Consider the following 72089-nt stretch of genomic DNA (forward strand, 5'->3'; position numbering starts at 1 on the left):
CCTAGCTTTAGGGAACAACCAGGGACTCCCAGTAACTGAGCAGGTCCCTGGAGCGATTTGGCCAAAGGCCATCTCCTTTTGTATGTTCATACCATAAAGTCCAGGATGCATACCAAGGAGAGTACAGTCGGGCCCTGAGGCTTAGGAGGGTCTTAGTGGCGCCTTCCTCAGAGGGCAATGCTCGCCACAGGACTTCACCTGGTAAGAGGCACTAATGCGAACAGAATGGAGGTGCCTTTACAAGGTAAACACTGAGTTACGATATGATCCAGCAGGCACACTCGTGGGCCTATAACCTAAGAAAGAAGACAGAAGTGGAAAGACACAGGCAGGCAAATCTGCATTGCAGGAGTATTACAATAGCCAGGACATGGAAGCAAGCAGAAAGTCCATCAACAGATGAGTGGACAAAGAAGGACAGGGACCTGAACAGATGGAATATTAGCCAAGGAACAAAAGGAAACAATGCCATCAACAGCACCATCGGTGAGGCTAGAGTTCATCACGCACCTTGCAGTAAGTCACAGAGCGAAAGATACATAGCCTACGATATCACTTATAGGTGTTCCCTAAAAATTGATATCACTGAAGATATTTCCACAGAGAAAGGCAATCACAGATGCAATAAACAGATTTATGGTTCACCCATGGACAGGTGTGAGAATTGTGTACATTAGGAAATTGGGTTTAAGAGAGAGATACAAACACACGTGAAATACAAAATCACCAAAGGCCTACGGAATACCAAGAGAAGAGTACTCAACATTGTGTCATAAGCTACATGGGAAAAGGATCCAAAGAAGACTAGATACATGTTTATGTGTAAAAGAGCCACATCTTTCACACCTACAACAAGCAAAACATTGTAATCAAACTTGCTGTGAGAAACAATAAACATTGAATTAAAAAACGAACAAGTCAGTCGTGAGGCACAAACATAAGGGGCTTTTTCCTGGCACAGTCCATTCTAATTGACAACCGAGAATACGACTTCCACGGAGGCTCTGTTGCCCGAGTAACCAGGTTTGGTAAAGGAGACCTGCTGCCGCCTTGTGGCCGTTTCTCAAAACAGCAGCTTTAAACCCAGTGCTAATGGTCACTTGATATTCAACATCATTGCAGGCCTATAAATGAGACCTGCCCTCAAAAACGATTCTTGGGTCGTCCATCGAGGAAAAAAACTCAAAAGACGTGCACATTTCAAAACGACAATTTCAAGAGGCATATTTTGTGCACATTTTGTCTTCTCTTTCTTTCTTTCTCTTGTGATAAATAAAAGGGCATGGAAAAATGCTCAACATCAGGAATTAATAAAGCCATGCAAATCCAGTCGACAGAAACGTTCACCCACCGTCGTCAGAATGATCATCAGCCACAGAGTCTACAAAGAATAAATGCTCAAGGTGTTTTAGAGAACTCTGTGCCCTCTAGCTGCCGCTGGGACGTAACCTGGGAACAGCTAGTAGTGAGGACACCGTGGAGGTGCGTTGAAAGGTAAAAATTGAGCTAACCTGTAATCGGGTAGGCCCACTGATGGGCCTATCTCCCGAGTAGACCAAAATCAAAAAGACACAGGCTGGCCATCCTGCACTGCAGCAACATGTACCATCGCCAAGACTTGGAAGAAACCCAAATGTCCATCAACAGAACAATGCACCAAGAAGAAGGGGGCCCATGCGCACAATGGAACATGAGCCACGGAAGAGCATGCAACAGTGCCGCTGGCACCACCGTAGAAGGATCTAGAGATACCCACCCAAAAGGAAGTACGAAAGAAACCGAAATAGAAATATCCTATGACATCACTTATAGCTGTTACTTCAACATTGATACCCATGAAGTCATTTCCAAGAGAAGGCCGTGCATAGATGCAGAAAACCAACTATGCTTAACCAAGTGGAAAGGTGTAAGGAATGTATGAATTTGGATATGGGGGTTTACAGACATGTACTGATACATATGAAATATATAATCACAAAATACCTAAGGAATACCAAGAGAGGTCGACTCAACACTCTGTAATATCCTACACGGGAAAGGATCCAAAGATGAATAGATTGATACATACATATGATGAACCAGATGCAGTACACCTAGAACACACACCACATTTTTATCCAATTGGCTGTGATACTAGATAACAATTAAATTTTAAAAAACACACAAGAAGTAAGGAGATATAAGCTCTTGGGGGTTTCCCTGACACACTGCACTCTCATTTGCAGCCTACTAACACAATTTCCAGGAAGCCTCTGTTGCAGGAAAACCCAGAGTTGGAAATGGAGAAATGCTGCCGCCTTGTGGCCGTTTCCCGCAAGAGCGGCTTCAAACTCATAGCTATGGGTCACTTAACATTCACAAGGACTCAGGCCTCTAAAAGACACCTGCCCTCAAAAAAAAAAATGTCCTGAGCTCGGCAGTGGTGAAAAAAATTCAAAGCAGGCAAATGTGTCAAAGAGATAGTACGAAGAGGTAAGTTTTCCTCACTCTTTATCAAAAAAAGCAAAATGGAGAAAAGCTCAACCTCAGGAATCATCAGACTCCTCTAACCTACAAAAAGCTTTCAGCTCACCCAAGTTAACTACCGTCAGCCAAAAGACTACAAACAATAAATGCTGAAGGGGTTTTAGAGAACTCTGCTCCCTCTGTCTGCGGAGGACATGTCTAGTTGTAACAGCCAATAATGAGAACAGAAAGGAGCTGCGTTTTCAATTAAAAATTGAGCCACCCTTCCATCCAGAACACCCACAGCCGAGCCTCTCACCTGAGAAGACAGGCTGCAAGAGCTGCACTCCACGAGTTTTCACAGTAGCCAAGACACCGAAGCAACCCAAATGTCCATCAACAGATGAATGGATAAGAAGAGCTGGTCCGTGGACACAGTGGACTATTAGCCATGGAAAACAAGGAAACACTGCTCTTTGAGGCACCCGAGATGAGCCTAGAGATCATCACAGAACATGAGTTAAGTCGGAAAGCAAAAGGCATACCGTATGACATCACGTATAGGCGTTATCTAACAGCTGACACAAATGAACATATTTCCACAAAGAAAGACACTCACACACTTAGAAAACAAACTAAGCTTAAGTAAAATGAAAGGTGGGGGGAATGGATAAATTAAGATTAGTGTCACCATATGTGTACAAATACGTATTAAATATATATATCAAACAGACCGACCATATAGCAAGGGAGGTCACCAGAACACTCTGCAATAATTTACATGGGAAGAGGATCTGTACAAGAATATATATATATATATATATATATATATATATATATATATATATATATATATATATATATATATATATATATAAAACGTACAAATGAACCAGATTCTGTACATATAGGACCAACAGTATTCTAATCATTACCCCGATTTAAACAAATTAAAAGAGCGAAGAAGAAGTAATGTGACATACACATCTGGGGTTTTTTCCTGGCACATTCCATTCTAATTGACAACCTGGGAACAGGACTTCCAGAAGGCTCTGCTGCCCTAGTAACCAGATGTGGGAATGTAGCAATGCTGACGCCTTGTGGCCGTTTCCCACAGCAGCAGCTTTAAAGTCAGTGCTAATGGTCACTCAATATTCACACCCATTGCAGGCTTGTAAATGACACCTGCCCTCCAAAACAAAATCCTGGGGTCGAAAATCGACCAAAAAAGTCCAAAGAGGGCAACCTTCCAAGAAGACAATTTCGAGAAGTTTATTGTACTCACGGTTTTTTTTTTCTGTTTTTGTTTAACAGAATAAAAAAAGGCGTGGAAAAATGCTGAACCTTAGGAATTATTAGACACGAAAATACACGTTACAAAAACCTATCATGTCACACGACTCAGCATGGCCAGCAGCAAAACTTCTGCAAACAAGAAATGCTGATGGGGTGGTGAAGAAATGCGTACCCTCGGTTCTAAGTGGGACGTGGTAAGAGCCCCTAAGGAAAACACAGTGGAGTTGCCTGGAAAGGGTCAACATTCAGCGACCGTTCAATCAAGCATAGCCACTGCTGGGTCTATCACCTGAGAGGATGAGAATCAAAAAAGACACGGGCTGGCAATCCTGCAATCCAGCAATGTTTACCATAGCCAACACTTGGAAGCAATGAAAATGCCCAGCCACAGAGGAATGCAGAAAGGAGAAGTGGTCCATGGACACAATGGAAGAGTGCTCCAGTGAAAAGTAGAAATTCCATTTTAAAAACAGATATAAGTAAGGAGACATCAGCTTTGGGGGGTTTCTCCAGACACATCCCACCGTCATTGATAACCGAGGAACACCACTGGCAGGAAGGTCTGCTTCACTAGTTACCAGAGTGGGAAACGCAGAAATGCTGCAGCCCTCTGGCCGTTACGTGCAACGGCAGCTTGAAAACCCGTGCTAATGGTCACTTCATGTGCACAAGTCCTGGAGGGCTGTCAATGAAACCTGCCCTCAAAATGTCTTGAGGGAGGTAGTGGCCAAAATATTTCAAAAGGTGGCACATACTTCAAGAAAAGAATGTGATGAGGTAAGCTACACACACAGTTTGAAGAAAAAAGGACATCCCTGAAAGCTCAATTTCAAGGCTTTATGAGACGCATGCAAATCCAACCACAGAGTTATGGGCTCACACCAGTCAGAAGAACCATCAGCAACAAAACTACCAACAATTCATGCTGAAGGGGTTGTGGAGAAGTGCATACATACCCTCTAGGTTAAGTGGGACTTTGCCGCCAGCCGCGGCGGGTCCTCAAAGTGTAGCAACAACCGACGAGAGGGGGTAGGGAACTGAACGCACCAACGTATGGGATCAGAAGGGCACAAGCAAATGACGCTTGCAAGGCAAGTTTAATAACAAAGCCTAGCCGTATATATACCCCTAAAGCAGGGACTTTGCTTCGGCACGCCTTATCGGCATCAGCTGGTTGGTTGGCTTCTCGGCTTAGTCACACCTTATCAGCATCAGCTGGTTGGTTGGCTGCTCGGCTTCTCCCTCAAAGGCACCAATTTCCCCTCCAGGGTTGCTTTTCCTAGCTTTAGGGAACAACCAGGGACTCCCAGTAACTGAGCAGGTCCCTGGAGCGATTTGGCCAAAGGCCATCTCCTTTTGTATGTTCATACCATAAAGTCCAGGATGCATACCAAGGAGAGTACAGTCGGTCCCTGAGGCTTAGGAGGGTCTTAGTGGCGCTTTCCTCAGAGGGCAATGCTCGCCACAGGACTTCACCTGGTAAGAGGCACTAATGGGAACAGAATGGAGGTGCCTTTACAAGGTAAACACTGAGTTACGATATGATCCAGCAGGCCCACTCGTGGGCCTATAACCTAAGAAAGAAGACAGAAGTGGAAAGACACAGGCAGGCAAATCTGCATTGCAGGAGTATTACAATAGCCAGGACATGGAAGCAAGCAGAAAGTCCATCAACAGATGAGTGGACAAAGAAGAACAGGGACCTGAACAGATGGAATATTAGCCAAGGAACAAAAGGAAACAATGCCATCAACAGCACCATCGGTGAGGCTAGAGTTCATCACGCACATTGCAGTAAGTCACAGAGCGAAAGATACATAGCCTACGATATCACTTATAGGTGTTCCCTAAAAATTGATATCACTGAAGATATTTCCACAGAGAAAGGCAATCACAGATGCAATAAACAGATTTATGGTTCACCCATGGACAGGTGTGAGAATTGTGTACATTAGGAAATTGGGTTTAAGAGAGAGATACAAACACAGGTGAAATACAAAATCACCAAAGGCCTACGGAATACCAAGAGAAGAGTACTCAACATTGTGTCATAAGCTACATGGGAAAAGGATCCAAAGAAGACTAGATACATGTTTATGTGTAAAAGAGCCACATCTTTCACACCTACAACAAGCAAAACATTGTAATCAAACTTGCTGTGAGAAACAATAAACATTGAATTAAAAAACGAACAAGTCAGTCGTGAGGCACAAACATAAGGGGCTTTTTCCTGGCACAGTCCATTCTAATTGACAACCTAGAATACGACTTCCACGGAGGCTCTGTTGCCCGAGTAACCAGGTTTGGTAAAGGAGACCTGCTGCCGCCTTGTGGCCGTTTCTCAAAACAGCAGCTTTAAACCCAGTGCTAATGGTCACTTGATATTCAAAATCATTGCAGGCCTATAAATGACACCTGCCCTCAAAAACGATTCTTGGGTCGTCCATCGAGGAAAAAAACTCAAAAGACGTGCACATTTCAAAACGACAATTTCAAGAGGCATATTTTGTGCACATTTTGTCTTCTCTTTCTTTCTTTCTCTTGTGATAAATAAAAGGGCATGGAAAATGCTCAACATCAGGAATTAATAAAGCCATGCAAATCCAGTCGACAGAAACGTTCACCCACCGTCGTCAGAATGATCATCAGCCACAGAGTCTACAAAGAATAAATGCTCAAGGTGTTTTAGAGAACTCTGTGCCCTCTAGCGGCCCCTGCGACGTTACCTGGTAACAGCTAGTAGTGAGAACACCGTGGAGGTGCATTGAAAGGTAGAAATTGAGCTAACCTGTAATCGGGTAGGCCCACTGATGGGCCTAACTCCCGAGTAGACCAAAATCAAAAAGACACAGGCTGGCCATCCTGCACTGCAGCAACATGTACCATCGCCAAGACTTGGAAGAAACCCAAATGTCCATCAACAGAACAATGCACCAAGAAGAAGGGGGCCCATGTGCACAATGGAACATGAGCCACGGAAGAGCATGCAACAGTGCCGCTGGCACCACCGTAGAAGGATCTAGAGATACCCACCCAAAAGGAAGTACGAAAGAAACCGAAATAGAAATATCCTATGACATCACTTATAGCTGTTACTTCAACATTGATACCCATGAAGTCATTTCCAAGAGAAGGCCGTGCATAGATGCAGAAAACCAACTATGCTTAACCAAGTGGAAAGGTGTAAGGAATGTATGAATTTGGATATGGGGGTTTACAGACATGTACTGATACATATGAAATATATAATCACAAAATACCTAAGGAATACCAAGAGAGGTCGACTCAACACTCTGTAATAACCTACACGGGAAAGGATCCAAAGATGAATAGATTGATACATACATATGATGAACCAGATGCAGTACACCTAGAACACACACCACATTTTTATCCAATTGGCTGTGATACTAGATAACAATTAAATTTTAAAAAACACACAAGAAGTAAGGAGATATAAGCTCTTGGGGGTTTGCCCTGACACACTGCACTCTCATTTGCAGCCTACTAACACAATTTCTAGGAAGCCTCTGTTGCAGGAAAACCCAGAGTTGGAAATGGAGAAATGCTGCCGCCTTGTGGCCGTTTCCCGCAAGAGCGGCTTTAAACGGATAGCTATGGGTCACTTAACATTCACAAGGACTCAGGCCTCTAAAAGACACCTGCCCTCAAAAAAAAAAAATGTCCTGAGCTCGGCAGTGGCGAAAAAAATTCAAAGCAGGCAAATGTGTCAAAGAGATAGTATGAAGAGGTAAGTTTTACTCACTCTTTATCAAAAAAAGCAAAATGGAGAAAAGCTCAACCTCAGGAATGATCAGACTCCTCTAAGCTACAAAAAGCTTTCAACTCACCCAAGTTAACTACCGTCAGCCAAAAGACTACAAACAATAAATGCTGAAGGGGTTTTAGAGAACTCTGTTCCCTCTGTCTGCGGAGGACATGTCTAGTTGTAACAGCCAATAATGAGAACAGAAAGGAGCTGCGTTTTCAATTAAAAATTGAGCCACCCTTCCATCCAGAACACCCACAGCCGAGCCTCTCACCTGAGAAGACAGGCTGCAAGAGCTGCACTCCACGAGTTTTCACAGTAGCCAAGACACCGAAGCAACCCAAATGTCCATCAAAAGATGAATGGATAAGAAGAGCTGGTCCGTGGACACAGTGGACTATTAGCCATGGAAAACAAGGAAACACTGCTCTTTGAGGCACTCGAGATGAGCGTAGAGATCATCACAGAACATGAGTTAAGTCGGAAAGCAAAGGACATACTGTATGATATCACGTATAGGCGTTATCTAACAGCTGACACAAATGAACATATTTCCACAAAGAAAGACACTCACACACTTAGAAAAAAAACTAAGCTTATGTAAAATGAAAGGTGGGGGGAAAGGATAAATTAAGATTAGTGGGACCATATGTGTACAAATACATATTAAATATATATATATCATACAGACCGACCATAGAGCAAGGGAGGTCACCAGAACACTCCGCAATAATTTACATTGGAAGAATATCTGTACAATATATATATATATATATGTATATATATATATATATATATATATATATATATATATATATACATAACGTATAAATGAACCAGATTTTTTACACCTAGGACCAACAATATTCTAATCATTAGCGTGATCAAAAGAATTAAAAGAGCGAACAAGAAGTAATGTGACATAAACTTCTGGGGTTTCTTCCTGGCACATTCCGTTCTAATTTACAACCTGGGAACAGGACTTCCAGAAGGACTGTGCTGCCCGAGTAACCAGATGTGCGAATGTACTGAATTCCCAAAACACAACCGAGTCACGCTTTTAGAAAACACACTTATGCCTGCTTCAGGGGAAAGGTGAGGTGGGCTGATGCATAAACTCGAGTTTGAAATGAGCACAGATACTCTTGCGAAAACCGAATATGGAATGGACACGACCTACTCCTTGCTCAATCAACTGGACTCACCAGACCCTGTTCATCGCACAAGTATCTATCCGACTAGTAAGCATCTTAAAAGCTAAGTCTTGATATCTCTGTGTAAGTGCATCATGTGTGTGTAAAGCGGCCTAAAAACAGCAGGGAAAATCAGCTCAGACCCATTCTGAGGATACATTTCCAACACAAAGAAGAAACAAGCAGGGCAAAACAGAGAGAAATTCTTCCAAAATGCGTTCAGGGACTGGCATGCAACCAGGATTCACCACAACTACAGCCCCAGCGGCAGAAAACATAAGGCTGGAAACTCTTGGGGCTGAGACGATTGGTGAGGTTGGGAAAGCAAATGCAGACCCTTGAAAGGAATCCTGCGTGCTCCCCATTCCATGGGTCCCAACTCTCCAGGTTCAACGCAATCTTCCGACAGCGAAAGCACTCATTGGAAACCCAGCGGATGCTACACCGTGGGATCGGGAAAGCTTTCTGAAACTCACCTCAGTTTTCATCTCCTGGTGCTCGTGTTCTCCATTCAGGCCCCCTTACTAACAATCTCCCCACTTGGAGACTCGGCGCCTTTCCATGCCTCTTTCGTACCGTCTGCAATTTGTCCGCAGGATGAACTGCAAGAGGGGGAACCAATGAGAGACTCGCTGGAGGTGTTTGGTCGGGCACATGTCACTCTCATTTCCCATCACGAAGAAGAATTCACCAGCGGTTCAGCCTGCCACCCCGGATCGACAATAGGGCGTGAAGCCATCCAGCCGTGTTGCGTCCCACTCACAAAAAAGCGACTTGGGAAATGGAGCTCAGGGGCACTGCACTTCCCAAACCTGCAGAGTTCTAAACGATAACTATCGCCCCAAAATATATTGAGGTCAGGCTACGAAGAGGCGCTGAACGCAAGGCAGAACTGCAGGAAACGGATGTCAACGGCTACATCGGAATGGCCCCGATAGCACATGAAAAGCGCCAGAACGTGGACAATGATGCGGTTGGCCAAAAAGGGCGTATGCGTTTTTTCCTGAATATATTCAGGAAAAAACGCATACGCCCTTTTTGGCCAACCAAGCAACCTGGGAGAGCAAATCAGCACTACAAAGAAATCTCTCGCCCCCCCCCCCGGGGCAAAAGGGCCAGGCGAAAAAAGTCTAAAAACCAGAAAGGCAGGACAGCCCACGGAGTCAAGGGAGCCTTGTTAAGCTGATGGGCGGGATGTCAATGGCCAACAGCCAATCTTCACAAGTGTATCCTCTTTCCCAAACCATGTAAAACACAGAACCACAGAGCATAGGGCACTTCCACACATGGGCGTTGACCTTGGGAAAATGAAAAAATCAACCAGACACAGGGACCCCAAAGTTGAGGGCTGCTGTCTTGACAAGAACCTCCACTCCGGTACACGTTTCATATCCCAGGAAAGAGCCAAGTGGACAAAGACGAGTGGACAAGTGGACAAGTGGACAAGTGGTGCTACGTAGGTCCAATGGAGTGTCACTCAGCCATGAAATCCACGTCATGAGGCTGGTAGCAGCATCCTGAGTGGATTTAGGTACGATCATCCTCAGTGAAATAAGTCCCACAAAAAAAGAAACTTATGATATCACTTATCGAGGGAATGTAAAAATCGCTCCCCATGCACTGAATCCCCAAACAGAACAGAGTCACGCTTTTAGAAAACACACTTATGCCTGCTTCAGGGGAAAGGTGAGGTGGGGTGACGCATAAAACTCGAGTTTGAAATGAGCACAGATACCCTTCCAAAAACCGAATATGGAATGGACACGACCTACTCCTTGCTCAATCAACTGGACTCACCAGACCCTGTTCATCGCACAAGTATCTATCCGACTAGTAAGCATCTTAAAAGCTAAGTCTTGATATCTCTGTGTAAGTGCATCAAGTGTGTGTAAAGCGGCCTAAAACCAGCAGGGAAAATCAGCTCAGACCCATTCTGAGGATACATTTCCAACATAAAGAAGAAACAAGCAGGGCAAAACAGAGAGAAATTCTTCCAAAATGCGTTCAGGGACTGGCATGCAACCAGGATTGACCACATCTACAGCCCCAGCGGCAGAAGACATAAGGCTGGACACTCTTGGGGCTGAGACGATTGGTGAGGTTGGGAAAGCAAATGCAGACCCTTGAAAGGAATCCTGCGTGCTCCCCATTCCATGGGTCCCAACTCTCCAGGTTCAACGCAATCTTCCGACAGCGAAAGCACTCATTGGAAACCCAGCGGATGCTACACCGTGGGATCGGGAAAGCTTTCTGAAACTCACCTCAGTTTTCATCTCCTGGTGCTCGTGTTCTCCATTCAGGCCCCCTTACTAACAATCTCCCCACTTGGAGACTCGGCGCCTTTCCATGCCTCTTTCGTACCGTCTGCAATTTGTCCGCAGGATGAATTGCAAGAGGGGGAACCAATGAGAGACTCGCTGGAGGTGTTTGGTCGGGCACATGTCACTCTCATTTCCCATCACGAAGAAGAATTCACCAGAGGTTCAGCCTGCCACCCCGGATCGACAATAGGGCGTGAAGCCATCCAGCCGTGTTGCGTCCCACTCACAAAAAAGCGACTTGGGAAATGGAGCTCAGGGGCACTGCACTTCCCAAACCTGCAGAGTTCTAAACGATAACTATCGCCCCAAAATATATTGAGGTCAGGCTACGAAGAGGCGCTGAACGCAAGGCAGAACTGCAGGAAACGGATGTCAACGGGTACATCGGAATGGCCCCGATAGCACATGAAAAGCGCCAGAACGTGGACAATGATGCGGTTGGCCAAAAAGGGCGTATGCGTTTTTTCCTGAATATATTCAGGAAAAAACGCATACGCCCTTTTTGGCCAACCAAGCAACCTGGGAGAGCAAATCAGCACTACAAAGAAATCTCTCGCCCCCCCGGGCAAAAGGGCCAGGCAAAAAAAGTCTAAAAACCAGAAAGGCAGGACAGCCCACGGAGTCAAGGGAGCCTTGTTAAGCTGATGGGCGGGATGTCAATGGCCAACAGCCAATCTTCACAAGTGTATCCTCTTTCCCAAACCATGTAAAACACAGAACCACAGAGCATAGGGCACTTCCACACATGGGCGTTGACCTTGGGAAAATGAAAAAATCAACCAGACACAGGGACCCCAAAGTTGAGGGCTGCTGTCTTGACAAGAACCTCCACTCCGGTACACGTTTCATATCCCAGGAAAGAGCCAAGTGGACAAAGACGAGTGGACAAGTGGACAAAGACAAGTGGACAAGTGGACAAATGGTGCTACGTAGGTCCAATGGAGTGTCACTCAGCCATGAAATCCACGTCATGAGGCTGGTAGCAGCATCCTGAGTGGATTTAGGTACGATCATCCTCAGTGAAATAAGTCCCACAAAAAAAGAAACTTATGATATCACTTATCGAGGGAATGTAAAAATCGCTCCCCATGCACTGAATCCCCAAACAGAACAGAGTCACGCTTTTAGAAAACACACTTATGCCTGCTTCAGGGGAAAGGTGAGGTGGGGTGACGCATAAAACTCGAGTTTGAAATGAGCACAGATACCCTTCCGAAAACCGAATATGGAATGGACACGACCTACTCCTTGCTCAATCAACTGGACTCACCAGACCCTGTTCATCGCACAAGTATCTATCCGACTAGTAAGCATCTTAAAAGCTAAGTCTTGATATCTCTGTGTAAGTGCATCAAGTGTGTGTAAAGCGGCCTAAAACCAGCAGGGAAAATCAGCTCAGACCCATTCTGAGGATACATTTCCAACATAAAGAAGAAACAAGCAGGGCAAAACAGAGAGAAATTCTTCCAAAATGCGTTCAGGGACTGGCATGCAACCAGGATTGACCACATCTACAGCCCCAGCGGCAGAAGACATAAGGCTGGACACTCTTGGGGCTGAGACGATTGGTGAGGTTGGGAAAGCAAATGCAGACCCTTGAAAGGAATCCTGCGTGCTCCCCATTCCATGGGTCCCAACTCTCCAGGTTCAACGCAATCTTCCGACAGCGAAAGCACTCATTGGAAACCCAGCGGATGCTACACCGTGGGATCGGGAAAGCTTTCTGAAACTCACCTCAGTTTTCATCTCCTGGTGCTCGTGTTCTCCATTCAGGCCCCCTTACTAACAATCTCCCCACTTGGAGACTCGGCGCCTTTCCATGCCTCTTTCGTACCATCTGCAATTTGTCCGCAGGATGAACTGCAAGAGGGGGAACCAATGCGAGACTCGCTGGAGGTGTTTGGTCGGGCACATGTCACTCTCATTTCCCATCACGAAGAAGAATTCACCAGAGGTTCAGCCTGCCACCCCGGGTCGACAATAGGGCGTGAAGCCATCCAGCCGTGTTGCGTCCCACTCACAAAAAAGCGACTTGGGAAATGGAGCTCAGGGGCACTGCACTTCCCAAACCTGCAGAGTTCTAAACGATAACTATCGCCCCAAAATATATTGAGGTCAGGCTACGAAGAGGCGCTGAACGCAAGGCAGAACTGCAGGAAACGGATGTCAACGGCTACATCGGAATGGCCCCGATAGCACATGAAAAGCGCCAGAACGTGGACAATGATGCGGTTGGCCAAAAAGGGCGTATGCGTTTTTTCCTGAATATATTCAGGAAAAAACGCATACGCCCTTTTTGGCCAACCAAGCAACCTGGGAGAGCAAATCAGCACTACAAAGAAATCTCTCGCCCCCCCCCCCCGGGGCAAAAGGGCCAGGCGAAAAAAGTCTAAAAACCAGAAAGGCAGGACAGGCCACGGAGTCAAGGGAGCCTTGTTAAGCTGATGGGCGGGATGTCAATGGCCAACAGCCAATCTTCACAAGTGTATCCTCTTTCCCAAACCATGGAAAACACAGAACCACAGAGCATAGGGCACTTCCACACATGGGCGTTGACCTTGGGAAAATCAAAAAATCAACCAGACACAGGGACCCCAAAGTTGAGGGCTGCTGTCTTGACAAGAACCTCCACTCCGGTACACGTTTCATATCCCAGGAAAGAGCCAAGTGGACAAAGACGAGTGGACAAGTGGACAAGGACAAGTGGACAAGTGGACAAGTGGTGCTACGTAGGTCCAATGGAGTGTCACTCAGCCATGAAATCCACGTCATGAGGCTGGTAGCAGCATCCTGAGTGGATTTAGGTACGATCATCCTCAGTGAAATAAGTCCCACAAAAAAAGAAACTTATGATATCACTTATCGAGGGAATGTAAAAATCGCTCCCCATGCACTGAATCCCCAAACAGAACAGAGTCACGCTTTTAGAAAACACACTTATGCCTGCTTCAGGGGAAAGGTGAGGTGGGGTGACGCATAAAACTCGAGTTTGAAATGAGCACACATACCCTTCCGAAAACCGAATATGGAATGGAAACGACCTACTCCTTGCTCAATCAACTGGACTCACCAGACCCTCTTCATCGCACAAGTATCTATCCGACTAGTAAGCATCTTAAAAGCTAAGTCTTGATATCTCTGTGTAAGTGCATCAAGTGTGTGTAAAGCGGCCTAAAACCAGCAGGGAAAATCAGCTCAGACCCATTCTGAGGATACATTTCCAACATAAAGAAGAAACAAGCAGGGCAAAACAGAGAGAAATTCTTCCAAAATGCGTTCAGGGACTGGCATGCAACCAGGATTGACCACATCTACAGCCCCAGCGGCAGAAGACATAAGGCTGGACACTCTTGGGGCTGAGACGATTGGTGAGGTTGGGAAAGCAAATGCAGACCCTTGAAAGGAATCCTGCGTGCTCCCCATTCCATGGGTCCCAACTCTCCAGGTTCAACGCAATCTTCCGACAGCGAAAGCACTCATTGGAAACCCAGCGGATGCTACACCGAGGGATCGGGAAAGCTTTCTGAAACTCACCTCAGTTTTCATCTCCTGGTGCTCGTGTTCTCCATTCAGGCCCCCTTACTAACAATCTCCCCACTTGGAGACTCGGCGCCTTTCCATGCCTCTTTCGTACCGTCTGCAAATTGTCCGCAGGATGAACTGCAAGAGGGGGAACCAATGAGAGACTCGCTGGAGGTGTTTGGTCGGGCACATGTCACTCTCATTTCCCATCACGAAGAAGAATTCACCAGAGGTTCAGCCTGCCACCCCGGGTCGACAATAGGGCGTGAAGCCATCCAGCCGTGTTGCGTCCCACTCACAAAAAAGCGACTTGGGAAATAGAGCTCAGGGGCACTGCACTTCCCAAACCTGCAGAGTTCTAAACGATAACTATCGCCTCAAAATATATTGAGGTCAGGCTACGAAGAGGCGCTGAACGCAAGGCAGAACTGCAGGAAACGGATGTCAACGGGTACATCGGAATGGCCCCGATAGCACATGAAAAGCGCCAGAGTGTGGACAATGATGCGGTTGGCCAAAAAGGGCGTATGCGTTTTTTCCTGAATATATTCAGGAAAAAACGCATACGCCCTTTTTGGCCAACCAAGCAACCTGGGAGAGCAAATCAGCACTACAAAGAAATCTCTCGCCCCCCGCCCCCCCGGGGCAAAAGGGCCAGGCGAAAAATGTCTAAAAACCAGAAAGGCAGGACAGCCCACGGAGTCAAGGGAGCCTTGTTAAGCTGATGGGCGGGATGTCAATGGCCAACAGCCAATCTTCACAAGTGTATCCTCTTTCCCAAACCATGGAAAACACAGAACCACAGAGCATAGGGCACTTCCACACATGGGCGTTGACCTTGGGAAAATCAAAAAATCAACCAGACACAGGGACCCCAAAGTTGAGGGCTGCTGTCTTGACAAGAACCTCCACTCCGGTACACGTTTCATATCCCAGGAAAGAGCCAAGTGGACAAAGACGAGTGGACAAGTGGACAAAGACAAGTGGACAAGTGGACAAGTGGTGCTACATAGGTCCAATGGAGTGTCACTCAGCCATGAAATCCACGTCATGAGGCTGGTAGCAGCATCCTGAGTGGATTTAGGTACGATCATCCTCAGTGAAATAAGTCCCACAAAAAAAGAAACTTATGATATCACTTATCGAGGGAATGTAAAAATCGCTCCCCATGCACTGAATCCCCAAACAGAACAGAGTCACGCTTTTAGAAAACACACTTATGCCTGCTTCAGGGGAAAGGTGAGGTGGGGTGACGCATAAAACTCGAGTTTGAAATGAGCACAGATACCCTTCCGAAAACCGAATATGGAATGGACACGACCTACTCCTTGCTCAATCAACTGGACTCACCAGACCCTCTTCATCGCACAAGTATCTATCCGACTAGTAAGCATCTTAAAAGCTAAGTCTTGATATCTCTGTGTAAGTGCATCAAGTGTGTGTAAAGCGGCCTAAAACCAGCAGGGAAAATCAGCTCAGACCCATTCTGAGGATACATTTCCAACATAAAGAAGAAACAAGCAGGGCAAAACAGAGAGAAATTCTTCCAAAATGCGTTCAGGGACTGGCATGCAACCAGGATTGACCACATCTACAGCCCCAGCGGCAGAAGACATAAGGCTGGACACTCTTGGGGCTGAGACGATTGGTGAGGTTGGGAAAGCAAATGCAGACCCTTGAAAGGAATCCTGCGTGCTCCCCATTCCATGGGTCCCAACTCTCCAGGTTCAACGCAATCTTCCGACAGCGAAAGCACTCATTGGAAACCCAGCGGATGCTACACCGTGGGATCGGGAAAGCTTTCTGAAACTCACCTCAGTTTTCATCTCCTGGTGCTCGTGTTCTCCATTCAGGCCCCCTTACTAACAATCTCCCCACTTGGAGACTCGGCGCCTTTCCATGCCTCTTTCGTACCGTCTGCAATTTGTCCGCAGGATGAACTGCAAGAGGGGGAACCAATGAGAGACTCGCTGGAGGTGTTTGGTCGGGCACATGTCACTCTCATTTCCCATCACGAAGAAGAATTCACCAGCGGTTCAGCCTGCCACCCCGGATCGACAATAGGGCGTGAAGCCATCCAGCCGTGTTGCGTCCCACTCACAAAAAAGCGACTTGGGAAATGGAGCTCAGGGGCACTGCACTTCCCAAACCTGCAGAGTTCTAAACGATAACTATCGCCCCAAAATATATTGAGGTCAGGCTACGAAGAGGCGCTGAACGCAAGGCAGAACTGCAGGAAACGGATGTCAACGGGTACATCGGAATGGCCCCGATAGCACATGAAAAGCGCCAGAACGTGGACAATGATGCGGTTGGCCAAAAAGGGCGTATGCGTTTTTTCCTGAATATATTCAGGAAAAAACGCATACGCCCTTTTGGGCCAACCAAGCAACCTGGGAGAGCAAATCAGCACTACAAAGAAATCTGTCGCCCCCCCCCCCCCCGGGGCAAAAGGGCCAGGCGAAAAAAGTCTAAAAACCAGAAAGGCAGGACAGCCCACGGAGTCAAGGGAGCCTTGTTAAGCTGATGGGCGGGATGTCAATGGCCAACAGCCAATCTTCACAAGTGTATCCTCTTTCCCAAACCATGTAAAACACAGAACCACAGAGCATAGGGCACTTCCACACATGGGCGTTGACCTTGGGAAAATGAAAAAATCAACCAGACACAGGGACCCCAAAGTTGAGGGCTGCTGTCTTGACAAGAACCTCCACTCCGGTACACGTTTCATATCCCAGGAAAGAGCCAAGTGGACAAAGACGAGTGGACAAGTGGACAAGTGGACAAGTGGTGCTACGTAGGTCCAATGGAGTGTCACTCAGCCATGAAATCCACGTCATGAGGCTGGTAGCAGCATCCTGAGTGGATTTAGGTACGATCATCCTCAGTGAAATAAGTCCCACAAAAAAAGAAACTTATGATATCACTTATCGAGGGAATGTAAAAATCGCTCCCCATGCACTGAATCCCCAAACAGAACAGAGTCACGCTTTTAGAAAACACACTTATGCCTGCTTCAGGGGAAAGGTGAGGTGGGGTGACGCATAAAACTCGAGTTTGAAATGAGCACAGATACCCTTCCGAAAACCGAATATGGAATGGACACGACCTACTCCTTGCTCAATCAACTGGACTCACCAGACCCTCTTCATCGCACAAGTATCTATCCGACTAGTAAGCATCTTAAAAGCTAAGTCTTGATATCTCTGTGTAAGTGCATCAAGTGTGTGTAAAGCGGCCTAAAACCAGCAGGGAAAATCAGCTCAGACCCATTCTGAGGATACATTTCCAACATAAAGAAGAAACAAGCAGGGCAAAACAGAGAGAAATTCTTCCAAAATGCGTTCAGGGACTGGCATGCAACCAGGATTGACCACATCTACAGCCCCAGCGGCAGAAGACATAAGGCTGGACACTCTTGGGGCTGAGACGATTGGTGAGGTTGGGAAAGCAAATGCAGACCCTTGAAAGGAATCCTGCGTGCTCCCCATTCCATGGGTCCCAACTCTCCAGGTTCAACGCAATCTTCCGACAGCGAAAGCACTCATTGGAACCCCAGCGGATGCTACACCATGGGATCGGGAAAGCTTTCTGAAACTCACCTCAGTTTTCATCTCCTGGTGCTCGTGTTCTCCATTCAGGCCCCCTTACTAACAATCTCCCCACTTGGAGACTAGGCGCCTTTCCATGCCTCTTTCGTACCGTCTGCAATTTGTCCGCAGGATGAACTGCAAGAGGGGGAACCAATGAGAGACTCGCTGGAGGTGTTTGGTCGGGCACATGTTACTCTCATTTCCCATCACGAAGAAGAATTCACCAGCGGTTCAGCCTGCCACCCCGGATCGACAATAGGGCGTGAAGCCATCCAGCCGTGTTGCGACCCACTCACAAAAAGCGACTTGGGAAATGGAGCTCAGGGGCACTGCACTTCCCAAACCTGCAGAGTTCTAAACGATAACTATCGCCCCAAAATATATTGAGGTCAGGCTACGAAGAGGCGTTGAACGCAAGGCAGAATTGCAGGAAACGGATGTCAACGGGTACATCGGAATCGCCCCGATAGCACATGAAAAGCGCCAGAACGTGGACAATGATGCGGTTGGCCAAAAAGGGCGTATGCGTTTTTTCCTGAATATATTCAGGAAAAAACGCATACGCCCTTTTTGGCCAACCAAGCAACCTGGGAGAGCAAATCAGCACTACAAAGAAATCTCTCGCCCCCCCCCCCGGGGCAAAAGGGCCAGGCGAAAAAAGTCTAAAAACCAGAAAGGCAGGACAGCCCACGGAGTCAAGGGAGCCTTGTTAAGCTGATGGGCGGGATGTCAATGGCCAACAGCCAATCTTCACAAGTGTATCCTCTTTCCCAAACCATGGAAAACACAGAACCACAGAGCATAGGGCACTTCCACACATGGGCGTTGACCTTGGGAAAATGAAAAAATCAACCAGACACAGGGACCCCAAAGTTGAGGGCTGCTGTCTTGACAAGAACCTCCACTCCGGTACACGTTTCATATCCCAGGAAAGAGCCAAGTGGACAAGTGCACAACGACAAGTGGACAAGTGGACAAGTGGTGCTACGTAGGTCCAATGGAGTGTCACTCAGCCATGAAATCCACGTCATGAGGCTGGTAGCAGCATCCTGAGTGGATTTAGGTACGATCATCCTCAGTGAAATAAGTCCCACAAAAAAAGAAACTTATGATATCACTTATCGAGGGAATGTAAAAATCGCTCCCCATGCACTGAATCCCCAAACAGAACAGAGTCACGCTTTTAGAAAACACACTTATGCCTGCTTCAGGGGAAAGGTGAGGTGGGGTGACGCATAAAACTCGAGTTTGAAATGAGCACAGATACCCTTCCGAAAACCGAATATGGAATGGACACGACCTACTCCTTGCTCAATCAACTGGACTCACCAGACCCTCTTCATCGCACAAGTATCTATCCGACTAGTAAGCATCTTAAAAGCTAAGTCTTGATATCTCTGTGTAAGTGCATCAAGTGTGTGTAAAGCGGCCTAAAACCAGCAGGGAAAATCAGCTCAGACCCATTCTGAGGATACATTTCCAACATAAAGAAGAAACAAGCAGGGCAAAACAGAGAGAAATTCTTCCAAAATGCGTTCAGGGACTGGCATGCAACCAGGATTGACCACATCTACAGCCCCAGCGGCAGAAGACATAAGGCTGGACACTCTTGGGGCTGAGACGATTGGTGAGGTTGGGAAAGCAAATGCAGACCCTTGAAAGGAATCCTGCGTGCTCCCCATTCCATGGGTCCCAACTCTCCAGGTTCAACGCAATCTTCCGACAGCGAAAGCACTCATTGGAAACCCAGAGGATGCTACACCGAGGGATCGGGAAAGCTTTCTGAAACTCACCTCAGTTTTCATCTCCTGGTGCTCGTGTTCTCCATTCAGGCCCCCTTACTAACAATCTCCCCACTTGGAGACTCGGCGCCTTTCCATGCCTCTTTCGTACCGTCTGCAATTTGTCCGCAGGATGAACTGCAAGAGGGGGAACCAATGAGAGACTCGCTGGAGGTGTTTGGTCGGGCACATGTCACTCTCATTTCCCATCACGAAGAAGAATTCACCAGACGTTCAGCCTGCCACCCCGGGTCGACAATAGGGCGTGAAGCCATCCAGCCGTGTTGCGTCCCACTCACAAAAAAGCGACTTGGGAAATAGAGCTCAGGGGCACTGCACTTCCCAAACCTGCAGAGTTCTAAACGATAACTATCGCCCCAAAATATATTGAGGTCAGGCTACGAAGAGGCGCTGAACGCAAGGCAGAACTGCAGGAAACGGATGTCAACGGGTACATCGGAATGGCCCCGATAGCACATGAAAAGCGCCAGAACGTGGACAATGATGCGGTTGGCCAAAAAGGGCGTATGCGTTTTTTCCTGAATATATTCAGGAAAAAACGCATACGCCCTTTTTGGCCAACCAAGCAACCTGGGAGAGCAAATCAGCACTACAAAGAAATCTCTCGCCCCCCCCGGGGCAAAAGGGCCAGGCGAAAAAAGTCTAAAAACCAGAAAGGCAGGACAGCCCACGGAGTCAAGGGAGCCTTGTTAAGCTGATGGGCGGGATGTCAATGGCCAACAGCCAATCTTCACAAGTGTATCCTCTTTCCCAAACCATGTAAAACACAGAACCACAGAGCATAGGGCACTTCCACACATGGGCGTTGACCTTGGGAAAATGAAAAAATCAACCAGACACAGGGACCCCAAAGTTGAGGGCTGCTGTCTTGACAAGAACCTCCACTCCGGTACACGTTTCATATCCCAGGAAAGAGCCAAGTGGACAAAGACGAGTGGACAAGTGGACAAGTGGACAAGTGGTGCTACGTAGGTCCAATGGAGTGTCACTCAGCCATGAAATCCACGTCATGAGGCTGGTAGCAGCATCCTGAGTGGATTTAGGTACGATCATCCTCAGTGAAATAAGTCCCACAAAAAAAGAAACTTATGATATCACTTATCGAGGGAATGTAAAAATCGCTCCCCATGCACTGAATCCCCAAACAGAACAGAGTCACGCTTTTAGAAAACACACTTATGCCTGCTTCAGGGGAAAGGTGAGGTGGGGTGACGCATAAAACTCGAGTTTGAAATGAGCACAGATACCCTTCCGAAAACCGAATATGGAATGGACACGACCTACTCCTTGCTCAATCAACTGGACTCACCAGACCCTCTTCATCGCACAAGTATCTATCCGACTAGTAAGCATCTTAAAAGCTAAGTCTTGATATCTCTGTGTAAGTGCATCAAGTGTGTGTAAAGCGGCCTAAAACCAGCAGGGAAAATCAGCTCAGACCCATTCTGAGGATACATTTCCAACATAAAGAAGAAACAAGCAGGGCAAAACAGAGAGAAATTCTTCCAAAATGCGTTCAGGGACTGGCATGCAACCAGGATTGACCACATCTACAGCCCCAGCGGCAGAAGACATAAGGCTGGACACTCTTGGGGCTGAGACGATTGGTGAGGTTGGGAAAGCAAATGCAGACCCTTGAAAGGAATCCTGCGTGCTCCCCATTCCATGGGTCCCAACTCTCCAGGTTCAACGCAATCTTCCGACAGCGAAAGCACTCATTGGAACCCCAGCGGATGCTACACCATGGGATCGGGAAAGCTTTCTGAAACTCACCTCAGTTTTCATCTCCTGGTGCTCGTGTTCTCCATTCAGGCCCCCTTACTAACAATCTCCCCACTTGGAGACTCGGCGCCTTTCCATGCCTCTTTCGTACCGTCTGCAATTTGTCCGCAGGATGAACTGCAAGAGGGGGAACCAATGAGAGACTCGCTGGAGGTGTTTGGTCGGGCACATGTTACTCTCATTTCCCATCACGAAGAAGAATTCACCAGCAGTTCAGCCTGCCACCCCGGATCGACAATAGGGCGTGAAGCCATCCAGCCGTGTTGCGACCCACTCACAAAAAGCGACTTGGGAAATGGAGCTCAGGGGCACTGCACTTCCCAAACCTGCAGAGTTCTAAACGATAACTATCGCCCCAAAATATATTGAGGTCAGGCTACGAAGAGGCGTTGAACGCAAGGCAGAATTGCAGGAAACGGATGTCAACGGGTACATCGGAATCGCCCCGATAGCACATGAAAAGCGCCAGAACGTGGACAATGATGCGGTTGGCCAAAAAGGGCGTATGCGTTTTTTCCTGAATATATTCAGGAAAAAACGCATACGCCCTTTTTGGCCAACCAAGCAACCTGGGAGAGCAAATCAGCACTACAAAGAAATCTCTCGCCCCCCCCCCCCGGGGCAAAAGGGCCAGGCGAAAAAAGTCTAAAAACCAGAAAGGCAGGACAGCCCACGGAGTCAAGGGAGCCTTGTTAAGCTGATGGGCGGGATGTCAATGGCCAACAGCCAATCTTCACAAGTGTATCCTCTTTCCCAAACCATGGAAAACACAGAACCACAGAGCATAGGGCACTTCCACACATGGGCGTTGACCTTGGGAAAATGAAAAAATCAACCAGACACAGGGACCCCAAAGTTGAGGGCTGCTGTCTTGACAAGAACCTCCACTCCGGTACACGTTTCATATCCCAGGAAAGAGCCAAGTGGACAAGTGCACAACGACAAGTGGACAAGTGGACAAGTGGTGCTACGTAGGTCCAATGGAGTGTCACTCAGCCATGAAATCCACGTCATGAGGCTGGTAGCAGCATCCTGAGTGGATTTAGGTACGATCATCCTCAGTGAAATAAGTCCCACAAAAAAAGAAACTTATGATATCACTTATCGAGGGAATGTAAAAATCGCTCCCCATGCACTGAATCCCCAAACAGAACAGAGTCACGCTTTTAGAAAACACACTTATGCCTGCTTCAGGGGAAAGGTGAGGTGGGGTGACGCATAAAACTCGAGTTTGAAATGAGCACAGATACCCTTCCGAAAACCGAATATGGAATGGACACGACCTACTCCTTGCTCAATCAACTGGACTCACCAGACCCTCTTCATCGCACAAGTATCTATCCGACTAGTAAGCATCTTAAAAGCTAAGTCTTGATATCTCTGTGTAAGTGCATCAAGTGTGTGTAAAGCGGCCTAAAACCAGCAGGGAAAATCAGCTCAGACCCATTCTGAGGATACATTTCCAACATAAAGAAGAAACAAGCAGGGCAAAACAGAGAGAAATTCTTCCAAAATGCGTTCAGGGACTGGCATGCAACCAGGATTGACCACATCTACAGCCCCAGCGGCAGAAGACATAAGGCTGGACACTCTTGGGGCTGAGACGATTGGTGAGGTTGGGAAAGCAAATGCAGACCCTTGAAAGGAATCCTGCGTGCTCCCCATTCCATGGGTCCCAACTCTCCAGGTTCAACGCAATCTTCCGACAGCGAAAGCACTCATTGGAAACCCAGAGGATGCTACACCGAGGGATCGGGAAAGCTTTCTGAAACTCACCTCAGTTTTCATCTCCTGGTGCTCGTGTTCTCCATTCAGGCCCCCTTACTAACAATCTCCCCACTTGGAGACTCGGCGCCTTTCCATGCCTCTTTCGTACCGTCTGCAATTTGTCCGCAGGATGAACTGCAAGAGGGGGAACCAATGAGAGACTCGCTGGAGGTGTTTGGTCGGGCACATGTCACTCTCATTTCCCATCACGAAGAAGAATTCACCAGCGGTTCAGCCTGCCACCCCGGATCGACAATAGGGCGTGAAGCCATCCAGCCGTGTTGCGTCCCACTCACAAAAAAGCGACTTGGGAAATGGAGCTCAGGGGCACTGCACTTCCCAAACCTGCAGAGTTCTAAACGATAACTATCGCCCCAAAATATATTGAGGTCAGGCTACGAAGAGGCGCTGAACGCAAGGCAGAACTGCAGGAAACGGATGTCAACGGCTACATCGGAATGGCCCCGATAGCACATGAAAAGCGCCAGAACGTGGACAATGATGCGGTTGGCCAAAAAGGGCGTATGCGTTTTTTCCTGAATATATTCAGGAAAAAACGCATACGCCCTTTTGGGCCAACCAAGCAACCTGGGAGAGCAAATCAGCACTACAAAGAAATCTCTCGCCCCCCCCCCGGGGCAAAAGGGCCAGGCGAAAAAAGTCTAAAAACCAGAAAGGCAGGACAGGCCACGGAGTCAAGGGAGCCTTGTTAATCTGATGGGCGGGATGTCAATGGCCAACAGCCAATCTTCACAAGTGTATCCTCTTTCCCAAACCATGGAAAACACAGAACCACAGAGCATAGGGCACTTCCACACATGGGCGTTGACCTTGGGAAAATGAAAAAATCAACCAGACACAGGGACCCCAAAGTTGAGGGCTGCTGTCTTGACAAGAACCTCCACTCCGGTACACGTTTCATATCCTAGGAAAGAGCCAAGTGGACAAGTGGACAAAGACAAGTGGACAAGTGCAGAAGTGGTGCTACGTAGGTCCAATGGAGTGTCACTCAGCCATGAAATCCACGTCATGAGGCTGGTAGCAGCATCCTGAGTGGATTTAGGTACGATCATCCTCAGTGAAATAAGTCCCACAAAAAAAGAAACTTATGATATCACTTATCGAGGGAATGTAAAAATCGCTCCCCATGCACTGAATCCCCAAACAGAACAGAGTCACGCTTTTAGAAAACACACTTATGCCTGCTTCAGGGGAAAGGTGAGGTGGGGTGACGCATAAAACTCGAGTTTGAAATGAGCACAGATACCCTTCCGAAAACCGAATATGGAATGGACACGACCTACTCCTTGCTCAATCAACTGGACTCACCAGACCCTCTTCATCGCACAAGTATCTATCCGACTAGTAAGCATCTTAAAAGCTAAGTCTTGATATCTCTGTGTAAGTGCATCAAGTGTGTGTAAAGCGGCCTAAAACCAGCAGGGAAAATCAGCTCAGACCCATTCTGAGGATACATTTCCAACATAAAGAAGAAACAAGCAGGGCAAAACAGAGAGAAATTCTTCCAAAATGCGTTCAGGGACTGGCATGCAACCAGGATTGACCACATCTACAACCCCAGCGGCAGAAGACATAAGGCTGGACACTCTTGGGGCTGAGACGATTGGTGAGGTTGGGAAAGCAAATGCAGACCCTTGAAAGGAATCCTGCGTGCTCCCCATTCCATGGGTCCCAACTCTCCAGGTTCAACGCAATCTTCCGACAGCGAAAGCACTCATTGGAAACCCAGCGGATGCTACACCGTGGGATCGGGAAAGCTTTCTGAAACTCACCTCAGTTTTCATCTCCTGGTGCTCGTGTTCTCCATTCAGGCCCCCTTACTAACAATCTCCCCACTTGGAGACTCGGCGCCTTTCCATGCCTCTTTCGTACCGTCTGCAATTTGTCCGCAGGATGAACTGCAAGAGGGGGAACCAATGAGAGACTCGCTGGAGGTGTTTGGTCGGGCACATGTCACTCTCATTTCCCATCACGAAGAAGAATTCACCAGCGGTTCAGCCTGCCACCCCGGATCGACAATAGGGCGTGAAGCCATCCAGCCGTGTTGCGTCCCACTCACAAAAAAGCGACTTGGGAAATGGAGCTCAGGGGCACTGCACTTCCCAAACCTGCAGAGTTCTAAACGATAACTATCGCCCCAAAATATATTGAGGTCAGGCTACGAAGAGGCACTGAACGCAAGGCAGAACTGCAGGAAACGGATGTCAACGGGTACATAGGAATGGCCCCGATAGCACATGAAAAGCGCCAGAACGTGGACAATGATGCGGTTGGCCAAAAAGGGCGTATGCGTTTTTTCCTGAATATATGCAGGAAAAAACGCATACGCCCTTTTTGGCCAACCAAGCAACCTGGGAGAGCAAATCAGCACTACAAAGAAATCTCTCGCCCCCCCCCCCGGGGCAAAAGGGCCAGGCGAAAAAAGTCTAAAAACCAGAAAGGCAGGACAGCCCACGGAGTCAAGGGAGCCTTGTTAAGCTGATGGGCGGGATGTCAATGGCCAACAGCCAATCTTCACAAGTGTATCCTCTTTCCCAAACCATGTAAAACACAGAACCACAGAGCATAGGGCACTTCCACACATGGGCGTTGACCTTGGGAAAATGAAAAAATCAACCAGACACAGGGACCCCAAAGTTGAGGGCTGCTGTCTTGACAAGAACCTCCACTCCGGTACACGTTTCATATCCTAGGAAAGAGCCAAGTGGACAAGTGGACAAAGACAAGTGGACAAGTGCAGAAGTGGTGCTACGTAGGTCCAATGGAGTGTCACTCAGCCATGAAATCCACGTCATGAGGCTGGTAGCAGCATCCTGAGTGGATTTAGGTACGATCATCCTCAGTGAAATAAGTCCCACAAAAAAAGAAACTTATGATATCACTTATCGAGGGAATGTAAAAATCGCTCCCCATGCACTGAATCCCCAAACAGAACAGAGTCACGCTTTTAGAAAACACACTTATGCCTGCTTCAGGGGAAAGGTGAGGTGGGGTGACGCATAAAACTCGAGTTTGAAATGAGCACAGATACCCTTCCGAAAACCGAATATGGAATGGACACGACCTACTCCTTGCTCAATCAACTGGACTCACCAGACCCTCTTCATCGCACAAGTATCTATCCGACTAGTAAGCATCTTCAAAGCTAAGTCTTGATATCTCTGTGTAAGTGCATCAAGTGTGTGTAAAGCGGCCTAAAACCAGCAGGGAAAATCAGCTCAGACCCATTCTGAGGATACATTTCCAAAATAAAGAAGAAACAAGCAGGGCAAAACAGAGAGAAATTCTTCCAAAATGCGTTCAGGGACTGGCATGCAACCAGGATTGACCACATCTACAGCCCCAGCGGCAGAAGATATAAGGCTGGACACTCTTGGGGCTGAGACGATTGGTGAGGTTGGGAAAGCAAATGCAGACCCTTGAAAGGAATCCTGCGTGCTCCCCATTCCATGGGTCCCAACTCTCCAGGTTCAACGCAATCTTCCGACAGCGAAAGCACTCATTGGAAACCCAGCGGATGCTACACCGTGGGATCGGGAAAGCTTTCTGAAACTCACCTCAGTTTTCATCTCCTGGTGCTCGTGTTCTCCATTCAGGCCCCCTTACTAACAATCTCCCCACTTGGAGACTCGGCGCCTTTCCATGCCTCTTTCGTACCATCTGCAATTTGTCCGCAGGATGAACTGCAAGAGGGGGAACCAATGCGAGACTCGCTGGAGGTGTTTGGTCGGGCACATGTCACTCTCATTTCCCATCACGAAGAAGAATTCACCAGCGGTTCAGCCTGCCACCCCGGATCGACAATAGGGCGTGAAGCCATCCAGCCGTGTTGCGTCCCACTCACAAAAAAGCGACTTGGGAAATGGAGCTCAGGGGCACTGCACTTCCCAAACCTGCAGAGTTCTAAACGATAACTATCGCCCCAAAATATATTGAGGTCAGGCTACGAAGAGGCGCTGAACGCAAGGCAGAACTGCAGGAAACGGATGTCAACGGGTACATCGGAATGGCCCCGATAGCACATGAAAAGCGCCAGAACGTGGACAATGATGCGGTTGGCCAAAAAGGGCGTATGCGTTTTTTCCTGAATATATTCAGGAAAAAACGCATACGCCCTTTTTGGCCAACCAAGCAACCTGGGAGAGCAAATCAGCACTACAAAGAAATCTCTCGCCCCCCCCCCGGGGCAAAAGGGCCAGGCGAAAAAAGTCTAAAAACCAGAAAGGCAGGACAGGCCACGGAGTCAAGGGAGCCTTGTTAAGCTGATGGGCGGGATGTCAATGGCCAACAGCCAATCTTCACAAGTGTATCCTCTTTCCCAAACCATGGAAAACACAGAACCACAGAGCATAGGGCACTTCCACACATGGGCGTTGACCTTGGGAAAATCAAAAAATCAACCAGACACAGGGACCCCAAAGTTGAGGGCTGCTGTCTTGACAAGAACCTCCACTCCGGTACACGTTTCATATCCCAGGAAAGAGCCAAGTGGACAAAGACGAGTGGACAAGTGGACAAAGACAAGTGGACAAGTGGACAAGTGGTGCTACGTAGGTCCAATGGAGTGTCACTCAGCCATGAAATCCACGTCATGAGGCTGGTAGCAGCATCCTGAGTGGATTTAGGTACGATCATCCTCAGTGAAATAAGTCCCACAAAAAAAGAAACTTATGATATCACTTATCGAGGGAATGTAAAAATCGCTCCCCATGCACTGAATCCCCAAACAGAACAGAGTCACGCTTTTAGAAAACACACTTATGCCTGCTTCAGGGGAAAGGTGAGGTGGGGTGACGCATAAAACTCGAGTTTGAAATGAGCACAGATACCCTTCCGAAAACCGAATATGGAATGGACACGACCTACTCCTTGCTCAATCAACTGGACTCACCAGACCCTCTTCATCGCACAAGTATCTATCCGACTAGTAAGCATCTTCAAAGCTAAGTCTTGATATCTCTGTGTAAGTGCATCAAGTGTGTGTAAAGCGGCCTAAAACCAGCAGGGAAAATCAGCTCAGACCCATTCTGAGGATACATTTCCAAAATAAAGAAGAAACAAGCAGGGCAAAACAGAGAGAAATTCTTCCAAAATGCGTTCAGGGACTGGCATGCAACCAGGATTGACCACATCTACAGCCCCAGCGGCAGAAGATATAAGGCTGGACACTCTTGGGGCTGAGACGATTGGTGAGGTTGGGAAAGCAAATGCAGACCCTTGAAAGGAATCCTGCGTGCTCCCCATTCCATGGGTCCCAACTCTCCAGGTTCAACGCAATCTTCCGACAGCGAAAGCACTCATTGGAAACCCAGCGGATGCTACACCGTGGGATCGGGAAAGCTTTCTGAAACTCACCTCAGTTTTCATCTCCTGGTGCTCGTGTTCTCCATTCAGGCCCCCTTACTAACAATCTCCCCACTTGGAGACTCGGCGCCTTTCCATGCCTCTTTCGTACCATCTGCAATTTGTCCGCAGGATGAACTGCAAGAGGGGGAACCAATGCGAGACTCGCTGGAGGTGTTTGGTCGGGCACATGTCACTCTCATTTCCCATCACGAAGAAGAATTCACCAGCGGTTCAGCCTGCCACCCCGGATCGACAATAGGGCGTGAAGCCATCCAGCCGTGTTGCGTCCCACTCACAAAAAAGCGACTTGGGAAATGGAGCTCAGGGGCACTGCACTTCCCAAACCTGCAGAGTTCTAAACGATAACTATCGCCCCAAAATATATTGAGGTCAGGCTACGAAGAGGCGCTGAACGCAAGGCAGAACTGCAGGAAACGGATGTCAACGGGTACATCGGAATGGCCCCGATAGCACATGAAAAGCGCCAGAACGTGGACAATGATGCGGTTGGCCAAAAAGGGCGTATGCGTTTTTTCCTGAATATATTCAGGAAAAAACGCATACGCCCTTTTTGGCCAACCAAGCAACCTGGGAGAGCAAATCAGCACTACAAAGAAATCTCTCGCCCCCCCCCCGGGGCAAAAGGGCCAGGCGAAAAAAGTCTAAAAACCAGAAAGGCAGGACAGGCCACGGAGTCAAGGGAGCCTTGTTAAGCTGATGGGCGGGATGTCAATGGCCAACAGCCAATCTTCACAAGTGTATCCTCTTTCCCAAACCATGGAAAACACAGAACCACAGAGCATAGGGCACTTCCACACATGGGCGTTGACCTTGGGAAAATCAAAAAATCAACCAGACACAGGGACCCCAAAGTTGAGGGCTGCTGTCTTGACAAGAACCTCCACTCCGGTACACGTTTCATATCCCAGGAAAGAGCCAAGTGGACAAAGACGAGTGGACAAGTGGACAAAGACAAGTGGACAAGTGGACAAGTGGTGCTACGTAGGTCCAATGGAGTGTCACTCAGCCATGAAATCCACGTCATGAGGCTGGTAGCAGCATCCTGAGTGGATTTAGGTACGATCATCCTCAGTGAAATAAGTCCCACAAAAAAAGAAACTTATGATATCACTTATCGAGGGAATGTAAAAATCGCTCCCCATGCACTGAATCCCCAAACAGAACAGAGTCACGCTTTTAGAAAACACACTTATGCCTGCTTCAGGGGAAAGGTGAGGTGGGGTGACGCATAAAACTCGAGTTTGAAATGAGCACAGATACCCTTCCGAAAACCGAATATGGAATGGACACGACCTACTCCTTGCTCAATCAACTGGACTCACCAGACCCTCTTCATCGCACAAGTATCTATCCGACTAGTAAGCATCTTAAAAGCTAAGTCTTGATATCTCTGTGTAAGTGCATCAAGTGTGTGTAAAGCGGCCTAAAACCAGCAGGGAAAATCAGCTCAGACCCATTCTGAGGATACATTTCCAACATAAAGAAGAAACAAGCAGGGCAAAACAGAGAGAAATTCTTCCAAAATGCGTTCAGGGACTGGCATGCAACCAGGATTGACCACATCTACAGCCCCAGCGGCAGAAGACATAAGGCTGGACACTCTTGGGGCTGAGACGATTGGTGAGATTGGGAAAGCAAATGCAGACCCTTGAAAGGAATCCTGCGTGCTCCCCATTCCATGGGTCCCAACTCTCCAGGTTCAACGCAATCTTCCGACAGCGAAAGCACTCATTGGAAACCCAGCGGATGCTACACCGTGGGATCGGGAAAGCTTTCTGAAACTCACCTCAGTTTTCATCTCCTGGTGCTCGTGTTCTCCATTCAGGCCCCCTTACTAACAATCTCCCCACTTGGAGACTCGGCGCCTTTCCATGCCTCTTTCGTACCGTCTGCAATTTGTCCGCAGGATGAACTGCAAGAGGGGGAACCAATGAGAGACTCGCTGGAGGTGTTTGGTCGGGCACATGTCACTCTCATTTCCCATCACGAAGAAGAATTCACCAGCGGTTCAGCCTGCCACCCCGGATCGACAATAGGGCGTGAAGCCATCCAGCCGTGTTGCGTCCCACTCACAAAAAAGCGACTTGGGAAATGGAGCTCAGGGGCACTGCACTTCCCAAACCTGCAGAGTTCTAAACGATAACTATCGCCCCAAAATATATTGAGGTCAGGCTACGAAGAGGCGCTGAACGCAAGGCAGAACTGCAGGAAACGGATGTCAACGGCTACATCGGAATGGCCCCGATAGCACATGAAAAGCGCCAGAACGTGGACAATGATGCGGTTGGCCAAAAAGGGCGTATGCGTTTTTTCCTGAATATATTCAGGAAAAAACGCATACGCCCTTTTGGGCCAACCAAGCAACCTGGGAGAGCAAATCAGCACTACAAAGAAATCTCTCGCCCCCCCCCCGGGGCAAAAGGGCCAGGCGAAAAAAGTCTAAAAACCAGAAAGGCAGGACAGCCCACGGAGTCAAGGGAGCCTTGTTAAGCTGATGGGCGGGATGTCAATGGCCAACAGCCAATCTTCACAAGTGTATCCTCTTTCCCAAACCATGTAAAACACAGAACCACAGAGCATAGGGCACTTCCACACATGGGCGTTGACCTTGGGAAAATGAAAAAATCAACCAGACACAGGGACCCCAAAGTTGAGGGCTGCTGTCTTGACAAGAACCTCCACTCCGGTACACGTTTCATATCCCAGGAAAGAGCCAAGTGGACAAGTGGACAAAGACAAGTGGACAAGTGGACAAGTGGTGCTACGTAGGTCCAATGGAGTGTCACTCAGCCATGAAATCCACGTCATGAGGCTGGTAGCAGCATCCTGAGTGGATTTAGGTACGATCATCCTCAGTGAAATAAGTCCCACAAAAAAAGAAACTTATGATATCACTTATCGAGGGAATGTAAAAATCGCTCCCCATGCACTGAATCCCCAAACAGAACAGAGTCACGCTTTTAGAAAACACACTTATGCCTGCTTCAGGGGAAAGGTGAGGTGGGGTGACGCATAAAACTCGAGTTTGAAATGAGCACAGATACCCTTCCGAAAACCGAATATGGAATGGACACGACCTACTCCTTGCTCAATCAACTGGACTCACCAGACCCTCTTCATCGCACAAGTATCTATCCGACTAGTAAGCATCTTAAAAGCTAAGTCTTGATATCTCTGTGTAAGTGCATCAAGTGTGTGTAAAGCGGCCTAAAACCAGCAGGGAAAATCAGCTCAGACCCATTCTGAGGATACATTTCCAACATAAAGAAGAAACAAGCAGGGCAAAACAGAGAGAAATTCTTCCAAAATGCGTTCAGGGACTGGCATGCAACCAGGATTGACCACATCTACAGCCCCAGCGGCAGAAGACATAAGGCTGGACACTCTTGGGGCTGAGACGATTGGTGAGGTTGGGAAAGCAAATGCAGACCCTTGAAAGGAATCCTGCGTGCTCCCCATTCCATGGGTCCCAACTCTCCAGGTTCAACGCAATCTTCCGACAGCGAAAGCACTCATTGGAAACCCAGCGGATGCTACACCGTGGGATCGGGAAAGCTTTCTGAAACTCACCTCAGTTTTCATCTCCTGGTGCTCGTGTTCTCCATTCAGGCCCCCTTACTAACAATCTCCCCACTTGGAGACTCGGCGCCTTTCCATGCCTCTTTCGTACCGTCTGCAATTTGTCCGCAGGATGAACTGCAAGAGGGGGAACCAATGAGAGACTCGCTGGAGGTGTTTGGTCGGGCACATGTCACTCTCATTTCCCATCACGAAGAAGAATTCACCAGCGGTTCAGCCTGCCACCCCGGATCGACAATAGGGCGTGAAGCCATCCAGCCGTGTTGCGTCCCACTCACAAAAAAGCGACTTGGGAAATGGAGCTCAGGGGCACTGCACTTCCCAAACCTGCAGAGTTCTAAACGATAACTATCGCCCCAAAATATATTGAGGTCAGGCTACGAAGAGGCGCTGAACGCAAGGCAGAACTGCAGGAAACGGATGTCAACGGGTACATCGGAATGGCCCCGATAGCACATGAAAAGCGCCAGAACGTGGACAATGATGCGGTTGGCCAAAAAGGGCCTATGCGTTTTTTCCTGAATATATTCAGGAAAAAACGCATACGCCCTTTTTGGCCAACCAAGCAACCTGGGAGAGCAAATCAGCACTACAAAGAAATCTCTCGCCCCCCCCCCCGGGCCAAAAGGCCCAGGCGAAAAAAGTCTAAAAACCAGAAAGGCAGGACAGCCCACGGAGTCAAGGGAGCCTTGTTAAGCTGATGGGCGGGATGTCAATGGCCAACAGCCAATCTTCACAAGTGTATCCTCTTTCCCAAACCATGGAAAACACAGAACCACAGAGCATAGGGCACTTCCACACATGGGCGTTGACCTTGGGAAAATGAAAAAATCAACCAGACACAGGGACCCCAAAGTTGAGGGCTGCTGTCTTGACAAGAACCTCCACTCCGGTACACGTTTCATATCCCAGGAAAGAGCCAAGTGGACAAGTGGACAAAGACAAGTGGACAAGTGGACAAGTGGTGCTACGTAGGTCCAATGGAGTGTCACTCAGCCATGAAATCCACGTCATGAGGCTGGTAGCAGCATCCTGAGTGGATTTAGGTACGATCATCCTCAGTGAAATAAGTCCCACAAAAAAAGAAACTTATGATATCACTTATCGAGGGAATGTAAAAATCGCTCCCCATGCACTGAATCCCCAAACAGAACAGAGTCACGCTTTTAGAAAACACACTTATGCCTGCTTCAGGGGAAAGGTGAGGTGGGGTGACGCATAAAACTCGAGTTTGAAATGAGCACAGATACCCTTCCGAAAACCGAATATGGAATGGACACGACCTACTCCTTGCTCAATCAACTGGACTCACCAGACCCTCTTCATCGCACAAGTATCTATCCGACTAGTAAGCATCTTAAAAGCTAAGTCTTGATATCTCTGTGTAAGTGCATCAAGTGTGTGTAAAGCGGCCTAAAACCAGCAGGGAAAATCAGCTCAGACCCATTCTGAGGATACATTTCCAACATAAAGAAGAAACAAGCAGGGCAAAACAGAGAGAAATTCTTCCAAAATGCGTTCAGGGACTGGCATGCAACCAGGATTGACCACATCTACAGCCCCAGCGGCAGAAGACATAAGGCTGGACACTCTTGGGGCTGAGACGATTGGTGAGGTTGGGAAAGCAAATGCAGACCCTTGAAAGGAATCCTGCGTGCTCCCCATTCCATGGGTCCCAACTCTCCAGGTTCAACGCAATCTTCCGACAGCGAAAGCACTCATTGGAAACCCAGCGGATGCTACACCGTGGGATCGGGAAAGCTTTCTGAAACTCACCTCAGTTTTCATCTCCTGGTGCTCGTGTTCTCCATTCAGGCCCCCTTACTAACAATCTCCCCACTTGGAGACTCGGCGCCTTTCCATGCCTCTTTCGTACCGTCTGCAATTTGTCCGCAGGATGAACTGCAAGAGGGGGAACCAATGAGAGACTCGCTGGAGGTGTTTGGTCGGGCACATGTCACTCTCATTTCCCATCACGAAGAAGAATTCACCAGCGGTTCAGCCTGCCACCCCGGATCGACAATAGGGCGTGAAGCCATCCAGCCGTGTTGCGTCCCACTCACAAAAAAGCGACTTGGGAAATGGAGCTCAGGGGCACTGCACTTCCCAAACCTGCAGAGTTCTAAACGATAACTATCGCCCCAAAATATATTGAGGTCAGGCTACGAAGAGGCGCTGAACGCAAGGCAGAACTGCAGGAAACGGATGTCAACGGGTACATAGGAATGGCCCCGATAGCACATGAAAAGCGCCAGAACGTGGACAATGATGCGGTTGGCCAAAAAGGGCGTATGCGTTTTTTCCTGAATATATTCAGGAAAAAACGCATACGCCCTTTTTGGCCAACCAAGCAACCTGGGAGAGCAAATCAGCACTACAAAGAAATCTCTCGCCCCCCCCCGGGGCAAAAGGGCCAGGCGAAAAAAGTCTAAAAACCAGAAAGGCAGGACAGCCCACGGAGTCAAGGGAGCCTTGTTAAGCTGATGGGCGGGATGTCAATGGCCAACAGCCAATCTTCACAAGTGTATCCTCTTTCCCAAACCATGGAAAACACAGAACCACAGAGCATAGGGCACTTCCACACATGGGCGTTGACCTTGGGAAAATGAAAAAATCAACCAGACACAGGGACCCCAAAGTTGAGGGCTGCTGTCTTGACAAGAACCTCCACTCCGGTACACGTTTCATATCCTAGGAAAGAGCCAAGTGGACAAGTGGACAAAGACAAGTGGACAAGTGCAGAAGTGGTGCTACGTAGGTCCAATGGAGTGTCACTCAGCCATGAAATCCACGTCATGAGGCTGGTAGCAGCATCCTGAGTGGATTTAGGTACGATCATCCTCAGTGAAATAAGTCCCACAAAAAAAGAAACTTATGATATCACTTATCGAGGGAATGTAAAAATCGCTCCCCATGCACTGAATCCCCAAACAGAACAGAGTCACGCTTTTAGAAAACACACTTATGCCTGCTTCAGGGGAAAGGTGAGGTGGGGTGACGCATAAAACTCGAGTTTGAAATGAGCACAGATACCCTTCCGAAAACCGAATATGGAATGGACACGACCTACTCCTTGCTCAATCAACTGGACTCACCAGACCCTCTTCATCGCACAAGTATCTATCCGACTAGTAAGCATCTTAAAAGCTAAGTCTTGATATCTCTGTGTAAGTGCATCAAGTGTGTGTAAAGCGGCCTAAAACCAGCAGGGAAAATCAGCTCAGACCCATTCTGAGGATACATTTCCAACATAAAGAAGAAACAAGCAGGGCAAAACAGAGAGAAATTCTTCCAAAATGCGTTCAGGGACTGGCATGCAACCAGGATTGACCACATCTACAGCCCCAGCGGCAGAAGACATAAGGCTGGACACTCTTGGGGCTGAGACGATTGGTGAGGTTGGGAAAGCAAATGCAGACCCTTGAAAGGAATCCTGCGTGCTCCCCATTCCATGGGTCCCAACTCTCCAGGTTCAACGCAATCTTCCGACAGCGAAAGCACTCATTGGAAACCCAGCGGATGCTACACCGTGGGATCGGGAAAGCTTTCTGAAACTCACCTCAGTTTTCATCTCCTGGTGCTCGTGTTCTCCATTCAGGCCCCCTTACTAACAATCTCCCCACTTGGAGACTCGGCGCCTTTCCATGCCTCTTTCGTACCATCTGCAATTTGTCCGCAGGATGAACTGCAAGAGGGGGAACCAATGAGAGACTCGCTGGAGGTGTTTGGTCGGGCACATGTCACTCTCATTTCCCATCACGAAGAAGAATTCACCAGCGGTTCAGCCTGCCACCCCGGATCGACAATAGGGCGTGAAGCCATCCAGCCGTGTTGCGTCCCACTCACAAAAAAGCGACTTGGGAAATGGAGCTCAGGGGCACTGCACTTCCCAAACCTGCAGAGTTCTAAACGATAACTATCGCCCCAAAATATATTGAGGTCAGGCTACGAAGAGGCGCTGAACGCAAGGCAGAACTGCAGGAAACGGATGTCAACGGCTACATCGGAATGGCCCCGATAGCACATGAAAAGCGCCAGAACGTGGACAATGATGCGGTTGGCCAAAAAGGGCGGATGCGTTTTTTCCTGAATATATTCAGGAAAAAACGCATCCGCCCTTTTTGGCCAACCAAGCAACCTGGGAGAGCAAATCAGCACTACAAAGAAATCTCTCGCCCCCCCCCCGGGGCAAAAGGGCCAGGCGAAAAAAGTCTAAAAACCAGAAAGGCAGGACAGGCCACGGAGTCAAGGGAGCCTTGTTAAGCTGATGGGCGGGATGTCAATGGCCAACAGCCAATCTTCACAAGTGTATCCTCTTTCCCAAACCATGGAAAACACAGAACCACAGAGCATAGGGCACTTCCACACATGGGCGTTGACCTTGGGAAAATCAAAAAATCAACCAGACACAGGGACCCCAAAGTTGAGGGCTGCTGTCTTGACAAGAACCTCCACTCCGGTACACGTTTCATATCCCAGGAAAGAGCCAAGTGGACAAAGACGAGTGGACAAGTGGACAAAGACAAGTGGACAAGTGGACAAGTGGTGCTACGTAGGTCCAATGGAGTGTCACTCAGCCATGAAATCCACGTCATGAGGCTGGTAGCAGCATCCTGAGTGGATTTAGGTACGATCATCCTCAGTGAAATAAGTCCCACAAAAAAAGAAACTTATGATATCACTTATCGAGGGAATGTAAAAATCGCTCCCCATGCACTGAATCCCCAAACAGAACAGAGTCACGCTTTTAGAAAACACACTTATGCCTGCTTCAGGGGAAAGGTGAGGTGGGGTGACGCATAAAACTCGAGTTTGAAATGAGCACAGATACCCTTCCGAAAACCGAATATGGAATGGACACGACCTACTCCTTGCTCAATCAACTGGACTCACCAGACCCTCTTCATCGCACAAGTATCTATCCGACTAGTAAGCATCTTAAAAGCTAAGTCTTGATATCTCTGTGTAAGTGCATCAAGTGTGTGTAAAGCGGCCTAAAACCAGCAGGGAAAATCAGCTCAGACCCATTCTGAGGATACATTTCCAACATAAAGAAGAAACAAGCAGGGCAAAACAGAGAGAAATTCTTCCAAAATGCGTTCAGGGACTGGCATGCAACCAGGATTGACCACATCTACAGCCCCAGCGGCAGAAGACATAAGGCTGGACACTCTTGGGGCTGAGACGATTGGTGAGGTTGGGAAAGCAAATGCAGACCCTTGAAAGGAATCCTGCGTGCTCCCCATTCCATGGGTCCCAACTCTCCAGGTTCAACGCAATCTTCCGACAGCGAAAGCACTCCTTGGAAACCCAGCGGATGCTACACCGTGGGATCGGGAAAGCTTTCTGAAACTCACCTCAGTTTTCATCTCCTGGTGCTCGTGTTCTCCATTCAGGCCCCCTTACTAACAATCTCCCCACTTGGAGACTCGGCGCCTTTCCATGCCTCTTTCGTACCATCTGCAATTTGTCCGCAGGATGAACTGCAAGAGGGGGAACCAATGCGAGACTCGCTGGAGGTGTTTGGTCGGGCACATGTCACTCTCATTTCCCATCACGAAGAAGAATTCACCAGCGGTTCAGCCTGCCACCCCGGATCGACAATAGGGCGTGAAGCCATCCAGCCGTGTTGCGTCCCACTCACAAAAAAGCGACTTGGGAAATGGAGCTCAGGGGCACTGCACTTCCCAAACCTGCAGAGTTCTAAACGATAACTATCGCCCCAAAATATATTGAGGTCAGGCTACGAAGAGGCGCTGAACGCAAGGCAGAACTGCAGGAAACGGATGTCAACGGGTACATCGGAATGGCCCCGATAGCACATGAAAAGCGCCAGAACGTGGACAATGATGCGGTTGGCCAAAAAGGGCGGATGCGTTTTTTCCTGAATATATTCAGGAAAAAACGCATACGCCCTTTTTGGCCAACCAAGCAACCTGGGAGAGCAAATCAGCACTACAAAGAAATCTCTCGCCCCCCCCCCGGGGCAAAAGGGCCAGGCGAAAAAAGTCTAAAAACCAGAAAGGCAGGACAGGCCACGGAGTCAAGGGAGCCTTGTTAAGCTGATGGGCGGGATGTCAATGGCCAACAGCCAATCTTCACAAGTGTATCCTCTTTCCCAAACCATGGAAAACACAGAACCACAGAGCATAGGGCACTTCCACACATGGGCGTTGACCTTGGGAAAATCAAAAAATCAACCAGACACAGGGACCCCAAAGTTGAGGGCTGCTGTCTTGACAAGAACCTCCACTCCGGTACACGTTTCATATCCCAGGAAAGAGCCAAGTGGACAAAGACGAGTGGACAAGTGGACAAAGACAAGTGGACAAGTGGACAAGTGGTGCTACGTAGGTCCAATGGAGTGTCACTCAGCCATGAAATCCACGTCATGAGGCTGGTAGCAGCATCCTGAGTGGATTTAGGTACGATCATCCTCAGTGAAATAAGTCCCACAAAAAAAGAAACTTATGATATCACTTATCGAGGGAATGTAAAAATCGCTCCCCATGCACTGAATCCCCAAACAGAACAGAGTCACGCTTTTAGAAAACACACTTATGCCTGCTTCAGGGGAAAGGTGAGGTGGGGTGACGCATAAAACTCGAGTTTGAAATGAGCACAGATACCCTTCCGAAAACCGAATATGGAATGGACACGACCTACTCCTTGCTCAATCAACTGGACTCACCAGACCCTCTTCATCGCACAAGTATCTATCCGACTAGTAAGCATCTTCAAAGCTAAGTCTTGATATCTCTGTGTAAGTGCATCAAGTGTGTGTAAAGCGGCCTAAAACCAGCAGGGAAAATCAGCTCAGACCCATTCTGAGGATACATTTCCAACATAAAGAAGAAACAAGCAGGGCAAAACAGAGAGAAATTCTTCCAAAATGCGTTCAGGGACTGGCATGCAACCAGGATTGACCACATCTACAGCCCCAGCGGCAGAAGACATAAGGCTGGACACTCTTGGGGCTGAGACGATTGGTGAGGTTGGGAAAGCAAATGCAGACCCTTGAAAGGAATCCTGCGTGCTCCCCATTCCATGGGTCCCAACTCTCCAGGTTCAACGCAATCTTCCGACAGCGAAAGCACTCATTGGAAACCCAGCGGATGCTACACCGTGGGATCGGGAAAGCTTTCTGAAACTCACCTCAGTTTTCATCTCCTGGTGCTCGTGTTCTCCATTCAGGCCCCCTTACTAACAATCTCCCCACTTGGAGACTCGGCGCCTTTCCATGCCTCTTTCGTACCGTCTGCAATTTGTCCGCAGGATGAACTGCAAGAGGGGGAACCAATGAGAGACTCGCTGGAGGTGTTTGGTCGGGCACATGTCACTCTCATTTCCCATCACGAAGAAGAATTCACCAGCGGTTCAGCCTGCCACCCCGGATCGACAATAGGGCGTGAAGCCATCCAGCCGTGTTGCGTCCCACTCACAAAAAAGCGACTTGGGAAATGGAGCTCAGGGGCACTGCACTTCCCAAACCTGCAGAGTTCTAAACGATAACTATCGCCCCAAAATATATTGAGGTCAGGCTACGAAGAGGCGCTGAACGCAAGGCAGAACTGCAGGAAACGGATGTCAACGGCTACATCGGAATGGCCCCGATAGCACATGAAAAGCGCCAGAACGTGGACAATGATGCGGTTGGCCAAAAAGGGCGTATGCGTTTTTTCCTGAATATATTCAGGAAAAAACGCATACGCCCTTTTGGGCCAACCAAGCAACCTGGGAGAGCAAATCAGCACTACAAAGAAATCTCTCGCCCCCCCCCCGGGGCAAAAGGGCCAGGCGAAAAAAGTCTAAAAACCAGAAAGGCAGGACAGCCCACGGAGTCAAGGGAGCCTTGTTAAGCTGATGGGCGGGATGTCAATGGCCAACAGCCAATCTTCACAAGTGTATCCTCTTTCCCAAACCATGTAAAACACAGAACCACAGAGCATAGGGCACTTCCACACATGGGCGTTGACCTTGGGAAAATGAAAAAATCAACCAGACACAGGGACCCCAAAGTTGAGGGCTGCTGTCTTGACAAGAACCTCCACTCCGGTACACGTTTCATATCCCAGGAAAGAGCCAAGTGGACAAGTGGACAAAGACAAGTGGACAAGTGGACAAGTGGTGCTACGTAGGTCCAATGGAGTGTCACTCAGCCATGAAATCCACGTCATGAGGCTGGTAGCAGCATCCTGAGTGGATTTAGGTACGATCATCCTCAGTGAAATAAGTCCCACAAAAAAAGAAACTTATGATATCACTTATCGAGGGAATGTAAAAATCGCTCCCCATGCACTGAATCCCCAAACAGAACAGAGTCACGCTTTTAGAAAACACACTTATGCCTGCTTCAGGGGAAAGGTGAGGTGGGGTGACGCATAAAACTCGAGTTTGAAATGAGCACAGATACCCTTCCGAAAACCGAATATGGAATGGACACGACCTACTCCTTGCTCAATCAACTGGACTCACCAGACCCTCTTCATCGCACAAGTATCTATCCGACTAGTAAGCATCTTAAAAGCTAAGTCTTGATATCTCTGTGTAAGTGCATCAAGTGTGTGTAAAGCGGCCTAAAACCAGCAGGGAAAATCAGCTCAGACCCATTCTGAGGATACATTTCCAACATAAAGAAGAAACAAGCAGGGCAAAACAGAGAGAAATTCTTCCAAAATGCGTTCAGGGACTGGCATGCAACCAGGATTGACCACATCTACAGCCCCAGCGGCAGAAGACATAAGGCTGGACACTCTTGGGGCTGAGACGATTGGTGAGGTTGGGAAAGCAAATGCAGACCCTTGAAAGGAATCCTGCGTGCTCCCCATTCCATGGGTCCCAACTCTCCAGGTTCAACGCAATCTTCCGACAGCGAAAGCACTCATTGGAAACCCAGCGGATGCTACACCGTGGGATCGGGAAAGCTTTCTGAAACTCACCTCAGTTTTCATCTCCTGGTGCTCGTGTTCTCCATTCAGGCCCCCTTACTAACAATCTCCCCACTTGGAGACTCGGCGCCTTTCCATGCCTCTTTCGTACCGTCTGCAATTTGTCCGCAGGATGAACTGCAAGAGGGGGAACCAATGAGAGACTCGCTGGAGGTGTTTGGTCGGGCACATGTCACTCTCATTTCCCATCACGAAGAAGAATTCACCAGCGGTTCAGCCTGCCACCCCGGATCGACAATAGGGCGTGAAGCCATCCAGCCGTGTTGCGTCCCACTCACAAAAAAGCGACTTGGGAAATGGAGCTCAGGGGCACTGCACTTCCCAAACCTGCAGAGTTCTAAACGATAACTATCGCCCCAAAATATATTGAGGTCAGGCTACGAAGAGGCACTGAACGCAAGGCAGAACTGCAGGAAACGGATGTCAACGGGTACATCGGAATGGCCCCGATAGCACATGAAAAGCGCCAGAACGTGGACAATGATGCGGTTGGCCAAAAAGGGCGTATGCGTTTTTTCCTGAATATATTCAGGAAAAAACGCATACGCCCTTTTTGGCCAACCAAGCAACCTGGGAGAGCAAATCAGCACTACAAAGAAATCTCTCGCCCCCCCCCCGGGGCAAAAGGGCCAGGCGAAAAAAGTCTAAAAACCAGAAAGGCAGGACAGCCCACGGAGTCAAGGGAGCCTTGTTAAGCTGATGGGCGGGATGTCAATGGCCAACAGCCAATCTTCACAAGTGTATCCTCTTTCCCAAACCATGTAAAACACAGAACCACAGAGCATAGGGCACTTCCACACATGGGCGTTGACCTTGGGAAAATGAAAAAATCAACCAGACACAGGGACCCCAAAGTTGAGGGCTGCTGTCTTGACAAGAACCTCCACTCCGGTACACGTTTCATATCCCAGGAAAGAGCCAAGTGGACAAGTGGACAAAGACAAGTGGACAAGTGGACAAGTGGTGCTACGTAGGTCCAATGGAGTGTCACTCAGCCATGAAATCCACGTCATGAGGCTGGTAGCAGCATCCTGAGTGGATTTAGGTACGATCATCCTCAGTGAAATAAGTCCCACAAAAAAAGAAACTTATGATATCACTTATCGAGGGAATGTAAAAATCGCTCCCCATGCACTGAATCCCCAAACAGAACAGAGTCACGCTTTTAGAAAACACACTTATGCCTGCTTCAGGGGAAAGGTGAGGTGGGGTGACGCATAAAACTCGAGTTTGAAATGAGCACAGATACCCTTCCGAAAACCGAATATGGAATGGACACGACCTACTCCTTGCTCAATCAACTGGACTCACCAGACCCTGTTCATCGCACAAGTATCTATCCGACTAGTAAGCATCTTAAAAGCTAAGTCTTGATATCTCTGTGTAAGTGCATCAAGTGTGTGTAAAGCGGCCTAAAACCAGCAGGGAAAATCAGCTCAGACCCATTCTGAGGATACATTTCCAACATAAAGAAGAAACAAGCAGGGCAAAACAGAGAGAAATTCTTCCAAAATGCGTTCAGGGACTGGCATGCAACCAGGATTGACCACATCTACAGCCCCAGCGGCAGAAGACATAAGGCTGGACACTCTTGGGGCTGAGACGATTGGTGAGGTTGGGAAAGCAAATGCAGACCCTTGAAAGGAATCCTGCGTGCTCCCCATTCCATGGGTCCCAACTCTCCAGGTTCAACGCAATCTTCCGACAGCGAAAGCACTCATTGGAAACCCAGCGGATGCTACACCGTGGGATCGGGAAAGCTTTCTGAAACTCACCTCAGTTTTCATCTCCTGGTGCTCGTGTTCTCCATTCAGGCCCCCTTACTAACAATCTCCCCACTTGGAGACTCGGCGCCTTTCCATGCCTCTTTCGTACCGTCTGCAATTTGTCCGCAGGATGAACTGCAAGAGGGGGAACCAATGAGAGACTCGCTGGAGGTGTTTGGTCGGGCACATGTCACTCTCATTTCCCATCACGAAGAAGAATTCACCAGCGGTTCAGCCTGCCACCCCGGATCGACAATAGGGCGTGAAGCCATCCAGCCGTGTTGCGTCCCACTCACAAAAAAGCGACTTGGGAAATGGAGCTCAGGGGCACTGCACTTCCCAAACCTGCAGAGTTCTAAACGATAACTATCGCCCCAAAATATATTGAGGTCAGGCTACGAAGAGGCGCTGAACGCAAGGCAGAACTGCAGGAAACGGATGTCAACGGGTACATCGGAATGGCCCCGATAGCACATGAAAAGCGCCAGAACGTGGACAATGATGCGGTTGGCCAAAAAGGGCGTATGCGTTTTTTCCTGAATATATTCAGGAAAAAACGCATACGCCCTTTTTGGCCAACCAAGCAACCTGGGAGAGCAAATCAGCACTACAAAGAAATCTCTCGCCCCCCCCCCGGGGCAAAAGGGCCAGGCGAAAAAAGTCTAAAAACCAGAAAGGCAGGACAGCCCACGGAGTCAAGGGAGCCTTGTTAAGCTGATGGGCGGGATGTCAATGGCCAACAGCCAATCTTCACAAGTGTATCCTCTTTCCCAAACCATGTAAAACACAGAACCACAGAGCATAGGGCACTTCCACACATGGGCGTTGACCTTGGGAAAATGAAAAAATCAACCAGACACAGGGACCCCAAAGTTGAGGGCTGCTGTCTTGACAAGAACCTCCACTCCGGTACACGTTTCATATCCCAGGAAAGAGCCAAGTGGACAAGTGGACAAAGACAAGTGGACAAGTGGACAAGTGGTGCTACGTAGGTCCAATGGAGTGTCACTCAGCCATGAAATCCACGTCATGAGGCTGGTAGCAGCATCCTGAGTGGATTTAGGTACGATCATCCTCAGTGAAATAAGTCCCACAAAAAAAGAAACTTATGATATCACTTATCGAGGGAATGTAAAAATCGCTCCCCATGCACTGAATCCCCAAACAGAACAGAGTCACGCTTTTAGAAAACACACTTATGCCTGCTTCAGGGGAAAGGTGAGGTGGGGTGACGCATAAAACTCGAGTTTGAAATGAGCACAGATACCCTTCCGAAAACCGAATATGGAATGGACACGACCTACTCCTTGCTCAATCAACTGGACTCACCAGACCCTCTTCATCGCACAAGTATCTATCCGACTAGTAAGCATCTTAAAAGCTAAGTCTTGATATCTCTGTGTAAGTGCATCAAGTGTGTGTAAAGCGGCCTAAAACCAGCAGGGAAAATCAGCTCAGACCCATTCTGAGGATACATTTCCAACATAAAGAAGAAACAAGCAGGGCAAAACAGAGAGAAATTCTTCCAAAATGCGTTCAGGGACTGGCATGCAACCAGGATTGACCACATCTACAGCCCCAGCGGCAGAAGACATAAGGCTGGACACTCTTGGGGCTGAGACGATTGGTGAGGTTGGGAAAGCAAATGCAGACCCTTGAAAGGAATCCTGCGTGCTCCCCATTCCATGGGTCCCAACTCTCCAGGTTCAACGCAATCTTCCGACAGCGAAAGCACTCATTGGAAACCCAGCGGATGCTACACCGTGGGATCGGGAAAGCTTTCTGAAACTCACCTCAGTTTTCATCTCCTGGTGCTCGTGTTCTCCATTCAGGCCCCCTTACTAACAATCTCCCCACTTGGAGACTCGGCGCCTTTCCATGCCTCTTTCGTACCGTCTGCAATTTGTCCGCAGGATGAACTGCAAGAGGGGGAACCAATGAGAGACTCGCTGGAGGTGTTTGGTCGGGCACATGTCACTCTCATTTCCCATCACGAAGAAGAATTCACCAGCGGTTCAGCCTGCCACCCCGGATCGACAATAGGGCGTGAAGCCATCCAGCCGTGTTGCGTCCCACTCACAAAAAAGCGACTTGGGAAATGGAGCTCAGGGGCACTGCACTTCCCAAACCTGCAGAGTTCTAAACGATAACTATCGCCCCAAAATATATTGAGGTCAGGCTACGAAGAGGCGCTGAACGCAAGGCAGAACTGCAGGAAACGGATGTCAACGGGTACATCGGAATGGCCCCGATAGCACATGAAAAGCGCCAGAACGTGGACAATGATGCGGTTGGCCAAAAAGGGCCTATGCGTTTTTTCCTGAATATATTCAGGAAAAAACGCATACGCCCTTTTTGGCCAACCAAGCAACCTGGGAGAGCAAATCAGCACTACAAAGAAATCTCTCGCCCCCCCCCCCGGGCCAAAAGGCCCAGGCGAAAAAAGTCTAAAAACCAGAAAGGCAGGACAGCCCACGGAGTCAAGGGAGCCTTGTTAAGCTGATGGGCGGGATGTCAATGGCCAACAGCCAATCTTCACAAGTGTATCCTCTTTCCCAAACCATGGAAAACACAGAACCACAGAGCATAGGGCACTTCCACACATGGGCGTTGACCTTGGGAAAATGAAAAAATCAACCAGACACAGGGACCCCAAAGTTGAGGGCTGCTGTCTTGACAAGAACCTCCACTCCGGTACACGTTTCATATCCCAGGAAAGAGCCAAGTGGACAAGTGGACAAAGACAAGTGGACAAGTGGACAAGTGGTGCTACGTAGGTCCAATGGAGTGTCACTCAGCCATGAAATCCACGTCATGAGGCTGGTAGCAGCATCCTGAGTGGATTTAGGTACGATCATCCTCAGTGAAATAAGTCCCACAAAAAAAGAAACTTATGATATCACTTATCGAGGGAATGTAAAAATCGCTCCCCATGCACTGAATCCCCAAACAGAACAGAGTCACGCTTTTAGAAAACACACTTATGCCTGCTTCAGGGGAAAGGTGAGGTGGGGTGACGCATAAAACTCGAGTTTGAAATGAGCACAGATACCCTTCCGAAAACCGAATATGGAATGGACACGACCTACTCCTTGCTCAATCAACTGGACTCACCAGACCCTCTTCATCGCACAAGTATCTATCCGACTAGTAAGCATCTTAAAAGCTAAGTCTTGATATCTCTGTGTAAGTGCATCAAGTGTGTGTAAAGCGGCCTAAAACCAGCAGGGAAAATCAGCTCAGACCCATTCTGAGGATACATTTCCAACATAAAGAAGAAACAAGCAGGGCAAAACAGAGAGAAATTCTTCCAAAATGCGTTCAGGGACTGGCATGCAACCAGGATTGACCACATCTACAGCCCCAGCGGCAGAAGACATAAGGCTGGACACTCTTGGGGCTGAGACGATTGGTGAGGTTGGGAAAGCAAATGCAGACCCTTGAAAGGAATCCTGCGTGCTCCCCATTCCATGGGTCCCAACTCTCCAGGTTCAACGCAATCTTCCGACAGCGAAAGCACTCATTGGAAACCCAGCGGATGCTACACCGTGGGATCGGGAAAGCTTTCTGAAACTCACCTCAGTTTTCATCTCCTGGTGCTCGTGTTCTCCATTCAGGCCCCCTTACTAACAATCTCCCCACTTGGAGACTCGGCGCCTTTCCATGCCTCTTTCGTACCGTCTGCAATTTGTCCGCAGGATGAACTGCAAGAGGGGGAACCAATGAGAGACTCGCTGGAGGTGTTTGGTCGGGCACATGTCACTCTCATTTCCCATCACGAAGAAGAATTCACCAGCGGTTCAGCCTGCCACCCCGGATCGACAATAGGGCGTGAAGCCATCCAGCCGTGTTGCGTCCCACTCACAAAAAAGCGACTTGGGAAATGGAGCTCAGGGGCACTGCACTTCCCAAACCTGCAGAGTTCTAAACGATAACTATCGCCCCAAAATATATTGAGGTCAGGCTACGAAGAGGCGCTGAACGCAAGGCAGAACTGCAGGAAACGGATGTCAACGGGTACATAGGAATGGCCCCGATAGCACATGAAAAGCGCCAGAACGTGGACAATGATGCGGTTGGCCAAAAAGGGCGTATGCGTTTTTTCCTGAATATATTCAGGAAAAAACGCATACGCCCTTTTTGGCCAACCAAGCAACCTGGGAGAGCAAATCAGCACTACAAAGAAATCTCTCGCCCCCCCCCGGGGCAAAAGGGCCAGGCGAAAAAAGTCTAAAAACCAGAAAGGCAGGACAGCCCACGGAGTCAAGGGAGCCTTGTTAAGCTGATGGGCGGGATGTCAATGGCCAACAGCCAATCTTCACAAGTGTATCCTCTTTCCCAAACCATGGAAAACACAGAACCACAGAGCATAGGGCACTTCCACACATGGGCGTTGACCTTGGGAAAATGAAAAAATCAACCAGACACAGGGACCCCAAAGTTGAGGGCTGCTGTCTTGACAAGAACCTCCACTCCGGTACACGTTTCATATCCTAGGAAAGAGCCAAGTGGACAAGTGGACAAAGACAAGTGGACAAGTGCAGAAGTGGTGCTACGTAGGTCCAATGGAGTGTCACTCAGCCATGAAATCCACGTCATGAGGCTGGTAGCAGCATCCTGAGTGGATTTAGGTACGATCATCCTCAGTGAAATAAGTCCCACAAAAAAAGAAACTTATGATATCACTTATCGAGGGAATGTAAAAATCGCTCCCCATGCACTGAATCCCCAAACAGAACAGAGTCACGCTTTTAGAAAACACACTTATGCCTGCTTCAGGGGAAAGGTGAGGTGGGGTGACGCATAAAACTCGAGTTTGAAATGAGCACAGATACCCTTCCGAAAACCGAATATGGAATGGACACGACCTACTCCTTGCTCAATCAACTGGACTCACCAGACCCTCTTCATCGCACAAGTATCTATCCGACTAGTAAGCATCTTAAAAGCTAAGTCTTGATATCTCTGTGTAAGTGCATCAAGTGTGTGTAAAGCGGCCTAAAACCAGCAGGGAAAATCAGCTCAGACCCATTCTGAGGATACATTTCCAACATAAAGAAGAAACAAGCAGGGCAAAACAGAGAGAAATTCTTCCAAAATGCGTTCAGGGACTGGCATGCAACCAGGATTGACCACATCTACAGCCCCAGCGGCAGAAGACATAAGGCTGGACACTCTTGGGGCTGAGACGATTGGTGAGGTTGGGAAAGCAAATGCAGACCCTTGAAAGGAATCCTGCGTGCTCCCCATTCCATGGGTCCCAACTCTCCAGGTTCAACGCAATCTTCCGACAGCGAAAGCACTCATTGGAAACCCAGCGGATGCTACACCGTGGGATCGGGAAAGCTTTCTGAAACTCACCTCAGTTTTCATCTCCTGGTGCTCGTGTTCTCCATTCAGGCCCCCTTACTAACAATCTCCCCACTTGGAGACTCGGCGCCTTTCCATGCCTCTTTCGTACCATCTGCAATTTGTCCGCAGGATGAACTGCAAGAGGGGGAACCAATGCGAGACTCGCTGGAGGTGTTTGGTCGGGCACATGTCACTCTCATTTCCCATCACGAAGAAGAATTCACCAGCGGTTCAGCCTGCCACCCCGGATCGACAATAGGGCGTGAAGCCATCCAGCCGTGTTGCGTCCCACTCACAAAAAAGCGACTTGGGAAATGGAGCTCAGGGGCACTGCACTTCCCAAACCTGCAGAGTTCTAAACGATAACTATCGCCCCAAAATATATTGAGGTCAGGCTACGAAGAGGCGCTGAACGCAAGGCAGAACTGCAGGAAACGGATGTCAACGGCTACATCGGAATGGCCCCGATAGCACATGAAAAGCGCCAGAACGTGGACAATGATGCGGTTGGCCAAAAAGGGCGGATGCGTTTTTTCCTGAATATATTCAGGAAAAAACGCATCCGCCCTTTTTGGCCAACCAAGCAACCTGGGAGAGCAAATCAGCACTACAAAGAAATCTCTCGCCCACCCCCGGGGCAAAAGGGCCAGGCGAAAAAAGTCTAAAAACCAGAAAGGCAGGACAGGCCACGGAGTCAAGGGAGCCTTGTTAAGCTGATGGGCGGGATGTCAATGGCCAACAGCCAATCTTCACAAGTGTATCCTCTTTCCCAAACCATGGAAAACACAGAACCACAGAGCATAGGGCACTTCCACACATGGGCGTTGACCTTGGGAAAATCAAAAAATCAACCAGACACAGGGACCCCAAAGTTGAGGGCTGCTGTCTTGACAAGAACCTCCACTCCGGTACACGTTTCATATCCCAGGAAAGAGCCAAGTGGACAAAGACGAGTGGACAATTGGACAAAGACAAGTGGACAAGTGGACAAGTGGTGCTACGTAGGTCCAATGGAGTGTCACTCAGCCATGAAATCCACGTCATGAGGCTGGTAGCAGCATCCTGAGTGGATTTAGGTACGATCATCCTCAGTGAAATAAGTCCCACAAAAAAAGAAACTTATGATATCACTTATCGAGGGAATGTAAAAATCGCTCCCCATGCACTGAATCCCCAAACAGAACAGAGTCACGCTTTTAGAAAACACACTTATGCCTGCTTCAGGGGAAAGGTGAGGTGGGGTGACGCATAAAACTCGAGTTTGAAATGAGCACAGATACCCTTCCGAAAACCGAATATGGAATGGACACGACCTACTCCTTGCTCAATCAACTGGACTCACCAGACCCTCTTCATCGCACAAGTATCTATCCGACTAGTAAGCATCTTAAAAGCTAAGTCTTGATATCTCTGTGTAAGTGCATCAAGTGTGTGTAAAGCGGCCTAAAACCAGCAGGGAAAATCAGCTCAGACCCATTCTGAGGATACATTTCCAACATAAAGAAGAAACAAGCAGGGCAAAACAGAGAGAAATTCTTCCAAAATGCGTTCAGGGACTGGCATGCAACCAGGATTGACCACATCTACAGCCCCAGCGGCAGAAGACATAAGGCTGGACACTCTTGGGGCTGAGACGATTGGTGAGGTTGGGAAAGCAAATGCAGACCCTTGAAAGGAATCCTGCGTGCTCCCCATTCCATGGGTCCCAACTCTCCAGGTTCAACGCAATCTTCCGACAGCGAAAGCACTCATTGGAAACCCAGCGGATGCTACACCGTGGGATCGGGAAAGCTTTCTGAAACTCACCTCAGTTTTCATCTCCTGGTGCTCGTGTTCTCCATTCAGGCCCCCTTACTAACAATCTCCCCACTTGGAGACTCGGCGCCTTTCCATGCCTCTTTCGTACCGTCTGCAATTTGTCCGCAGGATGAACTGCAAGAGGGGGAACCAATGAGAGACTCGCTGGAGGTGTTTGGTCGGGCACATGTCACTCTCATTTCCCATCACGAAGAAGAATTCACCAGCGGTTCAGCCTGCCACCCCGGATCGACAATAGGGCGTGAAGCCATCCAGCCGTGTTGCGTCCCACTCACAAAAAAGCGACTTGGGAAATGGAGCTCAGGGGCACTGCACTTCCCAAACCTGCAGAGTTCTAAACGATAACTATCGCCCCAAAATATATTGAGGTCAGGCTACGAAGAGGCGCTGAACGCAAGGCAGAACTGCAGGAAACGGATGTCAACGGGTACATCGGAATGGCCCCGATAGCACATGAAAAGCGCCAGAACGTGGACAATGATGCGGTTGGCCAAAAAGGGCCTATGCGTTTTTTCCTGAATATATTCAGGAAAAAACGCATACGCCCTTTTTGGCCAACCAAGCAACCTGGGAGAGCAAATCAGCACTACAAAGAAATCTCTCGCCCCCCCCCCGGGGCAAAAGGGCCAGGCGAAAAAAGTCTAAAAACCAGAAAGGCAGGACAGCCCACGGAGTCAAGGGAGCCTTGTTAAGCTGATGGGCGGGATGTCAATGGCCAACAGCCAATCTTCACAAGTGTATCCTCTTTCCCAAACCATGGAAAACACAGAACCACAGAGCATAGGGCACTTCCACACATGGGCGTTGACCTTGGGAAAATCAAAAAATCAACCAGACACAGGGACCCCAAAGTTGAGGGCTGCTGTCTTGACAAGAACCTCCACTCCGGTACACGTTTCATATCCCAGGAAAGAGCCAAGTGGACAAAGACGAGTGGACAAGTGGACAAAGACAAGTGGACAAGTGGACAAGTGGTGCTACGTAGGTCCAATGGAGTGTCACTCAGCCATGAAATCCACGTCATGAGGCTGGTAGCAGCATCCTGAGTGGATTTAGGTACGATCATCCTCAGTGAAATAAGTCCCACAAAAAAAGAAACTTATGATATCACTTATCGAGGGAATGTAAAAATCGCTCCCCATGCACTGAATCCCCAAACAGAACAGAGTCACGCTTTTAGAAAACACACTTATGCCTGCTTCAGGGGAAAGGTGAGGTGGGGTGACGCATAAAACTCGAGTTTGAAATGAGCACAGATACCCTTCCGAAAACCGAATATGGAATGGACACGACCTACTCCTTGCTCAATCAACTGGACTCACCAGACCCTCTTCATCGCACAAGTATCTATCCGACTAGTAAGCATCTTAAAAGCTAAGTCTTGATATCTCTGTGTAAGTGCATCAAGTGTGTGTAAAGCGGCCTAAAACCAGCAGGGAAAATCAGCTCAGACCCATTCTGAGGATACATTTCCAACATAAAGAAGAAACAAGCAGGGCAAAACAGAGAGAAATTCTTCCAAAATGCGTTCAGGGACTGGCATGCAACCAGGATTGACCACATCTACAGCCCCAGCGGCAGAAGACATAAGGCTGGACACTCTTGGGGCTGAGACGATTGGTGAGGTTGGGAAAGCAAATGCAGACCCTTGAAAGGAATCCTGCGTGCTCCCCATTCCATGGGTCCCAACTCTCCAGGTTCAACGCAATCTTCCGACAGCGAAAGCACTCATTGGAAACCCAGCGGATGCTACACCGTGGGATCGGGAAAGCTTTCTGAAACTCACCTCAGTTTTCATCTCCTGGTGCTCGTGTTCTCCATTCAGGCCCCCTTACTAACAATCTCCCCACTTGGAGACTCGGCGCCTTTCCATGCCTCTTTCGTACCGTCTGCAATTTGTCCGCAGGATGAACTGCAAGAGGGGGAACCAATGAGAGACTCGCTGGAGGTGTTTGGTCGGGCACATGTCACTCTCATTTCCCATCACGAAGAAGAATTCACCAGCGGTTCAGCCTGCCACCCCGGATCGACAATAGGGCGTGAAGCCATCCAGCCGTGTTGCGTCCCACTCACAAAAAAGCGACTTGGGAAATGGAGCTCAGGGGCACTGCACTTCCCAAACCTGCAGAGTTCTAAACGATAACTATCGCCCCAAAATATATTGAGGTCAGGCTACGAAGAGGCGCTGAACGCAAGGCAGAACTGCAGGAAACGGATGTCAACGGCTACATCGGAATGGCCCCGATAGCACATGAAAAGCGCCAGAACGTGGACAATGATGCGGTTGGCCAAAAAGGGCGTATGCGTTTTTTCCTGAATATATTCAGGAAAAAACGCATACGCCCTTTTGGGCCAACCAAGCAACCTGGGAGAGCAAATCAGCACTACAAAGAAATCTCTCGCCCCCCCCCCGGGGCAAAAGGGCCAGGCGAAAAAAGTCTAAAAACCAGAAAGGCAGGACAGCCCACGGAGTCAAGGGAGCCTTGTTAAGCTGATGGGCGGGATGTCAATGGCCAACAGCCAATCTTCACAAGTGTATCCTCTTTCCCAAACCATGTAAAACACAGAACCACAGAGCATAGGGCACTTCCACACATGGGCGTTGACCTTGGGAAAATGAAAAAATCAACCAGACACAGGGACCCCAAAGTTGAGGGCTGCTGTCTTGACAAGAACCTCCACTCCGGTACACGTTTCATATCCCAGGAAAGAGCCAAGTGGACAAGTGGACAAAGACAAGTGGACAAGTGGACAAGTGGTGCTACGTAGGTCCAATGGAGTGTCACTCAGCCATGAAATCCACGTCATGAGGCTGGTAGCAGCATCCTGAGTGGATTTAGGTACGATCATCCTCAGTGAAATAAGTCCCACAAAAAAAGAAACTTATGATATCACTTATCGAGGGAATGTAAAAATCGCTCCCCATGCACTGAATCCCCAAACAGAACAGAGTCACGCTTTTAGAAAACACACTTATGCCTGCTTCAGGGGAAAGGTGAGGTGGGGTGACGCATAAAACTCGAGTTTGAAATGAGCACAGATACCCTTCCGAAAACCGAATATGGAATGGACACGACCTACTCCTTGCTCAATCAACTGGACTCACCAGACCCTCTTCATCGCACAAGTATCTATCCGACTAGTAAGCATCTTAAAAGCTAAGTCTTGATATCTCTGTGTAAGTGCATCAAGTGTGTGTAAAGCGGCCTAAAACCAGCAGGGAAAATCAGCTCAGACCCATTCTGAGGATACATTTCCAACATAAAGAAGAAACAAGCAGGGCAAAACAGAGAGAAATTCTTCCAAAATGCGTTCAGGGACTGGCATGCAACCAGGATTGACCACATCTACAGCCCCAGCGGCAGAAGACATAAGGCTGGACACTCTTGGGGCTGAGACGATTGGTGAGGTTGGGAAAGCAAATGCAGACCCTTGAAAGGAATCCTGCGTGCTCCCCATTCCATGGGTCCCAACTCTCCAGGTTCAACGCAATCTTCCGACAGCGAAAGCACTCATTGGAAACCCAGCGGATGCTACACCGTGGGATCGGGAAAGCTTTCTGAAACTCACCTCAGTTTTCATCTCCTGGTGCTCGTGTTCTCCATTCAGGCCCCCTTACTAACAATCTCCCCACTTGGAGACTCGGCGCCTTTCCATGCCTCTTTCGTACCGTCTGCAATTTGTCCGCAGGATGAACTGCAAGAGGGGGAACCAATGAGAGACTCGCTGGAGGTGTTTGGTCGGGCACATGTCACTCTCATTTCCCATCACGAAGAAGAATTCACCAGCGGTTCAGCCTGCCACCCCGGATCGACAATAGGGCGTGAAGCCATCCAGCCGTGTTGCGTCCCACTCACAAAAAAGCGACTTGGGAAATGGAGCTCAGGGGCACTGCACTTCCCAAACCTGCAGAGTTCTAAACGATAACTATCGCCCCAAAATATATTGAGGTCAGGCTACGAAGAGGCGCTGAACGCAAGGCAGAACTGCAGGAAACGGATGTCAACGGGTACATCGGAATGGCCCCGATAGCACATGAAAAGCGCCAGAACGTGGACAATGATGCGGTTGGCCAAAAAGGGCCTATGCGTTTTTTCCTGAATATATTCAGGAAAAAACGCATACGCCCTTTTTGGCCAACCAAGCAACCTGGGAGAGCAAATCAGCACTACAAAGAAATCTCTCGCCCCCCCCCCCCGGGCCAAAAGGCCCAGGCGAAAAAAGTCTAAAAACCAGAAAGGCAGGACAGCCCACGGAGTCAAGGGAGCCTTGTTAAGCTGATGGGCGGGATGTCAATGGCCAACAGCCAATCTTCACAAGTGTATCCTCTTTCCCAAACCATGGAAAACACAGAACCACAGAGCATAGGGCACTTCCACACATGGGCGTTGACCTTGGGAAAATGAAAAAATCAACCAGACACAGGGACCCCAAAGTTGAGGGCTGCTGTCTTGACAAGAACCTCCACTCCGGTACACGTTTCATATCCCAGGAAAGAGCCAAGTGGACAAGTGGACAAAGACAAGTGGACAAGTGGACAAGTGGTGCTACGTAGGTCCAATGGAGTGTCACTCAGCCATGAAATCCACGTCATGAGGCTGGTAGCAGCATCCTGAGTGGATTTAGGTACGATCATCCTCAGTGAAATAAGTCCCACAAAAAAAGAAACTTATGATATCACTTATCGAGGGAATGTAAAAATCGCTCCCCATGCACTGAATCCCCAAACAGAACAGAGTCACGCTTTTAGAAAACACACTTATGCCTGCTTCAGGGGAAAGGTGAGGTGGGGTGACGCATAAAACTCGAGTTTGAAATGAGCACAGATACCATTCCGAAAACCGAATATGGAATGGACACGACCTACTCCTTGCTCAATCAACTGGACTCACCAGACCCTCTTCATCGCACAAGTATCTATCCGACTAGTAAGCATCTTAAAAGCTAAGTCTTGATATCTCTGTGTAAGTGCATCAAGTGTGTGTAAAGCGGCCTAAAACCAGCAGGGAAAATCAGCTCAGACCCATTCTGAGGATACATTTCCAACATAAAGAAGAAACAAGCAGGGCAAAACAGAGAGAAATTCTTCCAAAATGCGTTCAGGGACTGGCATGCAACCAGGATTGACCACATCTACAGCCCCAGCGGCAGAAGACATAAGGCTGGACACTCTTGGGGCTGAGACGATTGGTGAGGTTGGGAAAGCAAATGCAGACCCTTGAAAGGAATCCTGCGTGCTCCCCATTCCATGGGTCCCAACTCTCCAGGTTCAACGCAATCTTCCGACAGCGAAAGCACTCATTGGAAACCCAGCGGATGCTACACCGTGGGATCGGGAAAGCTTTCTGAAACTCACCTCAGTTTTCATCTCCTGGTGCTCGTGTTCTCCATTCAGGCCCCCTTACTAACAATCTCCCCACTTGGAGACTCGGCGCCTTTCCATGCCTCTTTCGTACCGTCTGCAATTTGTCCGCAGGATGAACTGCAAGAGGGGGAACCAATGAGAGACTCGCTGGAGGTGTTTGGTCGGGCACATGTCACTCTCATTTCCCATCACGAAGAAGAATTCACCAGCGGTTCAGCCTGCCACCCCGGATCGACAATAGGGCGTGAAGCCATCCAGCCGTGTTGCGTCCCACTCACAAAAAAGCGACTTGGGAAATGGAGCTCAGGGGCACTGCACTTCCCAAACCTGCAGAGTTCTAAACGATAACTATCGCCCCAAAATATATTGAGGTCAGGCTACGAAGAGGCGCTGAACGCAAGGCAGAACTGCAGGAAACGGATGTCAACGGGTACATAGGAATGGCCCCGATAGCACATGAAAAGCGCCAGAACGTGGACAATGATGCGGTTGGCCAAAAAGGGCGTATGCGTTTTTTCCTGAATATATTCAGGAAAAAACGCATACGCCCTTTTTGGCCAACCAAGCAACCTGGGAGAGCAAATCAGCACTACAAAGAAATCTCTCGCCCCCCCCCGGGGCAAAAGGGCCAGGCGAAAAAAGTCTAAAAACCAGAAAGGCAGGACAGCCCACGGAGTCAAGGGAGCCTTGTTAAGCTGATGGGCGGGATGTCAATGGCCAACAGCCAATCTTCACAAGTGTATCCTCTTTCCCAAACCATGTAAAACACAGAACCACAGAGCATAGGGCACTTCCACACATGGGCGTTGACCTTGGGAAAATGAAAAAATCAACCAGACACAGGGACCCCAAAGTTGAGGGCTGCTGTCTTGACAAGAACCTCCACTCCGGTACACGTTTCATATCCTAGGAAAGAGCCAAGTGGACAAGTGGACAAAGACAAGTGGACAAGTGCAGAAGTGGTGCTACGTAGGTCCAATGGAGTGTCACTCAGCCATGAAATCCACGTCATGAGGCTGGTAGCAGCATCCTGAGTGGATTTAGGTACGATCATCCTCAGTGAAATAAGTCCCACAAAAAAAGAAACTTATGATATCACTTATCGAGGGAATGTAAAAATCGCTCCCCATGCACTGAATCCCCAAACAGAACAGAGTCACGCTTTTAGAAAACACACTTATGCCTGCTTCAGGGGAAAGGTGAGGTGGGGTGACGCATAAAACTCGAGTTTGAAATGAGCACAGATACCCTTCCGAAAACCGAATATGGAATGGACACGACCTACTCCTTGCTCAATCAACTGGACTCACCAGACCCTCTTCATCGCACAAGTATCTATCCGACTAGTAAGCATCTTAAAAGCTAAGTCTTGATATCTCTGTGTAAGTGCATCAAGTGTGTGTAAAGCGGCCTAAAACCAGCAGGGAAAATCAGCTCAGACCCATTCTGAGGATACATTTCCAACATAAAGAAGAAACAAGCAGGGCAAAACAGAGAGAAATTCTTCCAAAATGCGTTCAGGGACTGGCATGCAACCAGGATTGACCACATCTACAGCCCCAGCGGCAGAAGACATAAGGCTGGACACTCTTGGGGCTGAGACGATTGGTGAGGTTGGGAAAGCAAATGCAGACCCTTGAAAGGAATCCTGCATGCTCCCCATTCCATGGGTCCCAACTCTCCAGGTTCAACGCAATCTTCCGACAGCGAAAGCACTCATTGGAAACCCAGCGGATGCTACACCGTGGGATCGGGAAAGCTTTCTGAAACTCACCTCAGTTTTCATCTCCTGGTGCTCGTGTTCTCCATTCAGGCCCCCTTACTAACAATCTCCCCACTTGGAGACTCGGCGCCTTTCCATGCCTCTTTCGTACCATCTGCAATTTGTCCGCAGGATGAACTGCAAGAGGGGGAACCAATGCGAGACTCGCTGGAGGTGTTTGGTCGGGCACATGTCACTCTCATTTCCCATCACGAAGAAGAATTCACCAGCGGTTCAGCCTGCCACCCCGGATCGACAATAGGGCGTGAAGCCATCCAGCCGTGTTGCGTCCCACTCACAAAAAAGCGACTTGGGAAATGGAGCTCAGGGGCACTGCACTTCCCAAACCTGCAGAGTTCTAAACGATAACTATCGCCCCAAAATATATTGAGGTCAGGCTACGAAGAGGCGCTGAACGCAAGGCAGAACTGCAGGAAACGGATGTCAACGGCTACATCGGAATGGCCCCGATAGCACATGAAAAGCGCCAGAACGTGGACAATGATGCGGTTGGCCAAAAAGGGCGGATGCGTTTTTTCCTGAATATATTCAGGAAAAAACGCATACGCCCTTTTTGGCCAACCAAGCAACCTGGGAGAGCAAATCAGCACTACAAAGAAATCTCTCGCCCCCCCCCCCGGGGCAAAAGGGCCAGGCGAAAAAAGTCTAAAAACCAGAAAGGCAGGACAGGCCACGGAGTCAAGGGAGCCTTGTTAAGCTGATGGGCGGGATGTCAATGGCCAACAGCCAATCTTCACAAGTGTATCCTCTTTCCCAAACCATGGAAAACACAGAACCACAGAGCATAGGGCACTTCCACACATGGGCGTTGACCTTGGGAAAATCAAAAAATCAACCAGACACAGGGACCCCAAAGTTGAGGGCTGCTGTCTTGACAAGAACCTCCACTCCGATACACGTTTCATATCCCAGGAAAGAGCCAAGTGGACAAAGACGAGTGGACAAGTGGACAAAGACAAGTGGACAAGTGGACAAGTGGTGCTACGTAGGTCCAATGGAGTGTCACTCAGCCATGAAATCCACGTCATGAGGCTGGTAGCAGCATCCTGAGTGGATTTAGGTACGATCATCCTCAGTGAAATAAGTCCCACAAAAAAAGAAACTTATGATATCACTTATCGAGGGAATGTAAAAATCGCTCCCCATGCACTGAATCCCCAAACAGAACAGAGTCACGCTTTTAGAAAACACACTTATGCCTGCTTCAGGGGAAAGGTGAGGTGGGGTGACGCATAAAACTCGAGTTTGAAATGAGCACAGATACCCTTCCGAAAACCGAATATGGAATGGACACGACCTACTCCTTGCTCAATCAACTGGACTCACCAGACCCTCTTCATCGCACAAGTATCTATCCGACTAGTAAGCATCTTAAAAGCTAAGTCTTGATATCTCTGTGTAAGTGCATCAAGTGTGTGTAAAGCGGCCTAAAACCAGCAGGGAAAATCAGCTCAGACCCATTCTGAGGATACATTTCCAACATAAAGAAGAAACAAGCAGGGCAAAACAGAGAGAAATTCTTCCAAAATGCGTTCAGGGACTGGCATGCAACCAGGATTGACCACATCTACAGCCCCAGCGGCAGAAGACATAAGGCTGGACACTCTTGGGGCTGAGACGATTGGTGAGGTTGGGAAAGCAAATGCAGACCCTTGAAAGGAATCCTGCGTGCTCCCCATTCCATGGGTCCCAACTCTCCAGGTTCAACGCAATCTTCCGACAGCGAAAGCACTCATTGGAAACCCAGCGGATGCTACACCGTGGGATCGGGAAAGCTTTCTGAAACTCACCTCAGTTTTCATCTCCTGGTGCTCGTGTTCTCCATTCAGGCCCCCTTACTAACAATCTCCCCACTTGGAGACTCGGCGCCTTTCCATGCCTCTTTCGTACCGTCTGCAATTTGTCCGCAGGATGAACTGCAAGAGGGGGAACCAATGAGAGACTCGCTGGAGGTGTTTGGTCGGGCACATGTCACTCTCATTTCCCATCACGAAGAAGAATTCACCAGCGGTTCAGCCTGCCACCCCGGATCGACAATAGGGCGTGAAGCCATCCAGCCGTGTTGCGTCCCACTCACAAAAAAGCGACTTGGGAAATGGAGCTCAGGGGCACTGCACTTCCCAAACCTGCAGAGTTCTAAACGATAACTATCGCCCCAAAATATATTGAGGTCAGGCTACGAAGAGGCGCTGAACGCAAGGCAGAACTGCAGGAAACGGATGTCAACGGGTACATAGGAATGGCCCCGATAGCACATGAAAAGCGCCAGAACGTGGACAATGATGCGGTTGGCCAAAAAGGGCGTATGCGTTTTTTCCTGAATATATTCAGGAAAAAACGCATACGCCCTTTTTGGCCAACCAAGCAACCTGGGAGAGCAAATCAGCACTACAAAGAAATCTCTCGCCCCCCCCCGGGGCAAAAGGGCCAGGCGAAAAAAGTCTAAAAACCAGAAAGGCAGGACAGCCCACGGAGTCAAGGGAGCCTTGTTAAGCTGATGGGCGGGATGTCAATGGCCAACAGCCAATCTTCACAAGTGTATCCTCTTTCCCAAACCATGTAAAACACAGAACCACAGAGCATAGGGCACTTCCACACATGGGCGTTGACCTTGGGAAAATGAAAAAATCAACCAGACACAGGGACCCCAAAGTTGAGGGCTGCTGTCTTGACAAGAACCTCCACTCCGGTACACGTTTCATATCCTAGGAAAGAGCCAAGTGGACAAGTGGACAAAGACAAGTGGACAAGTGCAGAAGTGGTGCTACGTAGGTCCAATGGAGTGTCACTCAGCCATGAAATCCACGTCATGAGGCTGGTAGCAGCATCCTGAGTGGATTTAGGTACGATCATCCTCAGTGAAATAAGTCCCACAAAAAAAGAAACTTATGATATCACTTATCGAGGGAATGTAAAAATCGCTCCCCATGCACTGAATCCCCAAACAGAACAGAGTCACGCTTTTAGAAAACACACTTATGCCTGCTTCAGGGGAAAGGTGAGGTGGGGTGACGCATAAAACTCGAGTTTGAAATGAGCACAGATACCCTTCCGAAAACCGAATATGGAATGGACACGACCTACTCCTTGCTCAATCAACTGGACTCACCAGACCCTCTTCATCGCACAAGTATCTATCCGACTAGTAAGCATCTTAAAAGCTAAGTCTTGATATCTCTGTGTAAGTGCATCAAGTGTGTGTAAAGCGGCCTAAAACCAGCAGGGAAAATCAGCTCAGACCCATTCTGAGGATACATTTCCAACATAAAGAAGAAACAAGCAGGGCAAAACAGAGAGAAATTCTTCCAAAATGCGTTCAGGGACTGGCATGCAACCAGGATTGACCACATCTACAGCCCCAGCGGCAGAAGACATAAGGCTGGACACTCTTGGGGCTGAGACGATTGGTGAGGTTGGGAAAGCAAATGCAGACCCTTGAAAGGAATCCTGCGTGCTCCCCATTCCATGGGTCCCAACTCTCCAGGTTCAACGCAATCTTCCGACAGCGAAAGCACTCATTGGAAACCCAGCGGATGCTACACCGTGGGATCGGGAAAGCTTTCTGAAACTCACCTCAGTTTTCATCTCCTGGTGCTCGTGTTCTCCATTCAGGCCCCCTTACTAACAATCTCCCCACTTGGAGACTCGGCGCCTTTCCATGCCTCTTTCGTACCGTCTGCAATTTGTCCGCAGGATGAACTGCAAGAGGGGGAACCAATGAGAGACTCGCTGGAGGTGTTTGGTCGGGCACATGTCACTCTCATTTCCCATCACGAAGAAGAATTCACCAGCGGTTCAGCCTGCCACCCCGGATCGACAATAGGGCGTGAAGCCATCCAGCCGTGTTGCGTCCCACTCACAAAAAAGCGACTTGGGAAATGGAGCTCAGGGGCACTGCACTTCCCAAACCTGCAGAGTTCTAAACGATAACTATCGCCCCAAAATATATTGAGGTCAGGCTACGAAGAGGCGTTGAACGCAAGGCAGAACTTCAGGAAACGGATGTCAACGGCTACATCGGAATGGCCCCGATAGCACATGAAAAGCGCCAGAACGTGGACAATGATGCGGTTGGCCAAAAAGGGCGTATGCGTTTTTTCCTGAATATATTCAGGAAAAAACGCATACGCCCTTTTGGGCCAACCAAGCAACCTGGGAGAGCAAATCAGCACTACAAAGAAATCTCTCGCCCCCCCCCCGGGGCAAAAGGGCCAGGCGAAAAAAGTCTAAAAACCAGAAAGGCAGGACAGCCCACGGAGTCAAGGGAGCCTTGTTAAGCTGATGGGCGGGATGTCAATGGCCAACAGCCAATCTTCACAAGTGTATCCTCTTTCCCAAACCATGTAAAACACAGAACCACAGAGCATAGGGCACTTCCACACATGGGCGTTGACCTTGGGAAAATGAAAAAATCAACCAGACACAGGGACCCCAAAGTTGAGGGCTGCTGTCTTGACAAGAACCTCCACTCCGGTACACGTTTCATATCCCAGGAAAGAGCCAAGTGGACAAGTGGACAAAGACAAGTGGACAAGTGGACAAGTGGTGCTACGTAGGTCCAATGGAGTGTCACTCAGCCATGAAATCCACGTCATGAGGCTGGTAGCAGCATCCTGAGTGGATTTAGGTACGATCATCCTCAGTGAAATAAGTCCCACAAAAAAAGAAACTTATGATATCACTTATCGAGGGAATGTAAAAATCGCTCCCCATGCACTGAATCCCCAAACAGAACAGAGTCACGCTTTTAGAAAACACACTTATGCCTGCTTCAGGGGAAAGGTGAGGTGGGGTGACGCATAAAACTCGAGTTTGAAATGAGCACAGATACCCTTCCGAAAACCGAATATGGAATGGACACGACCTACTCCTTGCTCAATCAACTGGACTCACCAGACCCTGTTCATCGCACAAGTATCTATCCGACTAGTAAGCATCTTAAAAGCTAAGTCTTGATATCTCTGTGTAAGTGCATCAAGTGTGTGTAAAGCGGCCTAAAACCAGCAGGGAAAATCAGCTCAGACCCATTCTGAGGATACATTTCCAACATAAAGAAGAAACAAGCAGGGCAAAACAGAGAGAAATTCTTCCAAAATGCGTTCAGGGACTGGCATGCAACCAGGATTGACCACATCTACAGCCCCAGCGGCAGAAGACATAAGGCTGGACACTCTTGGGGCTGAGACGATTGGTGAGGTTGGGAAAGCAAATGCAGACCCTTGAAAGGAATCCTGCGTGCTCCCCATTCCATGGGTCCCAACTCTCCAGGTTCAACGCAATCTTCCGACAGCGAAAGCACTCATTGGAAACCCAGCGGATGCTACACCGTGGGATCGGGAAAGCTTTCTGAAACTCACCTCAGTTTTCATCTCCTGGTGCTCGTGTTCTCCATTCAGGCCCCCTTACTAACAATCTCCCCACTTGGAGACTCGGCGCCTTTCCATGCCTCTTTCGTACCGTCTGCAATTTGTCCGCAGGATGAACTGCAAGAGGGGGAACCAATGAGAGACTCGCTGGAGGTGTTTGGTCGGGCACATGTCACTCTCATTTCCCATCACGAAGAAGAATTCACCAGCGGTTCAGCCTGCCACCCCGGATCGACAATAGGGCGTGAAGCCATCCAGCCGTGTTGCGTCCCACTCACAAAAAAGCGACTTGGGAAATGGAGCTCAGGGGCACTGCACTTCCCAAACCTGCAGAGTTCTAAACGATAACTATCGCCCCAAAATATATTGAGGTCAGGCTACGAAGAGGCGCTGAACGCAAGGCAGAACTGCAGGAAACGGATGTCAACGGGTACATCGGAATGGCCCCGATAGCACATGAAAAGCGCCAGAACGTGGACAATGATGCGGTTGGCCAAAAAGGGCCTATGCGTTTTTTCCTGAATATATTCAGGAAAAAACGCATACGCCCTTTTTGGCCAACCAAGCAACCTGGGAGAGCAAATCAGCACTACAAAGAAATCTCTCGCCCCCCCCGGGGCAAAAGGGCCAGGCGAAAAAAGTCTAAAAACCAGAAAGGCAGGACAGCCCACGGAGTCAAGGGAGCCTTGTTAAGCTGATGGGCGGGATGTCAATGGCCAACAGCCAATCTTCACAAGTGTATCCTCTTTCCCAAACCATGTAAAACACAGAACCACAGAGCATAGGGCACTTCCACACATGGGCGTTGACCTTGGGAAAATGAAAAAATCAACCAGACACAGGGACCCCAAAGTTGAGGGCTGCTGTCTTGACAAGAACCTCCACTCCGGTACACGTTTCATATCCCAGGAAAGAGCCAAGTGGACAAGTGGACAAAGACAAGTGGACAAGTGGACAAGTGGTGCTACGTAGGTCCAATGGAGTGTCACTCAGCCATGAAATCCACGTCATGAGGCTGGTAGCAGCATCCTGAGTGGATTTAGGTACGATCATCCTCAGTGAAATAAGTCCCACAAAAAAAGAAACTTATGATATCACTTATCGAGGGAATGTAAAAATCGCTCCCCATGCACTGAATCCCCAAACAGAACAGAGTCACGCTTTTAGAAAACACACTTATGCCTGCTTCAGGGGAAAGGTGAGGTGGGGTGACGCATAAAACTCGAGTTTGAAATGAGCACAGATACCCTTCCGAAAACCGAATATGGAATGGACACGACCTACTCCTTGCTCAATCAACTGGACTCACCAGACCCTCTTCATCGCACAAGTATCTATCCGACTAGTAAGCATCTTAAAAGCTAAGTCTTGATATCTCTGTGTAAGTGCATCAAGTGTGTGTAAAGCGGCCTAAAACCAGCAGGGAAAATCAGCTCAGACCCATTCTGAGGATACATTTCCAACATAAAGAAGAAACAAGCAGGGCAAAACAGAGAGAAATTCTTCCAAAATGCGTTCAGGGACTGGCATGCAACCAGGATTGACCACATCTACAGCCCCAGCGGCGGAAGACATAAGGCTGGACACTCTTGGGGCTGAGACAATTGGTGAGGTTGGGAAAGCAAATGCAGACCCTTGAAAGGAATCCTGCGTGCTCCCCATTCCATGGGTCCCAACTCTCCAGGTTCAACGCAATCTTCCGACAGCGAAAGCACTCATTGGAAACCCAGCGGATGCTACACCGTGGGATCGGGAAAGCTTTCTGAAACTCACCTCAGTTTTCATCTCCTGGTGCTCGTGTTCTCCATTCAGGCCCCCTTACTAACAATCTCCCCACTTGGAGACTCGACGCCTTTCCATGCCTCTTTCGTACCGTCTGCAATTTGTCCGCAGGATGAACTGCAAGAGGGGGAACCAATGAGAGACTCGCTGGAGGTGTTTGGTCGGGCACATGTCACTCTCATTTCCCATCACGAAGAAGAATTCACCAGCGGTTCAGCCTGCCACCCCGGATCGACAATAGGGCGTGAAGCCATCCAGCCGTGTTGCGTCCCACTCACAAAAAAGCGACTTGGGAAATGGAGCTCAGTGGCACTGCAGTTCCCAAACCTGCAGAGTTCTAAACGATAACTATCGCCCCAAAATATATTGAGGTCAGGCTACGAAGAGGCGCTGAACGCAAGGCAGAACTGCAGGAAACGGATGTCAACGGGTACATCGGAATGGCCCCGATAGCACATGAAAAGCGCCAGAACGTGGACAATGATGCGGTTGGCCAAAAAGGGCGTATGCGTTTTTTCTTGAATATATTCAGGAAAAAACGCATACGCCCTTTTTGGCCAACCAAGCAACCTGGGAGAGCAAATCAGCACTACAAAGAAATCTCTCGCCCCCCACGGGGCAAAAGGGCCAGGCGAAAAAAGTCTAAAAACCAGAAAGGCAGGACAGCCCATGGAGTCAAGGGAGCCTTGTTAAGCTGATGGGCGGGATGTCAATGGCCAACAGCCAATCTTCACAAGTGTATCCTCTTTCCCAAACCATGTAAAACACAGAACCACAGAGCATAGGGCACTTCCACACATGGGCGTTCACCTTGGGAAAATGAAAAAATCAACCAGACACAGGGACCCCAAAGTTGGGCTGCTGTCTTGACAAGAACCTCCACTCCGGTACACGTTTCATATCCCAGGAAAGAGCCAAGTGGACAAAGACGAGTGGACAAGTGGACAAGTGGAGAAGTGGTGCTACGTAGGTCCAATGGAGTGTCACTCAGCCATGAAATCCACGTCATGAGGCTGGTAGCAGCATCCTGAGTGGATTTAGGTACGATCATCCTCAGTGAAATAAGTCCCACAAAAAAAGAAACTTATGATATCACTTATCGAGGGAATGTAAAAATCGCTCCCCATGCACTGAATCCCCAAACAGAACAGAGTCACGCTTTTAGAAAACACACTTATGCCTGCTTCAGGGGAAAGGTGAGGTGGGGTGACGCATAAAACTCGAGTTTGAAATGAGCACAGATACCCTTCCGAAAACCGAATATGGAATGGACACGACCTACTCCTTGCTCAATCAACTGGACTCACCAGACCCTCTTCATCGCACAAGTATCTATCCGACTAGTAAGCATCTTAAAAGCTAAGTCTTGATATCTCTGTGTAAGTGCATCAAGTGTGTGTAAAGCGGCCTAAAACCAGCAGGGAAAATCAGCTCAGACCCATTCTGAGGATACATTTCCAACATAAAGAAGAAACAAGCAGGGCAAAACAGAGAGAAATTCTTCCAAAATGCGTTCAGGGACTGGCATGCAACCAGGATTGACCACATCTACAGCCCCAGCGGCAGAAGACATAAGGCTGGACACTCTTGGGGCTGAGACGATTGGTGAGGTTGGGAAAGCAAATGCAGACCCTTGAAAGGAATCCTGCGTGCTCCCCATTCCATGGGTCCCAACTCTCCAGGTTCAACGCAATCTTCCGACAGCGAAAGCACTCATTGGAAACCCAGCGGATGCTACACCGTGGGATCGGGAAAGCTTTCTGAAACTCACCTCAGTTTTCATCTCCTGGTGCTCGTGTTCTCCATTCAGGCCCCCTTACTAACAATCTCCCCACTTGGAGACTCGGCGCCTTTCCATGCCTCTTTCGTACCGTCTGCAATTTGTCCGCAGGATGAACTGCAAGAGGGGGAACCAATGAGAGACTCGCTGGAGGTGTTTGGTCGGGCACATGTCACTCTCATTTCCCATCACGAAGAAGAATTCACCAGCGGTTCATCCTGCCACCGCGGATCGACAATAGGGCGTGAAGCCATCCAGCCGTGTTGCGTCCCACTCACAAAAAAGCGACTTGGGAAATGGAGCTCAGGGGCACTGCACTTCCCAAACCTGCAGAGTTCTAAACGATAACTATCGCCCCAAAATATATTGAGGTCAGGCTACGAAGAGGCGTTGAACGCAAGGCAGAACTGCAGGAAACGGATGTCAACGGGTACATAGGAATGGCCCCGATAGCACATGAAAAGCGCCAGAACGTGGACAATGATGCGGTTGGCCAAAAAGGGCGTATGCGTGTTTTCCTGAATATATTCAGGAAAATACGCATACGCCCTTTTTGGCCAACGAAGCAACCTGGGAGAGCAAATCAGCACTACAAAGAAATCTCTCGCCCCCCCCCCCCCCCGGGGCAAAAGGGCCAGGCGAAAAAAGTCTAAAAACCAGAAAGGCAGGACAGCCCACGGAGTCAAGGGAGCCTTGTTAAGCTGATGGGCGGGATGTCAATGGCCAACAGCCAATCTTCACAAGTGTATCCTCTTTCCCAAACCATGGAAAACACAGAACCACAGAGCATAGGGCACTTCCACACATGGGCGTTGACCTTGGGAAAATGAAAAAATCAACCAGACACAGGGACCCCAAAGTTGAGGGCTGCTGTCTTGACAAGAACCTCCACTCCGGTACACGTTTCATATCCCAGGAAAGAGCCAAGTGGACAAGTGGACAAAGACAAGTGGACAAGTGGACAAGTGGTGCTACGTAGGTCCAATGGAGTGTCACTCAGCCATGAAATCCACGTCATGAGGCTGGTAGCAGCATCCTGAGTGGATTTAGGTACGATCATCCTCAGTGAAATAAGTCCCACAAAAAAAGAAACTTATGATATCACTTATCGAGGGAATGTAAAAATCGCTCCCCATGCACTGAATCCCCAAACAGAACAGAGTCACGCTTTTAGAAAACACACTTATGCCTGCTTCAGGGGAAAGGTGAGGTGGGGTGACGCATAAAACTCGAGTTTGAAATGAGCACAGATACCATTCCGAAAACCGAATATGGAATGGACACGACCTACTCCTTGCTCAATCAACTGGACTCACCAGACCCTGTTCATCGCACAAATATCTATCCGACTAGTAAGCATCTTAAAAGCTAAGTCTTGATATCTCTGTGTAAGTGCATCAAGTGTGTGTAAAGCGGCCTAAAACCAGCAGGGAAAATCAGCTCAGACCCATTCTGAGGATACATTTCCAACATAAAGAAGAAACAAGCAGGGCAAAACAGAGAGAAATTCTTCCAAAATGCGTTCAGGGACTGGCATGCAACCAGGATTGACCACATCTACAGCCCCAGCGGCGGAAGACATAAGGCTGGACACTCTTGGGGCTGAGACAATTGGTGAGGTTGGGAAAGCAAATGCAGACCCTTGAAAGGAATCCTGCGTGCTCCCCATTCCATGGGTCCCAACTCTCCAGGTTCAACGCAATCTTCCGACAGCGAAAGCACTCATTGGAAACCCAGCGGATGCTACACCGTGGGATCGGGAAAGCTTTCTGAAACTCACCTCAGTTTTCATCTCCTGGTGCTCGTGTTCTCCATTCAGGCCCCCTTACTAACAATCTCCCCACTTGGAGACTCGACGCCTTTCCATGCCTCTTTCGTACCGTCTGCAATTTGTCCGCAGGATGAACTGCAAGAGGGGGAACCAATGAGAGACTCGCTGGAGGTGTTTGGTCGGGCACATGTCACTCTCATTTCCCATCACGAAGAAGAATTCACCAGAGGTTCAGCCTGCCACCGCGGATCGACAATAGGGCGTGAAGCCATCCAGCCGTGTTGCGTCCCACTCACAAAAAAGCGACTTGGGAAATGGAGCTCAGGGGCACTGCACTTCCCAAACCTGCAGAGTTCTAAACGATAACTATCGCCCCAAAATATATTGAGGTCAGGCTACGAAGAGGCGTTGAACGCAAGGCAGAATTGCAGGAAACGGATGTCAACGGGTACATCGGAATGGCCCCGATAGCACATGAAAAGCGCCAGAACGTGGACAATGATGCGGTTGGCCAAAAAGGGCGTATGCGTGTTTTCCTGAATATATTCAGGAAAATACGCATACGCCCTTTTTGGCCAACCAAGCAACCTGGGAGAGCAAATCAGCACTACAAAGAAATCTCTCGCCCCCCCCGGGGCAAAAGGGCCAGGCGAAAAAAGTCTAAAAACCAGAAATGCAGGACAGCCCACGGAGTCAAGGGAGCCTTGTTAAGCTGATGGGCGGGATGTCAATGGCCAACAGCCAATCTTCACAAGTGTATCCTCTTTCCCAAACCATGGAAAACACAGAACCACAGAGCATAGGGCACTTCCACACATGGGCGTTGACCTTGGGAAAATGAAAAAATCAACCAGACACAGGGACCCCAAAGTTGAGGGCTGCTGTCTTGACAAGAACCTCCACTCCGGTACACGTTTCATATCCCAGGAAAGAGCCAAGTGGACAAAGACGAGTGGACAAGTGGACAAGTGGACAAGTGGTGCTACGTAGGTCCAATGGAGTGTCACTCAGCCATGAAATCCACGTCATGAGGCTGGTAGCAGCATCCTGAGTGGATTTAGGTACGATCATCCTCAGTGAAATAAGTCCCACAAAAAAAGAAACTTATGATATCACTTATCGAGGGAATGTAAAAATCGCTCCCCATGCACTGAATCCCCAAACAGAACAGAGTCACGCTTTTAGAAAACACACTTATGCCTGCTTCAGGGGAAAGGTGAGGTGGGGTGACGCATAAAACTCGAGTTTGAAATGAGCACAGATACCCTTCCGAAAACCGAATATGGAATGGACACGACCTACTCCTTGCTCAATCAACTGGACTCACCAGACCCTCTTCATCGCACAAGTATCTATCCGACTAGTAAGCATCTTAAAAGCTAAGTCTTGATATCTCTGTGTAAGTGCATCAAGTGTGTGTAAAGCGGCCTAAAACCAGCAGGGAAAATCAGCTCAGACCCATTCTGAGGATACATTTCCAACATAAAGAAGAAACAAGCAGGGCAAAACAGAGAGAAATTCTTCCAAAATGCGTTCAGGGACTGGCATGCAACCAGGATTGACCACATCTACAGCCCCAGCGGCAGAAGACATAAGGCTGGACACTCTTGGGGCTGAGACGATTGGTGAGGTTGGGAAAGCAAATGCAGACCCTTGAAAGGAATCCTGCGTGCTCCCCATTCCATGGGTCCCAACTCTCCAGGTTCAACGCAATCTTCCGACAGCGAAAGCACTCATTGGAAACCCAGCGGATGCTACACCGTGGGATCGGGAAAGCTTTCTGAAACTCACCTCAGTTTTCATCTCCTGGTGCTCGTGTTCTCCATTCAGGCCCCCTTACTAACAATCTCCCCACTTGGAGACTCGGCGCCTTTCCATGCCTCTTTCGTACCGTCTGCAATTTGTCCGCAGGATGAACTGCAAGAGGGGGAACCAATGAGAGACTCGCTGGAGGTGTTTGGTCGGGCACATGTCACTCTCATTTCCCATCACGAAGAAGAATTCACCAGCGGTTCAGCCTGCCACCCCGGATCGACAATAGGGCGTGAAGCCATCCAGCCGTGTTGCGTCCCACTCACAAAAAAGCGACTTGGGAAATGGAGCTCAGGGGCACTGCACTTCCCAAACCTGCAGAGTTCTAAACGATAACTATCGCCCCAAAATATATTGAGGTCAGGCTACGAAGAGGCAATGAACGCAAGGCAGAACTGCAGGAAACGGATGTCAACGGGTACATCGGAATGGCCCCGATAGCACATGAAAAGCGCCAGAACGTGGACAATGATGCGGTTGGCCAAAAAGGGCGTATGCGTTTTTTCTTGAATATATTCAGGAAAAAACGCATACGCCCTTTTTGGCCAACCAAGCAACCTGGGAGAGCAAATCAGCACTACAAAGAAATCTCTCGACCCTCCCGGGGCAAAAGGGCCAGGCGAAAAAAGTCTAAAAACCAGAAAGGCAGGACAGCCCACGGAGTCAAGGGAGCCTTGTTAAGCTGATGGGCGGGATGTCAATGGCCAACAGCCAATCTTCACAAGTGTATCCTCTTTCCCAAACCATGTAAAACACAGAACCACAGAGCATAGGGCACTTCCACACATGGGCGTTGACCTTGGGAAAATGAAAAAAATCAACCAGACACAGGGACCCCAAAGTTGAGGGCTGCTGTCTTGACAAGAACCTCCACTCCGGTACACGTTTCATATCCCAGGAAAGAGCCAAGTGGACAAAGACGAGTGGACAAGTGGACAAGTGGAGAAGTGGTGCTACGTAGGTCCAATGGAGTGTCACTCAGCCATGAAATCCACGTCATGAGGCTGGTAGCAGCATCCTGAGTGGATTTAGGTACGATCATCCTCAGTGAAATAAGTCCCACAAAAAAAGAAACTTATGATATCACTTATCGAGGGAATGTAAAAATCGCTCCCCATGCACTGAATCCCCAAACAGAACAGAGTCACGCTTTTAGAAAACACACTTATGCCTGCTTCAGGGGAAAGGTGAGGTGGGGTGACGCATAAAACTCGAGTTTGAAATGAGCACAGATACCCTTCCGAAAACCGAATATGGAATGGACACGACCTACTCCTTGCTCAATCAACTGGACTCACCAGACCCTCTTCATCGCACAAGTATCTATCCGACTAGTAAGCATCTTCAAAGCTAAGTCTTGATATCTCTGTGTAAGTGCATCAAGTGTGTGTAAAGCGGCCTAAAACCAGCAGGGAAAATCAGCTCAGACCCATTCTGAGGATACATTTCCAACATAAAGAAGAAACAAGCAGGGCAAAACAGAGAGAAATTCTTCCAAAATGCGTTCAGGGACTGGCATGCAACCAGGATTGACCACATCTACAGCCCCAGCGGCAGAAGACATAAGGCTGGACACTCTTGGGGCTGAGACGATTGGTGAGGTTGGGAAAGCAAATGCAGACCCTTGAAAGGAATCCTGCGTGCTCCCCATTCCATGGGTCCCAACTCTCCAGGTTCAACGCAATCTTCCGACAGCGAAAGCACTCATTGGAAACCCAGCGGATGCTACACCGTGGGATCGGGAAAGCTTTCTGAAACTCACCTCAGTTTTCATCTCCTGGTGCTCGTGTTCTCCATTCAGGCCCCCTTACTAACAATCTCCCCACTTGGAGACTCGGCGCCTTTCCATGCCTCTTTCGTACCGTCTGCAATTTGTCCGCAGGATGAACTGCAAGAGGGGGAACCAATGAGAGACTCGCTGGAGGTGTTTGGTCGGGCACATGTCACTCTCATTTCCCATCACGAAGAAGAATTCACCAGCGGTTCAGCCTGCCACCGCGGATCGACAATAGGGCGTGAAGCCATCCAGCCGTGTTGCGTCCCACTCACAAAAAAGCGACTTGGGAAATGGAGCTCAGGGGCACTGCAC

Source organism: Kogia breviceps, chromosome 4 (assembly GCF_026419965.1).
Source record: "Kogia breviceps isolate mKogBre1 chromosome 4, mKogBre1 haplotype 1, whole genome shotgun sequence".
In the NCBI taxonomy this organism is placed as follows: Eukaryota; Metazoa; Chordata; class Mammalia; order Artiodactyla; family Physeteridae; genus Kogia; species Kogia breviceps.